Genomic DNA, 60,948 nt, shown 5'->3' with positions numbered 1-60,948 from the left:
CTGGGGGAAAGAATCCTGTGGTTAGGAACATATATGTGGACTTCCAAAATGTTAGTGTCCCTGTCACTTGAGCAGGCAGAAGTTTGGTAATAAGCAAACCCATGGAAATGGATAATTGTATAGGTTTGGAAAAGCTTCCCATAGTGCTTTCTGCTTTCCTATATTGTGCTAATTAGTAATTAACTTCAAAATGAAAAGTAGGTTGCACTTAGGGAAAAACAAGATGTGCAGCAAAAAGAAAAAAAGACTAATTATTAAAGTGAGCATATGTGAGCAAAGCAAACTATCCAACAGTGTTGCCACTGGCAAAACTCATTCTTGGCTCATCAGGAAGGCTTTTTTAACTCCCTGAAGTGTCAGGTATTTTCAGTTGCCTGTCATTGGCTTCTGATGGTTGTGCCTCAGATGTGCCTCAAACAGCTGGAACCTGGTGACATTCCACAGCTGAAGAGATGCATTGAATCAGTTCAAAACCATGCCAGCTGTGCACTGTGGACAAAAGATGGGAAAAGTCGAAAGTCTAGCTCCTGGAATGGGCACCAAGCCCTGGCATTAACTCACAGACACCACCAAGGATGCTGAGGGTGCACAGCATGGGCAGCTCATCCATCTGTCTGCAAGGTGGGTTTCCTGCCTGGGAATTGCTGCGTGGCTTTGGGGCTCAGCTGTACAAACCAGACAGGACCAACTCCTCTGCCTGCCCATTGGGGCTGAGCCTCTGAGGCAGCCCCTCTGTGCTGTGCCAGCCATGCAGTCCTGGCTGTGCTGTGCTGTGCTGTCCTGGCTGTGCTGTCCTGTGCTGTCCTGGCTGTGCTGTGCTGTGCTGTCCTGGCTGTGCTGTCCTGTGCTGGCTGTGCTGTGCTGTCCTGTGCTGTCCTGGCTGTGCTGTCCTGTGCTGTCCTGGCTGTTCTGTGCTGTCCTGGCTGTGCTGTCCTGGCTGTTCTGTGCTGTCCTGGCTGTGCTGTGCTGGCTGTGCTGTCCTGTCTGTCCTGGCTGTCCTGTGCTGGCTGTGCTGGCTGTCCTGGCTGTCCTGTGCTGTGCTGGCTGTGCTGTGCTGTGCTGTCCTGGCTGTGCTGTGCTGTCCTGTGCTGTGCTGTGCTGTCCTGGCTGTTCTGTGCTGTGCTGGCTGTCCTGTGCTGTCCTGTGCTGTCCTGTGCTGTGCTGTGCTGTCCTGGCTGTGCTGTGCTGTCCTGGCTGTGCTGTCCTGGCTGTTCTGTGCTGTCCTGTCCTGTCCTGTCCTGGCTGTGCTGTCCTGGCTGTGCTGTGCTGTGCTGTCCTGGCTGTGCTGTGCTGTCCTGGCTGTGCTGTCCTGGCTGTCCTGTGCTGTCCTGGCTGTGCTGTTCTGTGCTGTCCTGTCCTGTGCTGTGCTGTCCTATGCTGGCTGTGCTGTGCTGTGCTGTGCTGTCCTGGCTGTGCTGTGCTGTCCTGTGCTGTGCTGTGCTGTCCTGGCTGTTCTGTGCTGTGCTGTCCTGGCTGTGCTGTGCTGTGCTGGCTTCCTGTGCTGTGCTGTGCTGTCCTGTGCTGTCCTGGCTGTGCTGTGCTGTGCTGTCCTGGCTGTGCTGTCCTGTGCTGTCCTGGCTGTCCTGTGCTGTCCTGGCTGTGCTGTCCTGTGCTGTCCTGGCTGTTCTGTGCTGTCCTGGCTGTGCTGTCCTGGCTGTCCTGTGCTGTCCTGGCTGTGCTGTGCCATGATGGGGAATGTTGGGACCTGCTGCTGGGCTCACTTCTGGCTGCTGTCCAAACCCTTGTCTGGTTGGACGCCAGATTGTTTTAATCTAGATCACCTATTGCTGATATGTTAAACAATTTAAAATATCACTACAGCTGCCAGGCACTGGCAGGTCTCCAAAACAGGGTAAGAATCCTCTGAGCATCTCATTCTTGGTAAATATTTTGGAGTGCTAGGGCTTCTCTGGGAACAGCACAGGCTACTTGCACTCTCACAAACTGCTGTGGAACATGTTCTACTCATTTACATATTTCAGAGTTTTTGTTTGTTTCACTAAGTGATCACTCCTATGAAACACGTTTTCCCTCCGAGCCTGATTTTCTGCTATAGAGAGCAATTAACTAAGACATTGTATCCTTCAAGGAACCAGTAATTTTAATTAGTATTAAAATTAGTTGCAAGCACTTGTCTTTTTAAAGAGCTTTTAAACTAAAAAAAGTTTTGCATTCTGATTTTTTTGTTGTTGTTGTTTCCCTGTGCTCCCCTCTGACATGTTCTGAGAAGGTGCTCAGGGATGACACCAGCAGCTCAGGTATCAGTGAGTACACAGAGGTATTAATGCCCATGAAGTCTGCTTCCTTGCTCCACTTTTGTTTTTCTAATCCAGTTTAGTTTCTGGTTTTCAGGCCCAGTCACTGAATGCAGTCACTGCCTGGTTACTTTAAGCAAGGGAAAAAGAATGCAGAGATATTTGTAAGATACCTGTTGAAAAACAATCTGTGCTGGAACTGATGTTTCAGATATGACAGTGGATCCTTTCTGCACCAATGGTGTTTCTGGCCAATGCAAAGACCAAGGAATGAGACCTTATCTCTACCCACCCTCTTTCATCAGCCTCTTCCCTGCCTGTGCTTCTGTAGCTCAGCCATGTGGAGCAGATCATCTGGCCAATTAGAGTCAGGTAGGCAATTTTCATCAGCATCCCAGATGCAGCTTCTCGCTTCTGCTCTGCCCCTCTTCCCTCACAGCATGCAAACTGCCAACCTTGCTTGTACTCCTAGAAAAAATACAACAGATTTCCTCCTGTTGTAGACAAATCTGGATGTTGTGGTGTTGTGGTTTGCTGGAGCTTTATCGTTCCTCTTGTTCAGCCCCTTCCATGGGAATCTCGTGACTTCCTGGAGATTGCAGACAGGGTCCAGCAGGGTCCTGCTGAGCCCCTCCCAGGCTTTCCTGCGTATTTACTGTGGCGTTTCTACTGTCCCAGCAGCTGCTGCTGTAAATGGAACAGCACCTGAGCCCAGTGGAGCAGTGGTAACCACTGACGGGGCATTGCTGGGAGAGCTGTGACAGAGCTGTAACAGCTTCCTCCCATTCAACTTTTCAGCAAGTGAAACAGAACAAATGGAAAACGACCTCTAAGCTTTACTTACTGAAATCTTCCCCATTTTTATTGCTTCAGCACTATTGAAGTAATGGCAGGTGTGCCATTGTCAGAGCCCACCATGCAGTCATAGCTCATGTCTGTCACACTGCTTGAGGCCTCTTTGCAGGCCTGCTTCAGGGATCATGGCTGCAGAGAAACAACATCCTCAATCACATCACAGAACCCTGCCATCAATGGGAAATACTGATTCCTGCTCAGCCAGGAAGGCAGCTCTGCCTTGGCCACACAGACAGTATTGCAGATAACTTTTGTTACTTTGAAAAAAAGACCCCAGAAAATATCAGCGTGATTAACTCTGTAATTGCTTCTAGAGGAAGAGTTCAACTTCTGCTGCCCTGCCTCTCTTCTCTTTTTCAATGCCCCACGGTCAGAGTTGGTGCTGCAGGGCACGGGGTGGTCAGCTGAGGGAGATGCAAAAGCAGAATTCAGGACAGGGACATTTGTCATCAACACCAAAGCTGTTCAGCCCAGGGATGGCAGTGTGACACTCAGGGCTCCGCGGTGATGCCGGGCTCCCTCCCTCAGCTGCTGTCCTCCAAGCTGCTGCTGCAGGAGTGGAACCTCATGGTGCTCAAGGGGTCCGACACGTAGCCTGCAGAGCAGAGAGGGTCCCTGCAGCTGGCACACAGTGCTCCCCAGCCCTGCCCCGCAGTGCCAGCACGGCAGCCTGCCCCACGCCCCGGCAGCACTCTGCAGCAGCTCACCGTTCTTGTCCACAGGTGGGTACTGGAAGGTCCTCCTCATGTCATCCAGAGACAGGCCCTGAGAGGGGGGCTGCCCACTGCTGCAATTTAAACAGGAGGTGTCAGTTTGTAAGATTGATGATGGCACATCTCCAGACCATGAGAACTTTTTTTCCAGAGTGGAAGGAAAGACCATGAGACATCAGCGTGGGGCCTGGCCACAGCAGTGCAGTAAACAAAAAGCAAGAATAAGTCATGAAGTGAGACCATGACCCCCAGGGCTTACTGGCACACAGTCACCTTCTCAGAGTAACTGCCCTCAAATACTCCATTTGGGGCTTCACAACTGTCTCTGGATTGCCATCTTGGAAACAATTCCTGACATCAGTCCAGGGTCATTGACATGTATTTTATGTGTCACTGCTATAAGGTTCTTGCAAATATGTTTCTCAGGCAAAGAAGATGGTGGAATTATCTTCCAGTCATGGACAAAACCACTGTCCTGCTAACATGTGGTTCATCCCTGATCCTAGAGATGGGAGTTGCTATGTTTGCCCTTGAAACCAGTTCTTAATGGTACAATAATGTAGATCCCATGTGTGTCCCTACCTTAAAAATATCAGGCGTTCTTACTGTTCTGTAGTCATGAAATGAGTGATACCCAGCTTTTAGGCTGTACCCTGGTAGAACCAGCCCCAGCAATGCTGACTGCCACAAACTTCTGTCAAGCTCTTCCTTACGTAGTTGTCTCCTGCCTCTGTAGCTGCTGCAAGGCTCTGGATTCTGTCTTTCTGTCAGTCCACCTGTCCCTTCCCTTCTCAGCAAGGACACTTTTACCTTGCCCCGCTGCCCTCCCAATGGCAGCCTACGCTCTGGGATGGACAAGCTGATGGCACAGGTCCAGTGCTCTCTCCTGGTCCTGCCACGCCACCTGCCAGCAGCACTGCCTGCTTCTGTCCTTCAGTCATGTCAGGGGAGCCTGCAGAGCCTGGTGGTTCTGTACCCACCACTGTGCCCCGGGTGTTGGTTCCATCCACCTGTGCAGGCAGCCGAGTCTGGATCATACCCACCCTGTGCACAGGGTTGTCCTGTACCCACTCCATGCCCAGGCAGGGTGTCCATCCCACCATGCCACAGTTCTGTCACCCCATGCCCACAGTGTCTCCGCCTGTGCTCGCAGGTGTTCTGTACCCACCCCATGCCCAGGCAGGTGTCCCTCCCACTCAGCCCAGGCATTTCCACCTTGCCCCGCTGCCCTCCCAAGGGGCCTACCTGGGCAGGCACTGTGCCAGGCAGCCTGTCCTCCACCCCTGCCAGCAGTGCCTCACCTGTCCCAGCATGTCCATACCGCAGAGCCGGGGTTCTGTACCCACCGCATGCCCGCGGTGTTCCATACCCACCCCTGTGCCCAGGCCGGGTGTCCTGTACCCACCCCTGTGCCCAGGCAGGGTGTCCCGTACCCACCCCATGCCCAGCCCGGGTGTCCCGTACCCACCCCATGCCCAGGCAGGGTGTCCTGTACCCACCCCTGTGCCCAGGCCGCGCAGGCCCGCGCGTTCACGGCGTACTCCAGCTCGAAGCGGGTGCGCAGCGCGGCCACGTGGCTGCGGCCAGGGCCACCCCGGGCCACCAGGCAGTCCGAGGAGGACGAGGGAGACAGGGACCCGCTGCTGTTGCTGGAGGCTGGAGACATTAACTGGATTTAAAAAAAAATAAAAAAAATAAAGGTACCATTATGGCATATTTACAAGTCCTTCGTCATCTCTCTCAAAAGTTGCATCCCACTTTTCCCTGGACTTTTCCAGCCGCTCCAAAGCCATCGCTGTCCCCGGCTGCTGCCACTGTCCCTGTGCCCACTGGCACTCCCATCTGCTCGCACACACACAGACCTCCCCTGCTGGCAGCCAGGTCCTTACCTCAATATTGCACAGACACTCCTCTAACTTTGTGACAACTTCTGAAAACTCTGGTCTCCCCTGTGAACACAACAGGAAAACCAGAGCTGGGTTAAAAATGGAAGGGGACAGATCTGATGGGATTAGATTGACACACGGGGAAGGGATGAGCCATACTTCCCCTCCCCATCACTCCCCCTCTCTGAATTTCATGGCATAGCTCTGTCAGTCTGTTTGGGAATCTGAAATCTGCAAGTTCAGTGCTGAGCTACAACATGAAGACGTGTGTGCATATGAACTTTAACTGCAATTGATCTCTCTTTCTGTAACAATTAGATTTGAGCTAATGATGACTAGATCACAAATAAACTATCAATAAATTATTGGCTCTGCTCTTTAGGTTGACTTTCTCTCTGGCCATGAACAGGATTTCAGACACAGCAACAGCAGAGATGAGCAGTGGATGAGTTCCTGGCCAGCCTGCCTGTGTGGCCATCCTCCTCCCTCCCTTGTCCATGAGAGTTGCACTTAATAAAACTAAATGTTTACTTCTTTACAGAGCTCAGCCCTAGGCCTTATGGCAAATTCTCTAGCTCTAATTAAAGCTCACAAATCCAATTAGCCAATGAAAAAGGCTTCTCAGGAGATGCTGCTAATCTTCTAATCACCAGTTTGCCTTTGGAACCAGCTGCTGTCAAAAGTTTCTGGGAAACAGATGTTCAACTACCTGATAAACAGAAACAGGGACATGGCACATGGGAACTAGTTTTCAGCTGGGATGAGCCTTGAATGAAATGAAAGATAAATAAAAGGATACATTTTCTAACTTGGAGGCATGTCATGGTCATCCAGCAAAACCCCCACTCCCTTTCTTTCCTTTAAACTGAGCAGACCTTGTGGGGAATTTTACTTGAGAACACTCGTTGAGCGCCAAAACTCACCATTTTTCCATAACAAATGGTAGCAAAACACTTTTAGTAAAGCAAAATAGAGCCTAATAAAGAACGGTAGCAAAAAACCCTTAATAAAGATAATTTTGGCAAGTTTTCCCTCACATCTTGTGCAAAGTTCTGGCCATCCATGGGCTGATTGAGCCATCAATAGATTTATAGTTCTGTCCTGAAGCTCTAAAGATGAAGTGACATTGGAGTCACACTGATGGGTAACAAACTGTGCTGGGACTCTGAAAAGATGGTTTCTCCTTATAGGAGCTGACTGGCTGTGGGAATGGTGACAAGACACAGGGACTGTACCCATCTCATTGCCTGCCTAAGTCAGCACTTTCATATGACACCTTATTAATGAATTTAAAATGAATGTGTGTTACATGCTGTCATTAACCATTGCTTACAAAAATCTGAGCAGCAAGGAATTTTCTACTCATTCTGGAACAGCTCAAGTCATAATCAGCATTACGTGATTAATTAAGTTTTGTTGGAAGGCTAGATGTTAATTTACTTTCCTTCTCAATTCACCAACTCTCCTGTATTTCCTGACACACCCCATTGACTGCCTGGGGGCTTTCTGCAGTGACCCTTCCCACAGCAACTGTGATTTTGGGGGCATCAAAGTGCCCATTTTCCCTCTGCAGGGGACACTCACCTCAGGACAGGCGTTCCAGCCCCTTATCAGCAAGGCAGAGATGGGCTTGGGGATGGAGTAGCCGATGGGGGGGCGGATATGGTGATAAGCCATGTCTGCTGCTGCTGCCGCTGCACGGGACAGCCAGAGACAACAACCATCAGCACATGGGGTCACCCCAGGAACACCCCTGCCCGCCAGTGAGACACAGCCCTACAGTGACACCCACCCCAGGAACACCCCTGCCCACCACTGAGACACCCATCAGGTGTGGGAACCTACTGCTGAGCCATCCAACCAAGGAATAAAGGCTGGATGGAGGCTGGAGGTTAAAGGAGGCTTTTTCCATCAGACCAAGAGCAGACTGGGATGCCCATGCCATGGCCCCAGGCCCACCTCTGTCACAGGTCAGACAGCAGTGAGGGTCTCACTGGCACAGGGGCTGAACCCTCCCTCCTTACCCATGCTGGCTCTGACCATGTCCTGCAGCACTCATGTCCCCTAAGAGCTCTTGTCAGACACCCAGGGGTCAGAATCTCAGGAGTGCAAAGTGCAGCCCTGGAAATGTTGCTCTGCTGTTGCACACCCCCCTTTACCCCTGGTTTGTGGATGCTGTTCTGAGGCACACCAAGGAGATGTACCAGAGAATGGCTCTGCAATCCCAATATTCATGTGAGAGACAGGCACTCTGTAGTCAGTGTCTTGTTGCTAGTCCTAGACCTAGATAGGATAGTTCTGTGCTCTTCTCCAAATGCCATATCTCAGCACTTAATAGCACACTTCAGCATGGTATAGGTTAAAATTACACTGTGCAGCTACTTCTCGACTTCAGCGAAATTTAAAACATTAATTCATTGAGCACGTTACCTGGTTTCAGGTGAGCAAAGGGAATTTCCCCCGTTAACAGCTCCCAGAGGCACAGAGCGTAGCTGAAGACATCAGCTTTGATGGTGTACCTTGTGCACTGGGTGAACACCTCAGGGGCCATCCAGCGCAGGTTCTGCACACCAGGAAACAGCAATCACACATTAGCAGTGTTTGCCTCCTCAAACAAGCACCTATTCCTCTATTTGTATGCTTGTTTTCCTTTGTTTCCTTATTTCCTGCCTCCATCACTCCATAAAATAATTGGTAATCTGCCAGGAAAAGCTTTCACCTGGCTTGCAAGATCCAGTCAGTGTGTTACAGTGCATGATATGTACCTGCATTAGCTTGGGGCTCTCTCAGGTCCATAGAGCCATAGATGTTTCTTAAAACATCACAGTAGGGTGAGAATAAAAGCAGAACCCCAGGCTCAAGGTCCAGAGACCACATCACGTGGTCTGAGAGATATATGCACATATGCCATATGATGGGAATTAACCACTGCTCCAGCTGGCAGAAGTAAAAGCTGGCAATAGCTGCATTGGACTGGAGCCTGCTCTCTTGGGGTCTTGCTGCTCCCTGCAGACCCCCAGTTCTGAGGCTGCTTCACAAGCAACTCATCTCTCTCTGGAGTAATGGGTTCAGGGTGGATTTTGAGAGCCCTTGTGCTCCCTACCCTCCACCCACACAGTGAGTGCCACTACTGAGTGTTAACGAGCTGCTTGCCAAGGCCTGGGGCAGCACCACCATCCTCTGGCACTGCCCCCTCCATTCCATGCCATCACCCACCCCGGCCCGCGTTACAGCTGGGATAATGTGAACATTCCTGGCCATGGAGTGACACACAGCACACATCTGGACGCAAACCCACGGAGAGAACAGCTGTCTTGTAAATCTGACTGTGAGCAGCAGGCTGCTGTGAAGAAAAGAACTGTGAAATAAGGGAACCAGTGCTGAGTAGCTGTTAGAAAAAGGAACCACCTGCCAACAGCATGTGAGTAGGGAAGAGTGGATTAAAAATAACTCTTTAGTAAGGAATTGGAGCAATAGAGCTCCAAAGATAGCCTTATAAAGCATTGTTTTCTGCTGCAGATGTTATATATTCCCTCATCTCTGTTATTGAAGACAGAGGAAAAAAATAAAACCAAGACAGAGAAACATTGAGAGAGATTTAATACTACACCTGTCCATCTATTCCAATAAAGGTATTTCCAATGTCTTCTTCTCCTAAACTGTGTTTGCCTGCCTGTTTGATATTAATTATGTGGAACAAAACAAGAAACAAAAGAAACAAACCCCAGGTTGTTTTGTCATGTTGTCTTCATCCAGGGATTGCAGAAATCGAGATTCTGAAACAGAGCAAGAAAAAGAATTACTCTCAGGCCATTACACCTACTATACAAAAGTCCTACCTTAAGTGCAATTCCACAGGGATTTCTATGTGCCCCCTCAGAAAGCACATGTTTAGTTTTAGAGTATTTGGGGTTAATTTATAAGTGTTTCATAAAAACTTCTTACCTCCAAAATCAGCAACTACTGCATGACCATCCTCATACAGGAGAATATTGTGACTGGGGAAAAAAAACCATAGGTAATTGTTTGATAGCATCTTAAAGATGGTGAAAATGCTATAGTTTTCGGGTCCTAGCTAAACATTTGAGCTCAAATCACCTCCTCAGATAGCTAAATGTCTATAGGTATGCCTCATATTTACTGTTAGAAAGTACACATTACCCCTGAGAGGGCAAGCCAACCTTTGAGTTGTATGCAACAAATCCAGAGAGACTTTTAGAAATCAGCAACAAAAACTCAGGGTTTCAAACAAAATGGAAACTTGGGGAAGGACCCACAAGCTGCTGCTTTAGCTAGGTCACAGGTTTCCAGTACCTCTGGGGATGAAGATTTCCCTGCCCCAGTCAGTACACCTTCACGGCACAGGGCTGCGGAAGGGCTGAGCAAATCACAGCATAAGGAATGTGGACACAACAGTGCTCTCAGGATATTTATCAAACGCTGAGCCAGGAAAATTCAGAAGAGTGAAAAGTGTATGAAAAACAGAAATTAAAAAGTTCACGAGAGTTTACATGAGGAGGGAAAATGGAAGTAATATTGATGGTCTCAACAAAAAGCACAACTTGCTTATATTAGAGCTGCGGATACAAACAGGAACAGTCAAGTGAGGAACACAAATTTTACTAGATAACAGTCTTAGGACAGAAAGAAATTTAAGCTCTCTCAAGCAGGACTCCCACAAATCACTGTCTTCAAGATTTTCACCTTCACCTAAACCCAACGCTTGGGATGATAAATTTAACCATAAAACTGTAACCATGACTCTCTTGATTTATCTTTGATCTGATTTTAGCTCTCACACGTACTTTCCATCAAAATATTGACATGATTTTAGTATGACACGTGGAATTGTTTTGAGACCCACACCATATGCCAAATGAAAATATGACTCAAACACAAGGCTGAACTAGAGAGACTCTTGAAGGCTGTGCCCCAGGGTAGGTGCAGGTACACAAGCCATACAAAGCTACAGACTTTGCTGTGGCCTTTGCTCAAATTTGGCCTCTGTCAATAGGGACAAAAAATATCACCATGTCTCAATGTGAATAAACTGCACTGAGCCCTAGCTTCAACTTCAATCTATTCCAGGATTGTGTAGACCTGAATAAATCCAACTTGACAAGTCAAGACATAATGAAGACCTAGGCTGACAGTTTTTGTGGAGAAGCAGAGAAATAAACTGAAATTCCCTTTCTCCTCATGGCATGCATCAGCCTTTCATAGAACCACAGAATCTTTGAGACTGGAAAAGAAGTTTCCAAGACCCCCAAGATCACAGAGTCCAACCTGTGACCAATCCCCACCTTGCCCCAGCCCAGAGCACTGAGTGCCATGTCCAGTTGTTTCTTGGACATCTCCAGGGATGGGAAATACACTACTGCCCTGGGCAGCCTCTTCCAATGCCTGGCCACCCTTTCAGTGATGAAATTCTCCCTGATGCCCAACCTGAACCTCTCCTGGGCCAGGATCTGAGCAACAGTGCTGAAATGCTCATCTTGGTGCTGAGTGCACTGATGGGCATATCTGAGAGCAGGAAGCAGGCTCTGGGAGGGCTTTGTCAGTCTGCTACCTCCAGGAAGAACGACAGTTACTGATTTTTCTTTTTTAAAGTAAAAAATACACCCCACAGAAATAAGGCTTGGAAGGTACATCTTAAAAATGCTATTATTGCCTCAGTGGCACTTGAAAATTTGAAAACCTCAGATGAAACAGGTAACTCTTAAGCTTGTGTTTTGAGAAATACAGCAAGAAAAATCCAAGCTGAACTGAGCTGGCAGAAGACTAATACTGAGTTCAGCAGAATCAGAAATTAATTGTCTTCTGTTAAGGTCACACAGGGATTGCAGTGGTGAGAGCAGGCATTGTTCTCGTCATGAAACCATGGAAGGAAGAAAATGAGATAAGAACGAGGAGTGTGCAATCATCCTGGCTTTGTGAAAGGACATGGTGCTGGGTCTGCCAGGCACGGAGGCCTCTCTCTCCCATGGCAAGTGACAGGCTCAGCATGTCCCTTTCACAGGGATTCGGGCCATTAAAAGATCCTTCTGCCTTTAACATGCTGTGGGTGTAATGAAAAGCAATGGATATTTTAAGATTTCACAAGGGATATTTCAACAAAGAGGAGTCGCAGACTCCATCCTCATTACACCAGGCTGCCATCCTCTCTTTCATCTCCCTCACCAAGCAGCTCTCAGAAGTGTTCACAGATAGTTAGAGTCATCAAAAGCAGGTCAGTCGCTCAAAGGCTTCCTCCAGCCATGTTCAGCTGTTATGGCTTAAATTAAATGGATAATAAAATGGTCTCTCTTTTATTAAAGTGCTATAATCATCGTGGCTGCCATCCCTCACCATGGTGTAAGTGGAAATAAGTTGATGCATGTCACCATTTCTGATGGCTGTCAGAACTGAAAAGCAAAATAAAACTCCCAATTATTCTTCAAATGGAAGGATAACCCCTTTTCCAGGGTAGAGACACGAAAGATTAATTTTCCTCTCTATTCTGTCAAGCCATATTGCAGGTTTATTTAATGCATTATATGCAGTGCATTAGATTTCAGAATTCACAAAGGTGGTTATGAGTTATGCGAAAATTTAAAGTAAAAAATATGAGGCTCCTGTGAAGCCACTGGCAAAACTTAACACAGAATTTCACTCTTAGTCTTTCTCTTAAGCTGTTGCAAAGATTTTCATCTGGTAATTGTGCCTGTGGGTTGGCTGGGACTCATGCTGCAAACATGACTCCTGCTCTTGCACTAAACTTTCAGAAGTTGAGTTCTCTCAGCAGCACACATGAATGGCACCAACAGCCCCAGAGCACATTATCTTCTGACCCTTACAAATATGATCTGTATGGCTGCTGTGGGGCTTTCTGGCTCTCTAGGAAGGTACTGGTTTGGGTTTTCTTTTGAGGAAATAACTATCTAAAATCCTGCAATGCAGAATTGTTCTCCTCAGAGCCACCAAGGCATGGGGCTGCACTGTGAGGTCTGAGCCTTGGCTCCCCTAGAGCAGTTCCACAGGCTGCAGAGTCAGCCATGGGGCTCTTGGCTCGTGCCACTGCCTCAGGAACAAGGCTGTCCCTTGGAACAACCCAGGTTTGTGGCCTGGAAGCGCTGGCAGGGATGCAGGTATGTGAAGGAGGCTCAAAGCACAGTGCCGATGCCATTCCAGCCTGCCTATAGCTCTGTCAGCCCTCAAGGGCAAAGGACCATGTTTTGGCTTTAGCAAAGGATCATTTTCACCTCCAACCTTGCAATCAGTGCAGCTCAGTGTTTCATCCCCTGTTGCTGCAACATGCACAGGACTGTTCCCATAGCTAGAACAGAAAGAACAGGCTTTTCCCTGCAGATGCTGAGGCCTCAGTGCTCCCACTGGGACAGCACCAAGGAGATGGATGAGTGCCCAGTCCCATGCAAGATCCCAGCTCCCAGGGGCAGCAATCAGAGCTGCTTGCTGTTTGTTAGCTGTAACAAAGGAGCTCAGCAAACCGAGAAACACACCAACTCAGTGACTGGGGGGAAATATTTACAGTGAAAGAGACAAAGCAAAGGGATGGAGAGGAAGTGATGAGGGAATGTGACCAAGTGCCCTTTGACAGATGGTGTTAGGCTGAAACTCAGCACTGGAAAACAGAGATTCAGGAAAACAAACAGATGCAGGAAAACACTGTCAGCTACTGCAGCCTTCCAGGACAACCACAGTTCAGCTATTGTGACTTGTACAGGTTTGTATAAAACCCCTGAGATTAATTTTAACTGAGTGCTAATGAGACACTGGGGTTGCAGGACACTGCACAGTGTCCCTGTGGCTTTGAGCCTTCATGTTGTCTAAATTTTTAGGTTAGAGACAGAAACTGACCTGTTCAGATCCCGATGTATGATGGGTTGTGTGAGATTGTGGAGGTACTCCATGCCTTTGGCCACATCTACAGCAATGATTAATTTAGACTGCAGATCAAGAATTCTGTATTTTGTAAAATAAAATAAAAGATTACTTGAAGTTAATAGACAGTTGAAAATTATTCTGATCTGTAAATCATGCAACATTTAAAACTGTTTTACATACAAAATAATGTTACATAATCTATGTAAAGTAAATCTATATAGTGTAAAATAATGACAACAACAAGTTTGTGAAGACTTATCAGTTTACCTTGTACACCTAATAAACTGAACCAAAGCTCAACATTTTCTAGGGTGCTCCTTTCCCTGTTGTCCTATGCTGAAATGGATATTTACATCAGCTTAGATTCCCTGCTGTTCCAAATTCTGTAAGCAGGCCCGCTGGTGGATGAGGGCAGTACCTCTTCTGCTCGTGGAGCAGGGAGAAGAGCGATCCCCCCGAGATGTACTGGGTGACAATGGCAAACTGGCTGGGGTCATCCAGGCAGGCTCCCACGAACTGGATGACACAGGGGTGGTTCAGTCGGCAGAGGATGGAAACCTCGCGGCAGAACATGTCCACATCAGACTTGGAGCAGTAGGTGTTGGCTCGGTAGCTTGGAGTGACATGAGAGGAAGCAGAAGGCAGAGGTGTCATAAAGTATGGGCTTTTGAAATGCTTCAAACTAGGTGATTGACCAAGCAGGATGGAAAAGTCTGATAAACTTACCGTTTGATTGCAACAATTTTATTTCTACATCGTCCCTTATAGACTTTTCCAAAAGACCCTAAAATAGTTTAAAATAAATAAGCTCAAATACGTTTGTTATGAACATCAAACATTTAAAGTGAATGCCCTTTCACTTCTGGTACCTGAGCCGATGATCTCGTGGAACTCTATCTCAGAGAGCTGCAGGTGGAAGTGTGATGGCAAACCAGCACGGAGGAGGAGGACATCAGCCTTTTCTGCAAGAGAAACACCCATTCTGTTTGTAAAACATGGCCGGGGGAGGACCAAGCACAAAAGCACTGAAATTCAGAACTCTCGCACTGGGAAAGCTGATTTTTCCCTGTAAATTGACTGCTAAGCCTGCTCCCTGCCACAGCAAAGCCCAGTGGCAGACACATCCTTGCAATGCCACAGGCTGCCTTGGGCCCTCCTGGCTTTAGCACCTGCCAGCCATGAGCACTGCCCCACATCCCCAAACTCTGCCTGTACCATGGGAGGGCAGTGCAGAATTCCTTACATGGAGAATTCATCCTTCTTTCTGTGCAGCCAGTGCCCATTGCTGCGGCTGGGGATGCTATTCCAGAGCTGACTGGCTCTTGGTGACATGTGGAATCTAAACTTTGCAACTGAATTTAGTTGTCGAATGTCTTTATCTTGTTGAAATTTTTAGTTTATTATTATAAAGTTTATCAGACTATTTCTAAACAGAGCATTTTGATGCTGCTATGTGAAGGATGCAAGGATTTGATGACATTCAGAGTGAACATTTAAAGTGGAAAATTGAAAGTACCACAAAAAAAAAAGAGGAAATATATTAAAATATCTTAAAATATTTATCTGAATGTTTCAGCTGTATTTCTTTCAGAGCAACACAAATAATTTTTGGACAGAAATTTTCTTATAAGGATAATTCAGACATTCTATGGTTTGATTTAAATGATACTTTGCATTCATGGAAAAATGGGTATTTCATTAGTGCTATTTCACATCACAGCCTTTCCTCAAAGAAATAAAAAGAAATATATATATTTTTTAAAAATTATTGAAAACAGGACAAATACAGGAATTGTCATTATACTGAGTATCAAAGCTAAGTAAATTGTTTCCTAAAATTATCCCAGGGAAATAGAACAATGTACCATAAAAAGTCCAGGAATAATGAATCCTGTGTAGGATGCTCAGGCTGACAAACACATTGGATCAAAGGACCACAAAAGTTCACGTTTTCCCAATCTGCCATTGCAAATACCTTTTGTCATGCTTTTAATCTTCCCTAGGGGAGATGGCACTGACACGTAGGAACCGTCTGAAATAAAGAACAGAGGGAAATTATGGAGTTCAATGACAACATAAGTGATGGTGCTGATAAATTAATGAGTCAATGATGCCAGAAAGAATTAATAATAAAGGGCGATAATTCAGATGAACACACCAACACATCTGATGGGAGCTGGCTTGGGCTGGGATACAGTTAATTTTCGTCACTATACCAAGCACAGCAGACTGGGGTGCTGGATGGCTGCAGCCTTGAAAGGAATCTGAGTATGGTCAGAAAATGCTGAGTCTCATGACTGTGATTTTATTTGTGCTGGACAGGACTGACCCAGAGCTCTCTGACATGGGTGGAGCACTTCCAGAGATTTCAGCAGTCTTTGGATCAGGCCCCTTGAATAAAATGATTGCTCAGCCCATACCTCCTCCAGGCTGGGAGTATTCATTGCAGGGGGATTCATCCTGAGGTCTCTTGTAATGCTTCAGGAGGGTCACAATTGCATCGTGACCTAGGAGGGAAAGTGAAACACAAAGATTTGCTGGTAACTCAAAAGACTTAAAAAAATTAATTTATACTAAATCAAGGGATTTTTACAAAAAATGTAAAACGTGACTACAAAATACGCAAAGACATGGTGATGCTAATCTAAACCTACTGCGATTCTTAAATGTAGAAATATGGGAAATTTCTGCCAGTAAAAACAAGCACATTATTTACTCGAGTCCACCTACTCCTAAAATGCAAGACATGGCAAAGGAAAACCCTGCTGCAGGAATCCTGCAAAGGAAATTGACAATAGTCTTCAGTGAACTCTTCTTGAGTTTGTGCTGGATTAAACGAATGTTTAGCAGAGATCTGAGATGACAATTGAAGGCCTGGTGTTTATAACCCTTTGTGCCAGTGCCTGGGGAGCAGGGGGTGGGAGCTCTGTCTGCAGGCATTGGCAGGTTGTTTGTCAGTGTTATCTCCTTCCCATGCTGCCCTCTCCTTCCTGCACAGCTTCTGTGGGTTTTGTAGCAGAAACTGGAAAATTGAAATACCTTTCTCATAAGCCCACATCAAACAGGTCTGCTCATCCTTTTCTCCACTGGACCTGCTGGGATCACAAGCTACAAGATTCATATCAGCTCCATTATCCAGCAAGAACTGCACAAGGCGAATGTGGCCATGGTAGCAAGCACAGTGCAATCCTGCAACATCAGAGAAGCATGGGGAGCACAGCTGTCAGAACACAGCAATGGGACTGCAGCAACAACTGTAAAGTGCAAATTGATCATCTCGATAAATAAATATGTTGTCAAAAAATACCTGAGGCAAGAGGTGAAAATTAAACATTAAGGTTGCAAGAACCAGTCTATTGCCTCTGCACAATGTGCCACCACTTTGCCACCTGCAAACCACATTTACTGACTCTATGTGAGAAAAAGCAAGTGGAAACAAAGGCAGCTCTGTGTAGTGGGGACAGCAAGGTGTGCAGCCCTTCAGACACTACATTCCAGAAGCCTATCTCTTTGCAGAATGATTTGTAACACTACTTAGAAGCCTTAATACAGGAGGAACAGTTTACACCAGGTTTTGTTACTCATATACACCCTAATGAGCCTGATACCTCCTCACTGAAGTCTTATCACTTCTATGCCTCCAGTAAAAATATTTCAAGAAAGCTGTGCTCTGCCTGAAAGGTACTGGGGTGCTGGAAATCCTGGTGGCGCATGGCTTCCCAATATTGTGGTGCTGGTATATACCCTCATACCCAGTAAGTATGGAGATGTTACCTGTGTGTCCATCTCTCCCTTGATGATTGATGCTTACAACATTCTGGTCAAGAAGAAACTTGACAAGTTCTATGTTCTTTCCATAGGTGCAAGCGCTGCAGAAGCAAAGGGAGTGGTGAGTTCCATAGTCCATAAAAGAAGTACTTTGGGTAGCCAAAAAAGAATTACAAAGAGATAAAAATGCAGTAATAAAGGATCATTAGAAATGTGCAAATGCATTATTAATCCACCAGAGCATATTCATTTTTATTGTTTCAGAAACATTCTAATTATTGCTGAATCACCTAATTTTGCACAGTTGTACAAACAGTCTGTTCAGACTGGACAAGGAGAGGAATCACTGTCCAATCAGGTGTTGGTGAATCTGATTTTCACTGCCTTGTTGTGCCTCTTTCTTCATACCCTGTCATGGATCTCATAACACAAACTCACCCTCCCTGTGTAGCTCCTGGCTTGCTCTGTCCCTCACCTGGGTGCTGGGGAGACATTTGTAATTCTGAGTGTTGTGAGACATTGGTAATTCTGAGTGTTGTGAACATTTGTAATTCTGAGTGCTGTGAGACATTTGTAATTTTGGGTGTTGTGAGACATTGGTAATTTTGGGTGTTGTGCTGCACTCGTGTGTAAGTGGAGCTCTACTGACATTGGCATTTGAACACCTCACCTGTGGAAAGCTGTTTCACTGAATATGTTTTCTTTAGTGAGACTTTCTGTTCCTGAGAGCTGAATTATTTCCTTGACAACTTCAAACTTCCCATTGTAACAGGCACTGAAGAGGAAGCCAGTACAGAGGAGTTAGCAAGACCAGCCTTCCCAAGAGCCCCAAACCCGTCAGCAGCTGCTCCAGGCACTCACAGGTGTAGAGGTGTATCTCCATAGATGTTCACCACGTGGGGCTGCACCTCAAAGCTGCTTTGCAGTAAGAACTTGACAATATCATGGTGCCCAAATCGAGAGCAGAAGTGCAGAGGCACATGATCTTCATTGTCCTGAGCATTCACTGCCGGTTCACCAAGAGAAAGACCACAGAAAGGATTTTATCCTTAACACAGTGTGTCTGGGGTGGTTTGGGATATTTAGTAGAATTTTATGTGTTGCGTCTATGCATTTTGAAACCTCCTGGAACAATATTTGTGGGTGCATTTGTTCAAAATTGAAATTTCTGTGATCTTTTGGATATCAAACCCACATTGCTCTGTGCCACCTGCAGTGCACTGTCAAGGTGATTTTCTGAACTTGGGGCATGACTGCTTTCTTCCAGCTGCAAGTTTATTGAGTCTTTTGACAAAGCTTTCCATGAAGGAATCATGAGCTATAAATGACTTTTAGAAAGAGCAATTTTGAAGCAAAAGTAAGACAATAACAACATCAACAGAACTGGGAACATCCAGGCAGCACAGAACTGCTGGCATCTACTAGTCGTAGCAAAATATTCCAAGGGCAGTTGCATAGAGTGTCCCTGGGGGATCCTTCATCTGCAGATGGGAATGCTGGAGCCTGCCAGATGTCATGGAGCTCCCCATGCCAGGGAGCCTTCTGCCTGCTTATGGGATGGGCAATTGCTGTGGGTTTGGGCTCACATTGCGTTAAAAGAAACAGTTCAAGTTTGTGACCCCAATTACTGGTCTGCACTGAACAGTGCCAAATTTATTCAGGTTCTTTCCCCAGTTCCTTTCTTTCCTGGGCACTAAAGACTTTTCCTCTGCTGCTGCATTTACAGCAAGTTTCAAAGTGTGCTACTTTAAGAGCAAAAGGCTTCCCGCTTCCAGTCTCCCTTTTCTTTTTTTCTGTGCAGAAGATTTTGAGTTTAAAGAAAAGGACCTGAAATGGTGCCCCAGATTCTTTCCTTTTGGAATAAACTCTCTAACAGAGGGCAAACCTCCCACTGCCTTGTCATGATGAGAGAATGTCTCTTTTTCCCCCCATTTATTATAATTATTTCAGCCCAGAGCATACACATCGAGGCTGAAACACCCTGAGCTCACTTCTGAAAACAGCACGCACAGACCTGACTGTGCTGCTTCCCTCCATGCATTTTTATTGCAGGAGGAGGATGTGTGATTGCAGGCAGGACTCCCAGAGAACTTGGTAAATTGATGTATTAACGAGCAGTACATTTCCAAGCAATGTACTGCTACGTCCCAAAAAACATTTCTGTCTCTTACTCTGAGGATAAGAAATTAATCTTTAAATAATTTGGAATTTGCTCAGTATTTCACAGAATCGTAGAATGGCCTGGGTTAGAAGGGACCCTGATCTTTCAGGCCCTCCCTGTGGGCAGGGACACCTCCCTCTGCCCCAGGTGCTCCAGCCCCAGTGTCCAGCCTGGCTGTGGACACCTCCAGGGATCCAGGGGCAGCCACAGCTGCTCTGGGCACCTGTGCCAGGGCCTGCCCACCCTCACAGGGAGGGATTTTTCCCTGTGTTTAATCTAACCCTGCCCTCTGCCAGTGTGAAGCCATTCCCCTTGTCCTGGCACTCCAGGCCCTTGTAAACAGTCTCTGTGGAATTTTGACTTCCTTATGAATTATTTTAAATTACTTGGAGCATAATTTTGACTTTAAATCCTTCTCCTGTACCTTGTTCACTAGTTCTCTGTGCATTTGAGTCACTTTGACTACAGATTCCCACCACATGGCCACATGTTCCCTACCTGAATCAATGTCTAAATAATGAGCCACCTCTGTATATTAATCCTAAGTTTGTTTTTTGCCCCTGTTTTTTACCTCTAACTTATTACTGAAAATAGAGTAAACGTGAGATGACAAACCAGCATGCTTAACCAAGGAAAGCTTTCCAACTGCTGTTTTCCTGTTTCAGTTGTCCAAAGATGATACACAGACACACATAGAAAGAGTATGTGTTAGGAAGCTAGGACTCCGTCTAGAAAAGACAGTGTTAAAGAGGATTTTTAAATATCTTTTCTTACCATCAGCTTTGCTTCCCTCTTCCATCAAAAGCTTTGTGATGTTGAGAAAGCCTTTGGCAGCAGCCAGGTGGAGAGGTCTGTCCCCAACTTCACCACTCGCATTCACATCGGCTCCAAACTTCAGTAACAGGTGGGTTACCTAAATAATTAATCAGGGTTGATTAAAATATCACATGAAAATAAAACCTTGAGAAAACCAGATCCAACAGTGCATTGGGTAATACTATACATGGGCATCTCTGTCAAGTTAAAACAGGGAGAAGAGATTCAATAGGAAACTCATTTTCAAGTTACATGTCTATGAGAATATTAAAATTCTCAAAAGCAAGCACACATTAACTGTGAAAAGCATTCCCTGTGGTGAATGGACACAGCCCAGCCAGCACAAGAGAGGAGCAGGCCCAGAGTGGCCCTCACGGGGCAGGGCTGAGCGCCCGTTACCTGCTCGTGGCCGTAGTAGGCAGCGATGTGCAGCGGCGTGAAGAACACGGCGTCCTGCACGTTCACGTAGGCCCCGTGCTGCAGCAGCATGTCCACAGCCTGCAAGGGAACAGCAGCCTGCCCACCACCAGCACTGCAATGCTCCGTGCATGCATTGCACGTGCTCAGCTGGTGAAACAGCACTTCGAGACCTCACACCCCCCATTTAAAACATGCCAAACAGCCCCAAACAAATAGGTTAGAAAGGTGCAGAGCACATAAAAGTGATTAGCTTACAGTACTTGAACTGAACACTGAATGTCACTGATGCTTTATAAATGAGACTGAAAACTGGTGTGCCACTAAAAAATCTGATTTATTAAGTAAGAGGCACAGAAATGGCTGTCTGGATATTCTCAAACAACCTTTAATTTTCTTCTAGCCATTATGAACAAAGAGCTGTAAACATACCAGAGTTTTTAGAAGTGAAAAAGTCACACAAAATGAAAGATCCTTTTAAATTTAAATGTGTGAAGGTAAATCCTCAAACATGGAAAGATTTCTTTGTATTTTAGAACATAAGAGCTCTTTGGCTTCAATAAATAACCCTAAGTGCTTTCTTTCAAATTTCTGCTTTTTTGGTCCTTCAGGAGGCCCATGTTTTTTTTGAAAGCTATGAACTCTCAGGACATGCCTTGCTGCATAGCTGCCGAAATAGAAGGCTGAATGAAACCCCTTTGGGTTCTACAACCTGAGGGGTTTTCTTGAAGCATGAGGGAGTCCTTGGGCACACAGAGGGCTTGGGCTGGGGATTGCTTCAGGAATTCTGCATACCAGTTTGATGGGTGCAAAGATTTGAAAGTCATGATGATGAAGGACCAGGACCATGAGTCAGGACAGGGTAAAGAGCTGGGGTTGAAAGGCTACCAAGGGCAGGGCAGGGGCCATCCTGCACTGTGCTGCTCACACCAGTGCCTGCCCATGGACAGCCCCTGGAGGAGGGCAGCCACTGCCAGCTGTCACCGTGCACCTCTGTCACCTGCTCGCTCAGCTGAGACCCCCAAATCACATAAAACATGCAACAACAAGGACAGTCAGTCCAACCCACGCAACTCTCGAGGGCTCTGAGAACACAAACTCTTCCCAAGCAACATCAGTGTACAGGGATTGCTTCTTTACACAATTTCAATTACTCTTTTTTCATAGGAAGGCCTGAAGATATTTTCTGCACAAAGTCTGTGCCCTGACAAATGTAAATGAATCCATTTCCCATTATTTTTAACTATTTTTCTATGGCATCAGCTATGATTTCTCCCGGAGGCAGCACTGCAGGGCCAGGTGTGATTATTGCCAAGTGTGGGGGTTCTGCATCCTCCCTGGAATGCCCTCAGTGCTGCATCACTCTCGCTGTGATCCCCCTGCCCCCTTTACACACAGTCAGAATTTCCCTTGCCAAATGTCACATGTGTTTTGCTGCTGATTTCAAAAAAGCATTTGACTACATAAGAAAAATCTGAAGAAAGATCCCCTGAGATCCTTCTGCTGGCTGTTCTATCAGCTCAGCAACAGGCACTCAGGGGATAGGTGGGAATATGCTCAGCTGCTAAATAAAGAACACACTCCATTATTTAGCTAACACAGCTGATTCCCTCCACGGTGTTTCCTTGTCTGGTCTATTTTCAATATCTTGGTGGGCCAGAGGTGGGAACAGAGGGCCAGCCGGCCAGGGATTTAATGGTTTGGTGGCTTTCAAATGATTACTCTACTAAGACATTTTCCAGCAAACTACCATGATAAAACTGAAGTTGTAGCTGTTGTCTCTGAAAAGAGAAGTTTGGGCCTGAAGCTTTTACACTGATATGACTGAAATGTCTTTGGATTAGCCTGATTTTAATTTAGCCATGAAGTGTGAGGCTGTAACATATTCAGGGATGTGAATAACTCCAATTAATAACTCCATATTCTCCTCAAACTCTTTGGGAGCTGGAATTCAAAATTTAGATTCATCTAGAAGCTTTCAAGGTGGATCTTCAAGGTGAAAAAACTGTGTTGAGTGATGTGGATCCACCCCTGATGATGAACATAAAATTAGATGGGTTTTGACACATTTTCCAGGCTGTAGCAATGGCAGCCGTGCCTGCTGCTTTGTGATCCCCTGATAAATAGAATTCTGTGCGCTGTACTAAGCAAACTCCACTCAAGTGTAAATGATGAGAGGGGTGCAGAGACAGGCTTGATAGTCTCTCAGACAAGATATCTTTCTAGGAAAGAAGAAAGGAGTCTTAGAAAGCACTGAAAGCTGTCATAGGCATCACAAGTAGGAGGCTATGCTGGAGGGATGTGCAAGGATAGAAATACTTCAGAAACTAAGTAGGAAAAAACCCAAAGATTTTTATCCTCAGGAGACTGACGGTGAGTGAAGGCGAAGCTTGTAACCCAGGGGACGTTCCCAAGCTGCAGAGAAAGCAGCTGGGAGGGCTGGTCTAAGGCAGCCACAGCATCCCAGAGGGGCTCACACCAGCACAGCCCGGAGAACAAGGGGAACTAATGCTTCCCTCTCCTTGCACAACCAAATGTTATTTCAAAACAATACTTTAAACAACTTGCACAATAGTCTTACTTTGCCATTTTTCTTAAAATTCTCTTACAAAAGGTTTATTCAGAAGTTTTTTGACCACTCAAGTTAATGATCTTCACTTCAAAGACAATTAATTAAGCCGCTCTGAAGGTTAGAAGGAGCCAACAAAAACCCCATGAGACAGACATAAGGACTTCGTCTTTTGGAAAAGGGCAAGAGGTAAAAACTCACCCTTATAAGGGGGTTTGAAAAAATTATTCCATGTTTCCACGAATATTAATGAAATTGTGGACAAAACAAGCTAGTTTATCTGGCAGAGGAACTTCTAAGCTGACTGAAAAATTCACAGCTATGTAAAGAAGGAAAGCAAGAACTTGGACCATGAATCCTTGGTTCCCTGAGCAGAAGATGAACCAAATGAGTTTATATATATATATATATATAGAGTCCCACTCAATTTATGGAGATTCTTCTGATACAGAGCTGATCATTCCAAAGGAAGAAATAAGAAACTTTTCAATACTTCTAACAGTTTATTTCTTATTGAGTTAATACTGTTGGGTTGTGAGCACCCTAAACTTGCCCATAACCTCAGCAGGAGCTCAGGACAAGGGAGCAACAGCAAGTCTGCCTTTGACATTTAGGGCAGAAGGCCCAGATGTTTAGAAATTGCTTGAAACCCCAGAGTGCTCAGAGAAGACCTCTTTGTACTGTCCACAGAGGAGACAGTAAATACCTGTGAATGGGACCATCCCAGAGTCAGGGCTCAGGTTAACAGTTCCACCATCATTCTGCACTGAACTATCAGAATCAAAGAATCACCAAGGCTGGAAAAGACCTCCAAGACCTATCAAGTCCAACCTTTGACCTAAGTCCTTTTGTGCATGTTGGTCAGTGTAAAAATACACAGATATGTGCAGAAAAAATTAAACAAAATCCAGCTGTACTTAACCAGTTCTGAATTTTGTTTTGAAAGACAGTAAGCCAGAATGACCTGCCAAGGCCAGCACTCACCTGAGTGCTGCACAGCCAAGGGACACGTACCTTGTGGTGGCCGGCGATGGTGGCGACGTGCAGCGCTGTCAGCGCCCCGTACCCGACCTGCTGGATGTCAGCCCCGCCGTGCAGCAGCGCCGTCAGCAGCTCTGCGTTGTCCTGCAGGCCAGGATGAACCCACATCATTCCTGGGACAGGCTCTCGCAGCCCTGGCTGCGATGGAGAGGGAGCAGCCGCGGCGCAGGGGCTCAGTGCCACGGGAGGCTGGGCCAGCTCTGCCCAGCACCAGGCCTCTCTCCTCTCTCTACTGAGGCCTGGCTGTTAAAAAAGTCTCTGTCCTGATTTTATCCCGTGGCACTGGACAGCTCCTCTGTCTCGAGCTGCACTGGATGTTGCACTGGAGTTGCACGGATGACACTGCAAAAGCACACGCTGATTCCTGTGCATCGGATCTTTATGGGGCATTTTCCTATGCACCACAGATGTGAAACTTACATTTTCACCAGAAATAATGAACTAGAGAGCTCATCTGGACAGTTCAGACAAATCAGTTGCTCAGTTCTGATTTCCCGTCATCAATTCTATTTAAAATAATTTACCTTATAAGCTGCCAAGTGCAGAGCTGTAAATCCATTTCTCGTTAGTCTGGATGGGCGCAGCCCTTTTAGCATGAGAGTTCTGATGTGGGATTTGTTGCCTTTAGAGAGAAAAGTGGAGAAAAGACAGTTACAGGGAAGAACATGCAGATGAGGCAAGAAGCTCCTGTGTGAATTTGAAAGCAGAGAAATAAATCTCTTGACTGCTGACCTGAGGCAAGTACTAAAATATATATTTTGAAACTTTAGAATGATGAGATTGATGGAAATATCTCATTGGTTGGGACAACTGTGGATCTGGCCACCTACCAGCTCACTGTTTGTTCACACTTTAATGAGGGTTTGGTAAGGGTAGCTGAGCTTCCCTTACCCTTAGAGAAGCAAACTCCTCCTTTAGCATGCAGAGCATGCTGCAGAGAGCTCCATGAGCCAGAAGGTGCTTCTGGAACCTCTGTTTCCCCTGTCACTGAGCTCCTTTGCCATCTCAGAACTGGAGCACTGCTCTCCCTACACAGGACATCCTCACAAGGACAGTCATTTTGGGCAGTGCTAATGTGGCTCCATTAATGTGGTCCAGGCCAGGAGCTTTGCTCTGACCTTTCTGACACACTGTGAATAAATACATAAATTCAATAAATTCATCTGCCTTTTGAGCACTTGTGACAGTAGCCAAGGACAATGTCAGATCTAGCAGCTCTTTACCCTTCTCTGAGTGCTCACAGAACCAATGGTAAGTGTGTGTTTTCCTAAACTTCCTCTCAGCTGCCCCATCTGCACTGATGTTCCTATGTACAGATGCCATCTTTGGATAGGATCTTGCACTCAAAAATGACAAGAAAAGATCCACTCATTTTTCAGTAGTGCAGGATCAGGTTGTTCCTCATGGCGAACTCTAACTAAGATTGATAAAATCATTTATGCATGTCAGTACTTTGCAGAGCTGAAACCTCAGGTTAAAAGTCTCTGCCTCTCTCAGCCAATATCTGCTAAAAATTGTATAACAAGAGCAAAGCAAGTACATGAACTAATGACTTTTTTGTGGATAACAGAGCAGCTGTGTGGATCCAACTGGAAAATCCCACCATTAGTATGTTTGTATGAGCATCCCAGAACACATCTTGCCCTCCTCCCTTGTGCATTCTGATGTGCTATCTGGAAAAGCCCTATCAGCTGATGCTTCTCAGTAGAGCATTTCAGTTATTCTTCTTTTAATCAATGTGAAATGAAATACAGATATTTTCATTACGGTAGAAAAGTTGGTGGTGTAAGTACCACAAAGTGCTGCTACATCAAGGTCCCTGTCCTGGAGCCTGAGCCAGGACAGAAATGTGGAGCCAGAAATGCTCTGCGATCGGTTTGGATTGACGAATCACACAGAAGCAGTTTAGGATGAGCTGAACACCTGAAGTGGATCATGGTGCATCATGCACAGAGCCTTGGTCAGACTGAAGGATCAGCTCTTGTGGGGCTCCATTGAAGCCTCGGGCAGGGCAGCTCCCAGCTGAGGCTTTCCCTGAGAGCCCAGATCTCTGCCAGCTCAGGCCTCTGCCAGCCATGGCAGACCTGCACTGGGGCAGGGTGCCCCACACCTACCCCACACATGCAGCTGAGAGCTGCTGAGAGCCCAGGCCTGTGCCAGCCATGGCAGACCCTTGCTGGGGCAGGGTGCCCCACACCTACCCCACACACGCAGCTGAGAGCTGCTGAGAGCCCAGGCCTCTGCCAGCCATGGCAGACCTGCACTGGGCAGGGCCCCACACGTACCCCACACATGCAGCTGAGGAGCTCCCCGAGAGCCCAGGCCTGTGCCAGCCATGGCAGACCCTTGCTGGGGCAGGGTGCCCCACACGTACCCCACACACGGAGCTGGGAGCTGCTGAGGCTTTCCCTGAGAGCCCAGGCCTGTGCCAGCCATGGCAGACCCTTGCTGGGGCAGGGTGCCGTGCCCCACACATGCAGCTGAGAGCTGCTGAGAGCCCAGGCCTGTGCCAGCCATGGCAGACCCTTGCTGGGGCAGGGTGCCCCACACGTACCCCACACACGCAGCTGAGGATTTCCCCGAGAGCCCAGGCCTGTGCCAGCCATGGCAGACCCTTGCTGGGGCAGGGTGCTGTGCCCCACACATGCAGCTGAGGGTTTCCCTGAGAGCCCAGGCCTCTGCCAGCCATGGCAGACCCTTGCTGGGGCAGGGTGCCGTGCCCCACACACCCAGCTGAGAGCTGCTGAGAGCCCAGGCCTCTGCCAGCCATGGCAGACCCTTGCTGGGGCAGGGTGCCCCACACCTACCCCACACACAGAGCTGAGGGTTTCCCTGAGAGCCCAGGCCTCTGCCAGCCATGGCAGACCCATGCTGGGGCAGGGTGCCCCACACCTACCCCCACAGACGCAGCACAGGTGCAGCAGCGAGAGCCCGCTCTCCGTGCGGTAATTCAGGTTCACTTTGCAGAAGGCTTCATCAGAGCTGAAAAGTGGATTTTACAGATGAGTATTTCTTTCATCTTTCAGCACAGCCTCTTGCATGTGGGAAACATTTAAAAGAGAAATCTCAGTGTATTTTTTTTTGAGACACGAGGCTGAATTTATACCCAGTGTACAGTCTGTAAATCTAGAAATACTTTACTACTATCAGGTTGAGTGGCCCAGATTTATTGTTTTCTGAGAAATCTGGCAATGCAATCACAATATATACATTCTAAATTTATCTGAATTAGGGGAAATCAGAAGAAAGACTCTTTAAAAATATAAACAATCCATATAAACTCAGCGTCTATATTAATGTAATAATAAGTATGATGTATTTTTAAAATATGTGCATTGATTTTAAAATAGTGAGTAGGACATGCATATAGCAGGGGCCATCTTGCTAAATGAAAAGAATAACCAGGAAAAGCCTATAAAAAAGTGGGTTTATACTCCACAGATGAAATCACAGTGATCACTGTGCTTGCTTACAGGTTGTTAATTGAGACAGTACTTGGACACTGTAGCTTTTGTCATTGAGCCTTGTGGGTTTCCTTCAGCACAGAACTGATTTGTTAGTAATCCATCAGACACTAAGTAATTACATTTGTTGAAAACAAAATACACCTACAGTTAATATTGCTTTGGAGAATCTCAATTTTGGCCTGCCCATAGAAGTTTCCATTCATTATCAGCACACCCGTGACCCTGAGTTTGCAGAACACTCGGATTTGTGTAACAATAAACCCACCCTGAGGGAGGAGCAACCATTACAGGTATTTAACAAGGTTACAATAAAAAAGAAGTTTCAATACTTTTCTCAGCTCCTTTCCAGTCTGTGAGCTGGGAGTTGGCTGCACTGGAGCTTTGCAGGTAACGAACAGGTCTGTGTTACTCAGCTGGGTGAGCCTGAGTGTGAGTGTGTGCTGTCCTGAGAAAACCAGTCCCATCCTAACTTTGAACCCACTGCTTTTGTGTTTGCTCACAGTGGTACGCTTCAGCAATATTCCTGGCTGCAGAAACACATCAGCAAAACTGAAAAGTGCACAGCAAAATCAGACATTGTACTAGAGCTAACTATTTTACAAATAGAGGTGTTTGTTGTAAAATATTGGCATTAATAATCAGCAGCCACTAATTTTGGTACTCTGCTGTGGGCCTCTGCCCAGCACTGTGATAATACACTCCCAAAAATAGACATAAGGAACATGCATTCCACACAGGAGAAACTCTGTCCATATAAAACACCTGAAACTGGAAATACTGTTTGATAACAAATAGTCATTTTAAATAAATCGATAAACAGATTCACAGAATATTTTACCTGAAAACATGCTTTAACTCTGCCAGCTCCTTTTCCTTGATTTGCAGGTCATCCTCCAAGCGCTCCGTGACTGTGGCATAGGATTCACTGACTTTCTTCTTCCATTCATCTACAACAAAAACTCCAAACTGATAAAACACTTCAAAGCACAAAAATAATAATGCTGCAGTAACCAAAACACTGGATTTTTAAACATCCAATTGTACAGTTTCACATATATTTCTAATAAGGTTTAAAATATTACAGCTATTAAACTGTTCCTACTGCAGCCAATACAGAACCATATACAAGGATTTCAGAGACAGTGCATATGTATTTTAATATTAAATAACATTCAAGAGAAAACTTAAAGTTCAGGTTGCATTTGTTAGCTCTTTTTTCCTCAACAGACACACAGCAGAAAAAGGTTAGAGACTTACAGGTTTTTCTCATGAAGTATGAGTTAAATCAACATAGTATACAAATTATTATGATCTTATATTATTGCCCCAAATAAATTTAGTTTAGTAGTTTTTTTGGCTTTTTTGTCTTCTTTCACAGCCTGTATCTGGGTTAAGTCAAGAACAATACCTGAGCCTTGAACTCAAGAGTAAACCAGGAATGAGTTATCTCCTGAAATACCATTTGCTCCTTTCTGATGGATGGATGGCACACTGCCTGTAAAAAAGTGACATTAGTTACCCGTGCAAGTCTGGGTTGGTCTAGATTTATAATTTCCCATTTGTCCAATTTATCTTCTTTGTTTCAGTGAAGTTCTTGCAGTAATATGATTCCCTGTTCAGGGGCAGTGACAGTCCTGCTGAAAAATACTTGTGATAGTCTCTGGCTAAAAATAAACATTGTGCCAAGAGGAATGTCATGCAACAATAGCATGGAGCGAAACAGCCTGTGCTGTCCACTGGGCTAAAGTCATAGAAACACCCACTGAGCTTGCTTAAAATCCCCAGTTCATTCCCACACAAACGCTTGCCTTTATCTGCTGAGCACTTACAACTAGTGGGAAGTGGTAATTTGGCAGCTTGCTGCTGATTTTGTAGAGAAAAGGGAATTTGAGCACCTGAATCGCAGGTGTTCTGTGAGGATCCCCAAGGAGTGCAGGGGTGCCCAGCTCAGAGAGGGCAGGGATGACTGCCCCTCACAACCCCCTGGCACAGGGGGTGGCACTGGGAGCATCTGGGGATGGCACTTAGGAAGGGCAATATAGAATTCAAAGTGAAATGCAAATATACACACATAAATATTTATATTGATATATTTATGTATTTAAAGTGAGGTGATTGACCTTGGCAGCTGTTCTGTGCGTGAGTTCTCATCACAGTGAAGGATTTCAGGCAAGCAGACAAGTTAACACAACACACATCTCTAAATCCTCCCACACGCTGCAGCCCGCTGTAACAACCTCGCTGGCACTACCAGCCTGTCCCTGTACCTGCACAAACCTACACACCAATCCAAGGATGCATTTCAGAAGAGTCTGAACTCCTGGCACTACCAGCCTGTCCCTTTACTTGCAGACACTTACATATGAACCCAAGGATCTATGTCTGAAGAGTCTGAACTGCTGTCTCAATGTATCCTGTGATATTTGACCAATGATTTGCAGAAAGGCGCCAGCCTGGCGATTGATTCCCACATCCAGTCTCCAAACAACTGGGAGAGCTGAGGTTTTAAATGTCCTTCACAGGGAGGGCTTACAGGAGTAAGTCTTTTGAAATCATCTTTATTTCAAATAATCAGAACATACCCACAATTAACATTATCCACATCAATCATTTACTTGAGGAAGCTGTAAGCTGCTCCTATAAACTTCATTGCCATCATGGTGACATTAAGCCATGTCCCAGGCAATGAAAAGGGCGCTAAAAGAAAATACATGTTTTGAAGAAGAAAGTGGAGGAAGCCTGGCCCTTGTAAGGGAGCAGGTGTTTGCAGTGGCTCCCCCGTGGCAGCAGATGAACAGAGTGCACAGCAGCACTGCGCTGTTATTTTTGCTCCACAGCGTTAGAGAGGCCTTTGCACGGGGGCTCCAGTGCAGAGAGCAAAGAACAAAGCTCTTACATCAGAGGTTTGGGAACGAGAGGAGGCTGGAACTTGTGAGCTCGAGCAAAAGCACCCTGACAAGGCACGAACATCGCTCTGCAGATCCAACTGATCCTTGGAGCTTACTTCCTCTCGTCAGCTCCCCAAATCCTTCTGGCACAGATTCTTCTCAGCTGCTCATTTGTATTTCAGCTGCCCTCCCTTGTGCTCTTTGCTAAGTGCCCAGTTTCTCAGGTTTCAGTTTCCTGCACCAAAGGTCACTGAAATACCCCCTCTCAGGTTTCAGGATAGCACAGACAGCAGGGCTAAACCTCTGCTGATCACGGCGCGTGCTCAAGGCATTCAGGGAAATCATTGCAATCATGTTCATTATGAGCCCTATTATTGCACTACACAGCAAAACTAATTAAATAAAGAAAGCTGACATGAAAAAAATCATTAAAAGCTCATCTTGAGTTTGTGTGAGATTGTACCAGCCCGAATTGCATTTCAGGATAGATGGAGCCAGGCAATGATCTAGGGCATACATGAACATTGTATTTCCCATCTGGGAAACTGTGAGGATCAGACAAAATCAAACTCTAGGTTTCAGTAGATGACTCCTACCCACAGAGGTCCTGCATGCCTGGCACTCTCATGACTGCATCCTTCATCACTCAGACTGCAGGAAAATCATGGGCCAGGATGCTGTGATGGTCTTGTTTTAAGAGCCTGGTACTGGAAACCAGCAACCCCCAAATTACTGACCTTGCTGTGGAGTTTTACTGGGTGGCCTTGCACAAGTTTCTCGGTTTCCCTGGGACACACTTATCCCAGCTGGCTGCATGAGAAAATTGTTGTCATCTACATTAACAGCAGACTGTGGAATACAAAGATTACCTGGAGCTGTAAATGCAATAGGATAAAATACATACATGGATTGAATACCTCAGCCTTGGATTACTGTTGTGAGGAAGGGTCTGCTCTGCAGGCATTCTGATTTTAATAAGATGTACTCACACTGTAGCATGACCCTTGCTGTAAGGACTGCAATTTGTTATAGCTAAAAATGTACACACTTCACAAATAGCTGCAATACAGAGAATTGTAGGATCAAAGAAGCGTTTGGACTGAAAAAGCCCTCCCAGACCATCAAGTCCAACCATTCCCCTGGCACTGCCAAGGCCACCACTAACCTCTGTCTCCAAGTGCCACATCCACGTGGCTTTTGAATATATCACAGGGGAAAATAACTAATATAACCTTCTATAAATAAAATATATATTGTAATGTTCTTCATAACATTTTACATTAAACTTGATTGCAGTGTAAAAATGAGGAATGGTTCACCACCAGATATTCCCATACCTGCAGAGTAATCCATTAAACCTGCTGACGTTATCCACTGACTGAAATCTGCCTTCTCAATTTGAGACAAAAATGTTCAGAGTAAGAGGAAAGCAGTGGATGACACTCAGAATTAAAGCAGTACAATGTTTCTTATCTGGTAAATCCATGCTTATTCCATTACAATAGACTTTCTTTTTTCATTAAAACCTTTGCCTCAAGATCTGACCTGGGGGCTAGCTGTGCTGGTACATGGCTACCACCAGCATAACACTCCTTTTTTTTTGCCTTGGAATTCACACTGCTCCCTAAAGCACAGCAGCTGCTGCTGGCCCAACCTACTGCACCTTTTCCACAAGTTGTTCCGTCACCATTTTTCCTCATTCTCCCAATTCTTATGTGCCAGAAACAAATCCACTTCCTATTTTTATCCAGTTTGCTTTCAGTAATGAAATCAATACCTGGAATTCAGAACAAATGCAATTGTAACAGTTAAAGTGGATAACCATGTTAAAAGGATGCATTTCGCTGTCACCAAACACTCAAAGAACTCAGCTGGCAGCACAGCAACCCTCAGGGAAGTCTGTACCAAACAAACTTTGGTCTCCAACTCAAGATGCAAAGTCAGCATCAAACCTGTTTCTCCTAGAATCTTTTGTGCAGCAATAGAATAATAAATCATGCAAACAGGATGATATACAAATGACAACTCCATGCTCTATGACTACTTTCACTTTCTGACTTAAAGTGCTTATCTTGGACTTGAGTGATCCCAAACCTACTGCTTCCATTGTTTAACTAATAATTCATACTGACTTTTAGACTCTCTATTTGCTCAGCAATTCTTATTCCTTTGAAGCCAACTCCAGCAATTCCCAACCTCCACATTTAACTTCTTTGTGTTTCTTCTTGGAAGGTTTATTAACGAAGAAGAAACCTACTGCCGGTTAAAGCAGGGTGGGTAATGCTCAGGGGACATTACTCTGCTGCCTCGTAGGTGGCATAAGAAAGGTGTCATTTGGGATCTCAGTCAGCAGGGAGATAAACACTGTCATCATGAGACATTAAATAAAACATGAAAACCCACAGAGACATTCAAGAGAAAAAGATGCATCACATTTACAGCCAAATCACACTGATACACTGCACAGCATACTCCTAAAACCAGCAGATTTAGCTGTTTGGACCTGGATTTTGGGCATCTAAAGTAGAAACAGGAGGACTTCAATATTAACTTTATTTGCAGAAGGGGGAGAAGGGGAAGAGGGTTTGTCAAGAAGATAAGAACTGTGGGGCCACTCACAACAAACCTCTCTGGCTTTTGCTCTGCCCCACCAAGGACAGCAAAGACTGCAACAGCTCAGTTTAGAGAAATACAAGGTGCTTCTTTTTGCATGGCACGCATCAGTCAATCCGTGGGTAACAAAGAGCTGGCAGCTTCTCCATCACACTGCCAGCTTCCAACAACTACTAGAAAAAAAATAAATCATTATGTCTTGATGACTGGTGTTGACCCCAGTACTATGAGTCACAAGGAGAAGAATAATCACTCAAGACAATCTTTTTCTTCTGACAAAAACCAGGAAAGAATAAAAAGTTATGAAACAAAAGAGAAAAATTTATTAATGCCCAGGACTAGATGTCTTGAATTAAAAGCACTTTCAATCATTTTATCTCCACCTAACTACTGTTTGAAACTGTATTGCAAAATGGCAGCATAAAAAGAGGGAAACATAAGTTGTTGTATTATCCCACACTGCTACTATTCTACCCTTTAAAAGCTTTTAAAGCTGTTTTCAGCCAAACAGACATTTTTTCCTCTATTGTATTCTGACAAAAAGCTACAAGACATAACATCCAACCCACAAAAGGTCACCAAATACTGTTTTTAGATCTGAAATATTTCCCTGTTTTAATCAAAGAACACTTTATTTGCATTTGCTGCTTTATTAATGTTATGCAATTCCTTCATTTCTACTTCAATGAGATCAGAGAAGAGATCTGTGCACTTCTCCCTTAGCATTCTTACAAGCAGGGAAGTTATCAATTGTCCACAAATGAAAAAAAGGTTTGATCAAGTACCGTTCATTCTATAATCAGACTTCTCTTTTTGTCTTTGTAGGCAGATTTCATAATAAATTTGTTTCCTAAACTTCAGCATGTCTTCCACATCTTTGTAGGTGAGCATTTCTTCAACAGACAGAAGCTGAAAGCCACTCAGTTTGAAAGCTGATTTGTGCTGCACAGAATTCAGCATGTTCAGGGACATCCTAACCGATTCACTCAGAGTAGAACAAACAGGGAAAATCCTTGCAGTCCACAGCCCCAGACATGTGCCCTTACTGGAGAAGAGCTGGTCCGAAGCCTCTAAGCTCCAGAGGTCAAGGCATTGTGGCAAGCTGACTCCAAAAAACTGGAGGGAGCGAATATCTGACAGCAATTTCACGCCCTTTTTCAAGTCATCGCCTACACCGAACACCATGGTGACATACTCCACTCGATCAGTCATTTTCACACTTACTGAACACAGGAAGCAGTGTGAGGGTATGTCCACATTGAAATTTATGTAGGACCCACTAACAATGCTGCCTTTCCCTACTGAGACTTCAGGCCCAATTCTGGAGTACTCAACAATAGATCCAGGCCCTATCACACACCCGGGCTCAAGGATGCTCTGGATGATGCTCAACTGATCCAAGGTCTTGGCTGAGTCAGGGAAGATGCTAAAAGCCACAGGCTGCAAGCCAAGCTCAAATCTCAGTTTGCTCTCAGCAGTAAAATGAAACAAATACTCCTGAGTAGTCCCGATGTGGTAGAACTGGGAGTTGTTGAGGACTATGACATTCAGGGCCGTGCCTTGCAGGAGGGAGTACAGCTGCTGCCGCACTGCCACCAACCCTGGGTCCTCCTTGGAGACGTTACTCGTGTTTTTGGTGTAATCTGGGGTGGCTCCAGGCCCCAGGGCCTGGAGAAAGTCACCATATGCATCTATTTCACAGCCAAGAGTGCCCACCTGCTTATAGAACTGCAGTAGCTGCTGGGCAGTGCTGTGGTCCATGTAGAATACACTGTCTGTGTACACACACTCCGAGGCCACGGCCGAGTCTCCGCAGCTCCCAGGGGAGCTGAGCTGAGGGTGACCCCTCCTCACGCACACTGCACCGCTCTGCCGCATGGTCTGCACGTCAGGCTTGTGCAGGAAACGATAGCATGATCCACACTCCAGCCCTCCCTTTCCTGAAAAGCTGGACGGATCCAGCACAAACACCCCGTGCGTGGTCCCGACTGCCAGATCTGAGGGGTGGGCCAAGGCAGTAAAGCCAGGTTTGTCAAAGGTGATGGCTTCTGTGACTCCAGTGCTGTACAGCTCTATGTCATCCGAGCACGTGACGAGCACTCCTGGCTTCATGCGACGGGGGAAGTCGATGTACATGGCCAGCTTCAGCTCCAGCATCTGGTACACGGGCTCGCCCAGCGGCACGGCTGTGAAGATCTTGCCCAGGGCACTTGCACTTGGCAAACGCTGGCTGTAACCACCTGGAAAAAGACTCTTTTAGTTCCACAGAGACACTGTACGTAAGTGAGCAAAAAACTAAACCTAGGCAGCTATTTCACGGGTGCACAAAAGCGCTAACAACCTCTCAGCTTGGTCATACACCAAGTCTCAGAGCACATCTGACCTTATGTCCAAAACCCAGCCTGCCTTATTTAGCTCATATTAAAACTGTGATTGATTTTGTTACCTTTTTGTTTCAGAGCTATCTATTGCTGAAGTGACAAAAGCAAACATTACCCGCTTTGTGCTTGGAGGAGAATCACCACATTCCTGATGGGAATTTTAAGCCAGTGATGGGTTAAAAAGGCAAAGGTTTGGTCACAACACTTGCTATCACTTGGTTTCTTTCTCCTCTGCAGCACTGATGCTCTCCCACATCTGGAAGTGGCCTGACTCAGTGGATGAGAAGGCAGTATTCAGCCTGCCCAGAGGCATGAGGAGCCCAGGGTCCCCTGACGGAGGGTTGTGTTCCTTAAATGGATGTTTCAAGGCAGAAATTGAAATCACACCTGTGAATCACATCTTTCTCACTGACTGAGCAACTTTAGTGCTGAGAAGAAATGTTGAAGTGACAGTAACTTCTGGCAAGCACCAGGCCAATTTCAAATTATCAGACACATGGGTTACTTTTCTCAGGGAACAGTATTTTGGAACTCCAGCTCCTCTGCCACTTTACTATTTTAAGGAAGAACAAAAGAAAAGGTATCACTTTATAGTAAAATATATAAAATTTACCAGAATGGATTAGCAGCACAGTGAAGGAAGTCCACTGATCACCATACTGCTCTTCCAAGCACCGAAGAGCATGAAGAGTTGATCCACCATTTCCTAAAGGAAAAGTATTTTAGCATCTGTGAGAAGAGCTCCAGTAACACCTGTTCTGACAGGTGAGGTGTACTGGTGCCCAGCCAGAGAGATGGAATAGACTTTCTACCATATCATGGTTGATAAGATCACACACAGAAGTGTCCCTCTGGAAGTCTGAGCTCTCTGAGGGGATGGCGTCCTGAGCAGACAGCTCCAGGGAAATCTGTGATCTCCCCTCCCAGTCACCTCTGCACAGCCCCACCATTTGAAGCATTTAATCAATCAAATAGGCCATAACTCAGCCACAAAAACCAGCTCCTGTAAGAAACAAGTCACATAAAATCCTACTAATGGATTCAAGGCAGTGTTCAGAAGTACTCCTGACATTTACAGTATGGAAATTAGAAACGTTTGGGATCTGAGGGAATGGTTTGGGATATTTTATGAGCTCATGCAACTTAAAACTGCCAGATTCCTGAGAATTAACCTCTGCATATTACTCTACACCACAGATAATACTGAGATTACTTAATTTGTACATCAAAGCGAACAGGAATTAAGACTTACAGGATGGTATTATGAGCAGTGAGACCAGTTTTACATCACCACTGGGTAGTGTACTAAAACATAATCAGACTGTTTAAATAACCAGGTCGAGGTAAGTATGAATGTGCAACACACGAGTTAGTGCTATCCCACACCCAGAGGACACGCTCCGAGGAGCGGCACGGCCCGTTCCCCAGCACCCCCCGGTCCCACGTGGGCTCCCGCCGCCCCGATGCCCGCAGTCCCCGCAGCGAGCCCCGAGCGCTGTCCGGAGCCCCGGCCCCGCGGCCGCACGCACCGATCCTGGGCCCCGGCGGGTCGGCGCACACGAGGTACCGGACGGCCCTGGGCAGCTGCTCCCGCCGCAGCTTCTCCGCCAGCTGCTCCCGGAACGCGCCCGCCTGCGCCGCGTCCGCCGCCGTCAGCACCACCACGTCCCACAGCTCGCCGGGCCGGGCGGCCGCGCCTGCGGGAACGGCCCCGCTCAGCCTCCGCCGGCACGGCCTGGCCCGACCCCGCGGGCCGCCCCCAGCCCCGCGGGACACGGCCCAGCCCGGCCCGGCCCCGCGGGACATGGCCCGGCCCAGCCCGGCCCCGCGGGCCGCCCCCAGCCCGCCGCACCTCGCAGAGCCGCGAACCGCGCCAGCCGCCGGGCCGTGTCCTCCCGCCGCGCCGCGCTGCGCTCCCCCATGCCCGGTCCGGAGCGCCGGGGCCCGGCCCGGAGCGCGGCCCGGAAGCGCCGGCGGGGCGGGGGCGGGCGGAACCCTCGGGACCGCCCGGCCGGGCGGGGCCGGGGCTGGGCTCTGCGGGGCTGGGCGCCGTTCGGCTCGGCTCTGCGGGGCTCCGGGCCGCTCCCTGCACCCGCCGCGGGTACAGGCGGGTGCCCGGTTTGTAAATCCGCCGAGGAGCAGAGTCCAGCAGCTCCTGGACTCGCCCTTTGCCGTCTGCCGCCCCTCCCGCCTGCTGGGAGCTGGGAGCGGCACCTACCAGGCCGATAGCGCCTGCTTTCTCTGATAGCGACCGGCAGGAGTCACGCAGCTGAAGGTTTTTCCTGCTGAAGATTTTTCGCTCTGCGGTTCCTTGCCTCGGATATTGTGGGTTTTGATCTGCGGGTTCCGTTTGTATTCAGAGTCTGGTGAGATTACAGATACCAAATGCAGTCAGAGGGGAATGAAAGAAGGCTTTGCTGTGATAAGATCTCATTATACACAAATCTTACAATAAAAAGTAGCTGTAAAAGCACAATAGGAGCTACTGAGGAAAAAAAAGAATTTATGAAGTTAAAAAAATGTACGATAAATCCATAGTTTTTCGTGATTGTAAACCGCTGACAGAGAAGATTAAAGAAAAAAAGATAAATGCTTCTCTGTGCTTCCTCAGTGTGAGGCTGTGATGCAGGGGATAACAGTCCTAATCAGAGCAATGCACACCACAAAGATCCCTTTGATCCTTCCTTGTGCTCTCGACCCACTCCAGTAAGGACGATGCTCTCTTCTGCTGGAGCTACGCCTCTGCTCTTTTGTGCGGGGTTTTCATTGCTGACAGCAATGCTGCCCGGCAGTCCCGGCTTTCCCGGGAGTCCTTTTCTGCCGGCGCCCAGGCTCTGCAGGCCCCGCGATGTGCGGCCCCTCGCCGGGCTGTGCAGGATCTCTGGGTGCTGCCCCAGCATCCCACACTCCAACACTGGCACTGCACCTCCAGCACAGCCCCGCAGCGCCGGCACCTCGCTTGTGCTGCGATTACAGGACACATTTATCACTGCATTTATCACTGAGCAGGTATCCCTTCACTCGCGGCTGTGCTACAGTAGTGCAGTGAAAAAACCAGCACGGGCATTTGTTCCTGAGCACACTTATTCCACCAAATCCCATCAAACTGTGTGAGGGAGAGGTTTCCCACACCTGTGGTGTGAGCTAGGCTGCCAGTGGGAGAGCCCGAGTCCCTCCAACACCTCAGATGGAAAATGCTCAAGCCCTGAATATTTATGAAAGTGCTGAGATTTTATGTCATTTTTGTAATCTAAGCTCTTGCAGAGGCACAGTGAGAAACTGCTTGTTCTCAGCAGTGATGGACCTGTAACACCAGACCCGCTGCTCAGCCTTGCCTGGCTTAAATAGCAACAAAAAATAACTGCTAAATTAAAGTCTCTGATTTAGCTCCGATTTCCTATACTCCCACCCAGAACAGTAAATACCTGGTATTTCAAGGTGAATTAAATGTGTTGATAAGTGCTGTGAATCTGTGCTCTTATGGTCCTTTTCCTTAGAACTGGATTTTAAATGCTGCATAAAAATGGGAGGAAATGCCTACGCGGTTCAGGTGGCAAAAATAAACAGGTGTGGTGCTGGCTTGTGCCATGCAGGAGGAATTCCTCATGAGAGGGGGCCAGGCCTGGGCAGGGAGGGCTGGAGCGCCCATCCCTGGAGGACGGGGGGCACAGGGGGGACGCGGTGATCCCGCAGGTGTTCTCCAGCCTCGCTGATCCATCTGCGGAGCGTGTCCTGCTCTGTCCCCACGCCTGGCACAGCCCCTGCTCCTGCCTGCCAGCGCTCATTAGCGCTGTCTCCACTTGATTAGTTTCCCAGTTCTCACACATGCAGTTACTTATGCTTTGGGTTTATTTTGCATAAATTATCTGTGTATCTGTGTCACAGTGGAAGTGTCCCCACTGCATGCTGGTGGCCAGGTCAGCTCATGGAAAAATAACTTACATGTGTTGTTATTTGTATACTACTGTACATTAACATAAATATTGTTACACTGGTGGTATTATAAAAAAAGGGGGTACAGTTCAGACCATTTGCCTGTAAATAAACTTTCCCTCCTTAAAATATATCTGGGTAGAAGAAATTATTCTTTTTTAGCAATACATAATTTGGTAAAATAACTTCCACAAAAATAGGAGTGAAACATTTTATAAACATTTTATTAAAGTCATATGTAAGAAAAATGTTAAATATTTTCTAGGCACATCAGCTGTGACTGTGCTGGGCTTAGATACCTGTCAAAGGTAATATCTACAATTTATTGGAGACAAAGCAATTGAAATGCTTAGCAGAAGATAAATGATCTTTTTAGCTGGAGTATAGAGTCCATAATTACAGTGGGAAACAGATTAGGAAAAATAGCATTCCATCATTTCTCCTGCTTGACATTTGCAGAAGTTCAGGGTATTTATTTAATATTTAAACAGCCCATCTCAGGAATGTTTTCAATGTTTGATTTGGTTGAGCACTTCCCTGACACCCTTCATCATTCACCCAGATTATTTTTGCAGGCATACATACAATATTTTAAGATTCTGTCTTTTTATCTGCTGTGTGTTTGTACCCGGACAGTTTGTTAAACTGCTAATGAGTCCCACGGGGCAGTATGTTAGAATTAAACAGACATTGATACCTGCTAGAAATAAATTTACAAAGCCCAGAGAAAAAGTGTCTCTCTCGCTCTGTACAAACAGTCTGAAGCTAAGCTGCCACATTATGGGCTGGGTTGCCTTCTCCCTGCTCTGGGGTGGGCAAGCTGGCTCTGCAGGGCTGCTGGAGCTCCGTGCCAGCTTTGGCATCCCCAGCTCAGGAAGGACCCGGGGCTGATGGGGAGAGCCCAGAGGAAGCCCTGGAGCTGCTGCAGGGCTGGAGCCCCTCCGGAGCCAGGCTGGGACACCTGGGGGTGCTCACCTGGAGAGGAGAAGGATCCAGGGACAGCTCAGAGCCCTGGCAGTCTCTAAAGGAACTTAGGAAACGGGGAGAGTGACTTTTTACATTGGCGGGTAGTGAAAGGACAAGGGGGAATGGTTTTAAACTAAAGAGGAGAGATTTACATTGGAGACTAGGGACAAATCCCTCCCTGTGAGGGCGGGCAGGCCCTGGCACAGGTGCCCAGATTTGCTGTGGCTGCCCCTGCATCCCTGGCAGTGCCCAAGGCCAGGCTGGACACTGGGGCTGGAGCTCCTGGCACAGGGGAAGGTGTCCCTGCCATGGCTTTAAGGTCCTTCCCAAGCCAAACCTGTCTGTGATTCTGTGAACTGTAGGGAAGGAAAATCAAATGCCTCTCAAGGTTTTTTGAGAAAAACACTTAACTGTTGGTAGGTTAGGTTATACTGTCCAGGAGATGGCACCATACATTCAGTCTTTCTTTAAAAAACCAACCCAACCCCAACCACAGTAAATCTTCAAAAAGTATGGAGGAGAAGCTAGCAGAAGTCCAATGTATTATCATCACAGTGTTGTGTACAACTTTCTATTTTTGATATAATCACCAAATATTTGATAACTATTACTCCTAGTGTAAATCACTCTTTGAAAAATGTCTGGTGAGAAGCAGAGTGGAGGAGTTCAGTAGAAAGACTCCAGTGGAGTGTTCGGTGAGTGGGAGAAGGTGTCTGCTTCTGACTGTGGTGTGATTTTTGGGCCTGAGACACGAAAGAGCAAGACAGGGGGATGGGGTTGGTTTGTTCTGACAGGAACATGAGGTCCTGTAACCCAGGCTTTACACTAAAAGTGATGATACTTTTAGTAGGATTGATGAGATTGGACCCAAGTTCCCTGATAGCAAATGTACCTGAGAAATGTTTCTTTTTTCGTTGTTTGTTTGTTTTGGTGTTTTTTCCTTGTTTGTTTGTTTTTAAATGTTTGGGCTTGTTCTTTGCTATTTAAGCCACCTGAGGATCTCCCTGTGAGGGTGGTGGCCTCATGCTGCAGCTCAGCCCCAGAACCCACCGGGGCCCAGCCTGGGACCCTGAGCAGGGCTCACTCCTGGCACCCACCGAGCTCTGACCTTGCAGCTTTGTACTGGAAATGAGGGCTTGGCAGCAAAAACTGGCTTTGCATTCTCCAGGTGTGCTCCCTGAACAGTGATGCTGATGCAGGAAGACAGGAATGATTATTTTGTACTGCTCCTGGCAGCAGTATCAATATTCTTATTTTCTGTTCATTCCCAGCACTTTCCCTTTTCAATACTGCACTTTTTTCCTTTAATATATCGCCTATGTTTCTGTTGCACTTATTTGTTATAAATATATTATTGTCTATTGGTTGCACAAATGTCTTTTGGGAATTTTTTCTTCAAAGGCAGAGAAGGAAACAGAGAAAGAAGAGAGGTTTTCCTCTGCTTTTGGGACTGGCCAGTGCTCCAGCAGCTCCATGGAACCTGTGTGGGACAGATAAGCCCAGGGCTCACTGAGCTCTTCTGGAGCCATTTCTCTAATGCATCAGGCACAAACTGTCTTTTTGCCTTTCAAAGTCAGGCATGTGTGTCTCATCCTAATTATGTTCTTTCCCCTCTAACCCATTTTTGTTCAAGTTGTTGCCATAGGCAATTGTGACAGTGTTCTCCTTCCATTGCTACTATATAGAGGGGATCTGCTATAATTATTGCTTAAACTGAGTTTTTCATAATTGAAAATGTTAGAACCTATATTGACCAAATGTGCTGCTTTGGGCCAGGCCAAAATGTGCCTTCTGTCTCCTGGCCATCCTGCTGTTGGGGGTGTGCAGGGCAGGCTGCAGGAGGGCAGGCACAAAGCAATGTGCTGTTCATTTCAAACTTTTTGCTGTATTTCCTATTTATTTGGAAAACAATTAATCTCAACTCTTGCATGACCAACAGAGGAGATGGGTCAGGTCTGTGTCAGGGGGCAGACATGTGGGAAAACTTCCACAGCATATAGCTTTCCCTTTAAAAGTAGAAAAAAGTAGAGAGAATTACAAATAATTCTCTCTTTTTCCATCCCTGTCTTTAATAAAAGTCTAACAAAGCTGTGTTGAAATGAGTAACTGTTAGATGTATAATTAAACCTCCCTGTGTAATCTGGGGCGCTGCAAGATCGAATGAACCGTGAGTTTCCCTTCTGGATATATGACCTCACTGAAAGCTCTCAATATTTTTCACCAAGAAAGAATGAAAGATGTGGGGTTTTGAAGAATGGGAAAGTTACAAACTACAAAGCTGCCTACTATTGGCTCTGAAAGGAAAAAAGCAAAGTCTACAAAGAGCTATTGTTGGTTGTATGGACATCCAGGAGCCAGTGGTGCTGGGAGTGATGGGTCTGGAACAACTTCAGTGTTGTGTTGCTGTTCTGAGACCCTTGTTTACAACTTCAGCACCAAGATTTAATGGTTTCTGGTTAGTTAAAAGATGAAGAATGTTACCAATTACATTTTAGATGCAAAAAATGGGTGCTTGATTTTTCTTGTCTTTATCACATCCTTAAAGGAAGAAGAAAAAGACATGAGAAGCCTTTGGCAGACAGGCAAGGAAGTGAGGCTCCCGGAAGACTTTTTAATGTGATTCTAAAGAGATTCCAGACACTGCAAAAGAGCAAAACACTTTCTAAACTGCACAGAAAAATAAATATTTTTAAAGGATTTCAGCATATTTAACATAAAACTTGTTGATTTATAAGAGTCTAATTATTACAGTCATTAAAAGACCATGATTATAATTAAAAGGCTATTATCAGAAATGAAATGCTAAAAACAAATGATATATATTGAATAGGATCATACATATTTCATAGAACATATTATACTGCAAAATAAGTTGTCATGTAGCCATGGCAATGACTTTTAAGTTACCCTTTTTGATGCCTTAATGCACTGCTCTGCATGTTTTAGTGTCAAGCCTCTGAACATGCCCAGCACTCAAAAGCTCCAGCTGAGAGTGAATATAAAGTGGTAATTATGTACCGAACTGGTCACGTGCCTGGATAAATGGTGTTTGTGGGCACAGGCCATGGCCCTGGGAGCCCGAGCTATTGGAAGGGAGCTGGAGGTGCTGGACAGGAGCTGGAGGTGCTGGACAGGAGCTGGAGGTGCTGGATGGGAGCTGGAGGTGTTGGATGGGAGCTGGAGGTGTTGGATGGGAGCTGGAGGTGTTGGACAGGAGCTGGAGGTGTTGGATGGGAGCTGGAGGTGCTGGATGGGAGCTGGAGGTGTTGGATGGGAGCTGGAGGTGCTGGACAGGAGCTGGAGGTGCTGGACAGGAGCTGGAGGTGCTGGATGGGAGCTGGAGGTGCTGGATGGGAGCTGGAGGTGCTGGACAGGAGCTGGAGGTGCTGGACAGGAGCTGGAGGTGCTGGACAGGAACTGGAGGTGCTGGACAGGAGCTGGAGGTGTTGGACAGGAGCTGGAGGTGCTGGACAGGAGCTGGAGGTGTTGGACAGGACTGGAGGTGTTGGACAGGAGCTGGAGGTGCTGGACAGGAACTGGAGGTGCTGGACAGGAGCTGGAGGTGTTGGATGGGAGCTGGAGGTGCTGGACAGGAGCTGGAGGTGTTGGACAGGAGCTGGAGGTGTTGGACAGGAGCTGGAGGTGCTGGACAGGAACTGGAGGTGCTGGACAGGAGCTGGAGGTGTTGGATGGGAGCTGGAGGTGCTGGACAGGAGCTGGAGGGGCTGGACAGGAGCTGGAGGTGCTGGATGGGAGCTGGAGGTGCTGGATGGGAGCTGGAGGTGCTGGACAGGAGCTGGAGGTGTTGGACGGGAGCTGGAGGTGTTGGATGGGAGCTGGAGGTGTTGGGCAGGAGCTGGAGGTGTTGGACAGGAGTTGGAGGTGATGCACATGCCCAGATCTCATAAACCACAGGGAAATGGATTTACAAGACAGAGATTGTGTCTGCACTTCTAAGTGTCCATATCCATTCTACATGTCCTTAATTAAGAAAGTTTTCAGTGTATAATTAAAACACCAAGGCCAATATTGACTGCTCAATTAAATTCAAGGCCAGGGGAGGTATGAATGGGTTTGTTCTAGGCCATGGGGCTCCTCCTGATGATCTTTGTTATGAACAGGGCATCTGTCTGTAACAGCATTTTATTTGAGAAAAAAAAAAGAATGGGATTCTGGACTATATTTGTGCGTTTAAAGTTCATAATATTTTATTGATAACCCCTTCCTCTGTCATACTATGTCTGTCTACTTTTATTTCGAGTGTTTTCTTTGATTTCTGTGTCAAAGAGCTGATGGGTACATCACAGCTGATAAGATCCAGCTGAGATTAAATGACTTCAGGTTTGTGGTAGAGAAGAGAACAGTTTCTACATATCAGACCCCATAAAAGCAGAAGGTTTGGATGCATGGTGGGTGCTGAACTCTCATTTACCCTCTCATTAGATCACGTGGGACAGGAGCTGGTCTTGGTCCAGATGCTGCAAAGGCCATTGAAATCTTTTATTGCAGCTGCTTCACTGAGGAGTCAGAGGTGGAATCATCCATGTGAAGTCCTTGCTGACAGTGTGGAGTTCCTTGTGAAGGGCCTCTCCTTGTCACACCAGGTGTTTGTTGCTGACTGGGCTTTCCCCGATTGCACAGGGGCTGTGTTGGGCTGCCGTGGCTGCAGCAGTGTGTCTCTGCAGCAGTCTCACCTGTGGGGAGACCTGCAGGTGTGAGGAGATGGGGCTGCCCAGAGGCGGCTGTCACCCAAATCCCCCCGGGAGAAATCCAGTGTCCGGCCTGGCGGCGAGCTCAGAAAGCACAAGCTGCCCAGAGCAGCTGGGGCTGCCCCTGGATCCCTGGCAGTGCCCAAGGCCGGGCTGGACACTGGGGCTGGGAACGCCTGGGACAAGGTTCCTGCCGATGGCAGGACGTGAAACTGGATGGATTTTAAGGCCCCTTTCAACCCAAGCCAGTGATTCCATTATTCTATGTATCTGTGGCATTTAAATAGAGAGTGTAGAAGAATATCTCAGGTTTTGTCCTCATTCTTCAGGGGGACATTAATTAACATGTTTGAGGCCAGCATTTATGTCCTCGCCCTTGGCTGCAGGCTTTGTGCTGTGGTAGGTGAGACAGTTTTCCACCCCGGTACTGCTCATGGTGCCTGCTGTGCCCACCCTGCATGGGGCAGCCCTGCAATCATGCCATCAGGGTGCCTTACACAACCTCCAAGGTGACATTGCAGTCACTCAGAAATTACACAGATGTGGTAGAGGGTGACATTCTTGTCGTCTTGACACAGTGGTGACATTAGCATCTAATTATCTTGTAGTCAATTTAACAGCACCAGTCACATCCTGTAGATCACATATTGTACCACCTTGATGAACTGAATCTCCTGGGGACATTAAATGGGTTTGGATCACCAACAATTCAGGTGATCAAGGAAGCATTCAATGGATTCAATAAGCGTGGCAGTGCTCAGTTGTCTCTGCAGTGGTGGATTGCTGCTGTGAGGCCCGGGTATATAGGGATGCCGTGGTAAAAGTGAATGGAAAGGAAGATCTTTGGCTGTAAAACCAGCCAGGAATGGTGTTACACCAGGACCTGGTGCCTGCGGGATGTGGCAGCAGCCCTGAGAGCCCCCGGGCACGCGGGGCAGCATGACAGAACCCAGCTTTGCTGGGAGGGCAGCCTGGTCATTCACACAGCACAATTACAGCTCAGCTGGCTTGAACTGGATCAGCTTCTTCCCATTGTTAGGGCCTCCCTAATTTCTCATCAGCCCTGCCTGCAGTCAGGGCTGTCACAGAGCTTTGTGCGAGCTGTGAAGCACAGCCTGGTGAAGCGGGGACAGGGTGATCATTGCTGTCATCGCTGGAGCCTGCTGTTCCATCCAGACACCTGAGCCTGCTCTGAGCTGGCCACGTAACCAGAGACAGCAGGGAGCGAGCATCGCGCAGACAGACATTCCAACGGGAGCGAGAGGAACGCTCTGTGCTGCAGGCTCCGGCTGTGCCGCAGCCCTGGGCTCTCCAAACCGCGCTGCTCTCTCTGCGAGGCGCTCCCTGTCTCCCAAGGGTGAGCAAAGCTCCTGAGTCACCGAGCTCCTCTGCACGCTGCTCCAGCCCGCCACGGCTCCTCGGCTAATGAGCACTTCTGAGCAGCAACTGCAGGCTGCCTTCTGCGCGTCCAGCCACCAGGATGTTTTCCTCTATTTAATTAGATAACAGTCAACATATTTCACAAATAATGTCTCTCTCTCAAGAACCATTTGTTGTAGGTGTCTAGCTTTCTGTTTCTCAATTACCCCTTTTTCAGAAAGCATTTCTGGTTTTGATTGATCCTCAGTTGTTATTAATGCATTCCTGGCTGTATTATCCAGAAATGAGAACTATAAATTCATATCTCTGGATGTAATCACACCTCTATTACTGTCCATCACAGAACACACAACAAAAAAAATTGATGCAGCTTTACATCTCAGTATTATTCAAATGAGTTCTGATTTTTCTTTTTTTTTTTTTTTAGGTGACCTGGTTTGGGGATACTTTTATGCATATTTATTGTAATCACACCTAAATATTACCTTCTTCCTTAGCATTTGAGGTCACTTAAGGTAATTTCAAAACTTAGTTTTAATGACATGCATGGTTAGTAATGAATTACATTGGCCACCCAGAGCAGTTGTCCTCATGTTATCAATCCCTTCTTTGATATTCACAAGGGAAATCTTGCACAGAGACAGAGAAACAAACATTAAATTCAATTGTATGACCAAGCACCAGAGTAATAATTTTCATATGACGGTTAATGCTTTCACTATTTATCAATTCACTTATTATGTTACTCTTTGAAAAGTGAAGTGTTCAACAAATAAGTAGATCTTTCTCTTCTACATATGTAAAGACAGAGTGTGATTGAGCAAGCCTACTGAAAATTTTGATTTTATATGAATTGTTCTACTAAGTCATGATGGCATCTCTGTGTCTCGCTAAATAGATATCTCTTTCAAATTTAGGAAAAAGTTTTCAGGTATTTCATATGTTTCATGAAGTCTAAAAGAGACTCAAGAAACACCATGAAAGTTCCAGAGTCAGACTGAAATTTTGGGGCTACTTTGATGAGTTTTCTAAAGTTTTCACATACATTTGCTCTGTGTTTTGTGACCAAGCTGTGGTGCATTCCAAAGCAGTGTGGCCAAAGCGCTGCTGCAGTGGGCTGTGTTTAATTGCCGCCCCTGCTGACGGAGCAGCCCGGGGCTGAGCTGTCCGTGTGGAGCCCCAGACAGGGCTGCCCGGTGAGCCCGGTGCCCAGAGGAGTTTGCCAGCCCTGTGGGGCACCAGGTGCCCTCAGTGCAGCCTTGCTGCTTGCTGAGGGAATGGCCAGCACCTCCAGCTCCCCTCCAACACCTCCAGGGAATGGCACGGCGCCTGAATGAAAGCTGCTGTCTGATTCCTGGAAAGAAATAAGATGTGGCCATCTTTTCTACCAACCCTTTGGATATGTGTGACTGACAGAGGCAAATACAAAGATTGACTCTCTGTGCATGCTGGGGGACAGGGGCCTCGCTAAGCCTCCCTGTGCCATGCTGGCATCAGGAGAGCTAAACCAGGCTTTTCACCTTTAATTAAACCCAGGAGTTAATTTGTCCCTGCAATGGGAATGGAGATATACCCACCCACAGCATGGTGCACGCTGGCCTCCTTCCCATTCAGTAACTCTTGCTGTGCTCCTCTACTTCAGCTCTGGAACCAACACCCTTCAGCAGGCTCAGGCTGTAGCTTATATTTATATGATTGCAGTGCTGGCAATAAAGCTTTCATGTGGAGCAAGAAGGAGATGAACATTAAAACAGGTTAAGTGGCCCAGTAATTGAACCTGCTAACAAATGGGGGGAAGCCCTCTTTGTAGTAATTTCTTTGCTTTGCATAATGTGTGAGACTGGAGCAAACAGGGTTTTCCGTGGGCTGTTGATGTGTGTGTACTCGATGTGCCACGTTAATAATGCACATGGAAATTGAGTAATCGGCAGGTTGTCCTCTCAGCACACAGACTGCCATTGCCCAGAGTGCATGGCAAATGAGGAGCTCAATAATCCATACGGGGCTGTGTGCTCGGCAGAACAGAGGGAGGGAGGGAGGGAAGGTAATCCTGCCTCAGGGTGTGGGATCACCCCCAGTAAAACCCCTTGGGAAGTGCAAAGGGTCATAAACAAGCAGTGTCTGAGCTGCTGCTCTGTGTGTTTCAGTCAGACAGCACTTAGTTATTGCTTTCCAGGCTCATTGGATTGTTCTGGCTGCGGTGGTCTGCAGTCTCAGCATCATCCTGACCTGCCAGGATTTTGTCCCTGCTTTCCCTTTTGCTGTGCTTCTGCTGCCCTTGGCACACTCTGGGTGCTGTTCTCCCCAAGGTGCTGCACAGGTGATGGCTCTGACCACCTCCTGTGGTCTGTTTATGGGCCCCTTGTGCCCCTGGGCCCAGGTGACAGAGGGCATTCTGACAGGTGGTGCACCATCTGAGGATGGCTCAGAATTGCTCCTGCAGGGCAGCAGTGCAGCTCAGGAAGGATCCCTGTGGGATGTGGCTTTCTCAGGATGCCCACTGCCTGCCACCCTCTGCTGTCTGCCCACTGCCTGGGGACCTGGTGCCACCTCCCCTCACCTTCCTGCCTTGCTGCCGCTGTCAGGACCCTGCTCCAGCTCCAACACACACTGCAACCACATAAGAATTCCCCCTCTGATTTCTGTTCTTGTGCATTTTTAAGCAGCATCGTGGCCTCTCAGTGTTTCTGCGTTGCTGTTTCCCTGTATGCTGTTGCTGTGTGCAAATGCTGAGATGTACAAACACCTCAGTGAAATCCCCCTCTCTGTGCAGAACTCACAGTGATTCTGTCATTTTTAATACAGCACCTAATTTACAACCCTCAGCATGCTGCTGGAGCAGCAGAACGATAACAAATTACCAACCTCATTTATTTTGTTGCATAGTTTGTTTTGTAATTACAGGAGGAGGGTGGTGGTGGTGGTGGGGCTGCTCTCAGGCTCTGGTGGGTGTGTGTCTGTCTCAGGCATGGTGAATGAGTGCTTGGTCATCCTCGGAGCAAAATGCCTCCCTGTGCTCAATGAAATTCCAGCCTGGCCATGGTTTCAGCCTGGTTTGTGAGTGACACTAAAGGCTTTGAGATTCAACAGTTGCCACATCCTGTGTATTGCCAGTGACAATTGGGGCTAAAGAAAATACCAGCAATCCCTGAATTAATCAGCAAATGAATTTGCTCTGCCTGTGCTAACATTGATTTTTCCTCCAGTTTCGCAAATCTTGGCTAATGAACCTCCTGGCAAGAGTGCTTGCCAAAAAAGAAAAATTTGGTCAAATATTGTAGAATTTTGATGGCATATGAAATGAGTGTATAAATCCCAGAGTATATTTGCTAGAACCCAGTTATGAAGCTCATCTTGCCAAGAAAAATATGAACTATTATCTGACTTGCTTGCAAGCAGGCAGCAGACAAATTTACTTCCAGGATGTATTGAGGGAATGGCTTAGAGCCCCACAAAAGGGAGTGATGGTCTCCGAGGCAAAGGCTGTTGAGGAGTTAGAGCAGCTCCTCGCTGTAGTTTATTTACCCAGCTCCCAGTGCATGTTGTGACTGCTGAAGTCTCCCTGTTGAACACTGCTCAGGACCTCCAGCTGCAATACTGGGTGCTGGAAGGCAAGCTAAGGGAAATGGTGTTTGATTCAGCAGCACCAGGGCGTCTCCTCCATGGCTGAGCGATGGAAGGCAGGGCAGAGCGGCCACTGTTGTGTCCATGTTGGGCAGCTGGGTACCCCCTCATCCGCTCTGCCCCCAGAAGGCTCCAGGAGCAGTCACTGCAGCTCCTGGCTCCACAGCTGGGAGCAGCTGGAGCTGGGGGTTCTGTCCTGGTCTCCATCCCTTCCCAGCAGCACCTCTGGAGTGCTGCAGGACAGTCCAGGGGTGTTGTCCCCATGAGTTCTAGAGGGAAGGATGAAGGAACAGAGACATGGCCAGGGGCTGAAAAGGCCTCTGTTGCACTTGGTGCCATTTGATCTATTTTAATTTTATCTAATTTTTTGTGTTGTCAGACTCAATACCATCAGCCTCACCCCCATGCCTCTGCAGCATGGCCACTGCTGCTGCCACCACTGTGGCCATGGTGTCACTGCTGATAACTTCAGTCTGATATTAGAGAGATTAATTTGCTATGAAAATGACCCTCAGGAGACTTGTGCAGATGCAGGATGAATCATATTTGAGATATGGGATGTCATTGTTTCAGAAGTTCTAATTAACTTTTTTTAGCCATCAAAAGTAGTGGTTACAGGCAGATCATGTCTGCCCCATCCTTCCAATGGGATGGCTCAAGGAGCAAAAGCCCTCTTACCATTCTGTGGGAGGCAGGATGATTGCTGTGTTGTGCTGGGACCTGCTCAGCCAGGCTGTTTCCATCCTGTGCACTTTCATTGCGAAGGTAAATGAACATGTGGATAAACTTGGATAAACTTGGAACTAAGACTTCTCATCTCTTTCTGGAAAACCTAACAATCAAATATTTCAAATAATCAAACAGAGACTCTGTTTGGGACCTGTGAGACAGGAGAACATGAGAAATTAAACCAAACTTTCATTTTGAATCTGTAACTGTCTCAGTTTTATGATCAATAATCTGTTTTTTTTTCCCTGAGGTTATTATCATTTTCCTCACTGTTTCTCCTGTTGTCACCTTTATCCAATATTCTAGAAAATATGATAATACAAAACTGTCCAGACATGGAGGCTGTAATAAGACCCAGCAGAGAGTCCAGCTGGGGAATTTCTACTATGTAAATGGTTTTGTCTTCCTATTTAGGCCCATTTGATATGCCCAAGCAGGTTCCTGCTGTAGGAAATGGTGTCTCAGCTGTGCAGTCCAGCTGGGACCTGGCTGAGATGTGTTTGAGGGCAGCAAATCACTGCTCACACCTGGGAGGAGGAGGAGGAGGAGGAGGAGATGACACAACCGCTGCATGGATTCTGTCTGGCACTCTGCTGGTGGTGGAGCAAAGAAAAGGAAAAGGTGTTTTCCTCTTTCTTGTCTGTGAGTGGTGCCTCCAGAGCACCCTTCCTGGCCTATTTTCAGCCCGAGGTTTGGGTGCTCAGAGCACTTTGCAGCAGAACCCCGGGGTTTGCTCTGTCTCTGCAGGAAGCCCCACCTTAATCACCTGTGCCCTGGTCACTGCCACCGCCACCATCACCCAGGTACCAGTGATGGGCTCTGAGCCAGCCCCCAGCGCAGTGACTGCACTGGGATAAACCCCTGTTTGCCACCGCCACCATCACCCAGGTACCAGGGATGGGCTCTGAGCCAGCCCCCAGCGCAGTAACAGCACTGGGATAAACCCCTGTTTGCCACCGCCACCATCACCCAGGTACCAGTGATGGGCTCCCAGCCAGCCCCCAGCGCAGTGACTGCGCTGGGATAAACCCCTGTTTGCCACCGCCACCATCACCCAGGTACCAGTGATGGGCTCTGAGCCAGCCCCCAGAGCAGTGACTGCACTGGGATAAACCCCTGTTTGCCACCGCCACCATCACCCAGGTACCAGTGATGGGTTCCCAGCCAGCCCCCAGCGCAGTGACTGCACTGGGATAAACCCCTGCTTGCCAGGAGTTACCCTCTCTTCTCCCAGGAGAAGGCAGGGTGAGCTCAGCCCAAGGCCTGAGCTCCAGGTGTGCTCACAGGAGGTGCTGGGCACTCTCCTGATGTGGTTAGGAAGAGCTGAGGCTGGCTAGGGGAGCCCTCCTCTTCTGAGGGGCTGTGCTTGGTGAGGTAAGACAATAACTGAAGGCAGCTCAAGCTTTCTGGTTTGAGGGTGCTAGCCGCAGTTCCTTCCCTTGGGAGGTCTCTGATGAGAAATCCCCAGCGTGAGCAGCAGCCTGGCATGGGGCTGTGCCAGCTGCTGTGCCCAGTGTCTCTGCTGCTGGCTCACCCAGGATGTGCAGGGAGGGAGCTCTGAGTGTGCTCCCCAGGACAGCTCTCCTCACCTTGCTGCCGTCCTGCTGCACATCTCCTGCTCCTGCCCACAGCCCTGCTAAGCAGTGAGGTGATGCTGTGCACTGCTGCCAGCTGTGCCACAGCCTTCCCTCTCCCTGCTGGGCTGGGGCAGCACCGACATTCCTGTTCCACTTCATATCTGAAAGCTCTGTCTTGAGCATTATGGTTGAGAGCTTCCTGATGGCTCTTGCTTGGAAACTTGGCACCAGCTTCATTATGTTGGAGAACAGACAATTCATCCATTAGGTTTCCTAGAGCAGCTTTCTGGCTTGCAAAGGAAAAATAAAACAACCCAAAAACCTACATCCACAAAAAAGCATTGGGTAGCATGTGTCAGAACCATCTGCACATGTAAAACATGGAAGGGAGGGGAAAACCCTGTTTTTGAAATGTAAATGCCAGAATACCGTAATTTGAATTCGGGAGATTGGAATGACCTCGTTTCGGCAATAACCAAGCATGAGATTCCCAATTTACCAGCCTGTGTATGGTGTCACCTCATCTGACAGATGCTGGGGGTCACCCCCTGCTCAGTGCCTGGGCTGTTCCCACCCCATAGGGGGCCAGTGCTCTCAGTGACCCCCAGCTCCACTGGCTGGGTCACCCCAGCCTGTCAGCCTACAATGCATCTTTTCCCTCACCCTCTTCTGTGCAGTTTTATCTGGGTTTTGGTACCAGTGTGATAAGGAAAGGCAGTTTTTGTCACTGACAGACATGATGTAAAAGGTGATGGTCTCCTAGAGGTGTGGCCAGGTGCTCACTGGGATTTTCCCAAGGCTTACTTTTTCTGGAAATATATTTAACTCTTACTAATGTAAATGTTTCCATCAACTTCTGTTTAAGCTGAGCATCTGCCTAGTTTGAAAATCCATCTGAGAAGTTATGACAGTTATGGACAAGGTTTATGGGCAGTTATGGGCAAGGGTTTTACCCAAACACCCTCAAACCAGGCTTTTAAATGAACCATGATGGACAACAGGGGTGAGCTCCCAGGTGCATTGTCCATCCCTGGCTGGAGGCCCAGCCATGACCCCAGCCCAGGCTGTGTTTGGAGCTGGGGCAAAGGCAGCGGTGCCAGGTGGGGAAGGAGAGCTGCCATGAGCCCAGGGCTGGGGGCTGGAGGAGATTTCCCTCCTGGGCTCAATGGAAAACATTGTTTGTGTCACTGTTTGCTGGACAGAGAGGCTGCTGCAGAGGTATCTGATCTTGGTGCCCTTGTTTGAGTTCCTTACTGCCAGAAGAGCTGCTGCCCTGGGGCGTGTGGGACTCAGTGCTGTGCTGCCATGGCAGTGCAGGTACGGGGAGCAAAGGTATTAATGAGCAAAGTAATCAGCCAGCAAGCAAATGAACACCCTGGGCCGTTTGTCACGAGCCAGCTCCATGGACAGAGCTCTCTGCAGATCCCTCAGAGAGAACAACAGCTCTGTGCCAACTTGTCTGTCAGTGTCAAGGAGACTCTAACACACTGATGTCTGGAGACAGCTGTCTCGGGGGCAGGAGGCTGTGGTGGGCTGCAGGGAGCAGCCAGCACATGGACTGCGCTGTGTGGGGCATGGGGAGAGTGCTGGGGCTGGGTCAGAGCCCTGGGGGCTGTGTGGGGCACAGGGACAGCTCTGGGGCAGGGTCAGAGCCCTGGGGGCTGTGTGGGGCACAGGGACAGCTCTGGGGCAGGGTCAGAGCCCTGGCTGCAGAGCCCTGGCTGGTACCTGCGGTGCTGAGCGTCCCTTGCTCCAAAGTGCCTCCGAGGCCTGCTCTGATGGCGTGCTGCAGCCAGCTCTCCAAGGTCCCAATTAGAGTTTGAGCACTGCCCATGGCTCCTGGTGCTTTCTTACTGCACCTAGTGCTGGGATTTTACTGCTTTTCCTTCAAAAAGTTCCTTGGCCGCTACTCTCCATCTGGCAGGTGCCAGCTGCAGCCCTGGCCTGGCTCTGGTGCCCGTGCAGGGAGGCCTGGGCCTGCGGAGCCATCTGCAGCACGGCGTGGCAGGTGTGCAGCACTGGGCTGAGGGAGGGATCCCACGGCACCGGGGGCACTGGGGGCACTGGGGGCACTGGCACACAGCTCCCACAGATGGGGGTTAAGGCTCCACAGCCTGATGTCTCTCTCCAGCCCTGACCTGTGAGGGGGGATCAGCTCTCTCTGCACAGCTCCTGACAGGAGAGGGGGGTCAGGGAACAGGGACAGGAGCAGAGGGAACGGCCCCAGGCTGGGCCAGGGCAGCTCAGCCTATTCCTTCCTGGAAAGGCTGTCCAGCCTTGGCACAGCTGCCCCATCCCTGGAGGGATTTAAAAGCCCTGTGGATGCCAATTGGGCATGTGGGTTAGTGGTGGCCTCTGCAGCGCTGGGGGATGCTGGACTTAGTGGTCTGGTAGGGCTTTTCCAACCTAAACAATTCTGTGATTCCCAGATGTTGGAATGTGCTGCAAAGTTGTTTTGAATTGACAAGTCATGACAGCGTGTTTATGGGTACCGTTGGGAGAAAAATCAACCACAAAGGGAACTCGGTTTTATTTGTCATTAATTTTGAATTGCTTCAACAGATGTTTGCTGGGAGCTGCTTTAACCTGCTTAATTTGTCTCTGTGTAAAGCAAAACAGATAGCCTCAATTAAGAGACTGATTAGCAAGTTCTTTAATGACTTTCAATAGTTTTAGTCATTATTGCTGATACAGAATACTGAATCCTGAATCCTGGGAGCTGGGATTTAGTTATTGTGTAAAAGCTAAAACACATTGCAGTTCTGTGTGTACAGGGCATTTTTAAAATTTTGTTTTTTGGTAGGGAATGGTACCTTGGGGTGTCCCCCATTAACAGGTTTAACTCTAATGGATGAATGCCATCTCTGTCTGCACTGCCAGCAGACACATCTGCAAGGCTGGAAAGGATGACAGGTTGTCATCTCGAAGGTGCCTATTCCAGCCTCCCACAGGCATTCCTGCTCTCCTGTGTGCACAGGTGCCATCTTCTCTCCTGGCAGCTTATCTTGCACAGGTGCTGGGCTTTTCCCCTGGTGCCATCCCTTCGCTGCCCCACAGCACACCCCAGCTGAAGGCTGTTCTCCGCTGCTGTCCCTGACACCTGGCTGAAGGGACTGCTGTACCTGTGTGTCACCTGGCCACGGGCTTGGAGCCATGCAGAGCTTTGCCTGGGAAGGGCTGGTCCAGCCAAACACTTACTGCATGCTTAATCTAAGTGCTGAGGTGTTCAGAAACCAGTGAGGTGAAATGCTGGGTTGGTGCTGCACTTCACCTGGGCAGCAGCTGCTGAGGAGCGAGATTGATTTCATCAGCTGTAGAGCTCACACTGCCCTGGCTCCTGCCTGCACTCCTTGGGCAGAGCTTTGCCCTGCACCTGCAGTGTGGGTTTGTTAACCCCTGATGGCACAAGCTGGGGCAGGAGCACTGGGAGCACCACGGCACCTGCAGCTCACAGTGATCCACCCATCACCTGGCAAAGGCCAGGCTGGGAACTCCTCCCTAAGAGGTGACAGCACAGAACATTTACTGCTCCCTTCTTGGTTCTCACGTAGGAGCTGTGTATATTTCTCCAGATATTTCAGAAGTCAAGTGTTCCTTGGCTTACTGAAATCCATGACTTCTCCCTGCACGTCTGGCTTCTCGAGCATCCTCCTGCCATGGGCACTGCCACACCAGCACTGGTGGCAGTGACTGGGCACATCCAGGGGCTCTTCCACTGAGGCCTGGATGCTGAAGGACCTGTTGTGTCTCACAGCTCTGTGATGTCTGGGACTGTCCTTTGGTTTATGTTAAACATAAACACTCCATGTTTCCTATTGAGTGGGAATGCTGCTTGCACTAAGAGGGCAGCCAATTTTTTTTTTTTTAATAAATAATTGTTTTGAGGGCCACCATTTAAAAACAAACAAACAAACAAAGAAACATATTGGGAAATTACATGCTGAAAAAGTTGCAAGCTGCCTACACAAAACAGCCAATCATTTCTGGAAATCTTGACCAGCAATATTTTGTCCCTGTTTGGCTCTGCTCAGCTTACACATCTTATTGCCATGTCCTGGAGCCAATGTGTGCTTTCATCACTGAGAATTAAGTCAATAAATGAATGTAGAGAACTCAGCCAAGGGCAAAAATCAGTCTTTACAGCACCATGAAAAGGTGTTATTTATTTATTTATATTGTCACTCAGAGAATGCTGCCACAGTTACATTGAAAGTTGTAAACAACTTGTGGCTGAAAACTGCATTTTAGGTAGATGAGGCCAGTTTTTCTGCTAAAAAGAGAAAAATAAAGCAAACAGAGGAAAGAAGATCTGTGAGAAGGAGCTACAGGAAAGCAGTAAATTCCAAAACAGAAGGGCAAAGTGCACTGTCCAAATCATTCACTGCAGGCTGATGGTGAGCAGCAGTTCAGCCCTGGTGAGAGGAGTGCTCAGTCTGCAGCCTGGGCTGTGAGACCAGGCCCTAGTGATCTCAGTGTGCAGCTAAAACTCGGTTTGGTGAGCTGTTCTCAAGCTTTGTCTGCCTAGGAAGCTCGGAGGAAGGTTGTGCTGTGCTGAGGGAGGGTCTGTGGCAGAGCCTCGTGGTGGCCTTGCTCTGGTGGTCCAAGCTGCAGTGTCCAGCACCACGAGCAGCCTCTGCAGCGGCAATGCCAACAGGAATGGCAGTGATCCTTCCCGTGTGCTATTAAATGTGCCACTGCCTTCAGAACCACATGGGAGCAGGCAAGATTTAACCCAGGAAGTGTTTATAGACAAACCTTGTTTCAGTTGCATTTTAATATGGAAAGCTCTTACCTCTCTGTTGGCGAGCAAAACTCCTTGAGTTTTTGCAGATATGCAATGTGGGTATAGTAATCTCTGGAAATGTGTTTTGTGTAAGTGATTATTTTCAAGGATAAAAGAAGAAAACAAACCTTCAGCCCTGGCTGGGAGTTCGGTTTCACCCGTCGAAGCTCTTTTTCTTCTAGGACATCATAAACAATCTGTTCAACTGTGGAAGGACCTGTCAAGAGACATCTGTGAAGACGTGAGGTAACGAGTGGAACAGCACACAGGGGCTGTCCCTCAGGCTGAGCTCATTAAAAGGCACCACTGACATACATGCTACAGGTTTTAATGGAGTTTTATTTGTGATTGTTACATCAACACCTACCATGGTTACAGCGGAGGAGAGACCCAGAAGAATCGATTTCTTCTGCAGGTGGTTTTGAGTCTCTTTATTTCGAGCAGCTAACACTTCAAGGTTTTTTTCTCTCTGTGTCTCAGTCAGGGCATTGCTCTTCCTTCTGCACGTTGAGTTCCTCCACAAGTCCAGCATTAATGACAAGGACTGTGCATCAAGAGTGTGGGCAAGGGCTTGGCTTGTCTGGAGCCACAGGTTCCCTCAGTTTTTAAAGACAGTGTTACAGGAAGGTGAAAGTTAATTTTTTCAGTAGGGCAATGAGATGATAAGGCAGTAAAAGTGGTGAATGAGACCTGACAGCAATCATGGTGTACCGTGTGCTTGGAATGACCGGATCCAAACATTCCCAGCTGGTGGTTCTAAGGGAAGGCTGCGGGTCAGAAACACACTTCAAACCCCCAGCTCTGCAGGGGTGCAGACCTGAGTCCTGGCCAGCTCTGCCCACCTGAGGGAGGGCACCTTGCCCTGGTGGTGCTGGTATGGACTGACACGAAGCCCCACCTCTGGGTGGCATCTGGGCCCTTTGGCGTGGCTGCTTGGAGGAGTCAGCACCAGGGATGGGTACATCAGAAAGCAGGAAGAGACACAGGCATATCTGATCATTAGCTTTAGAATTGTTCTATAAAAGCCTCAATTTTTTCATTCAAGCAAAATCACAAGGATTATCTGTAACAACAGAATGGCAGCTGATGATTTAGCTTGGATTTGCCCTGGCAGGGGCCTTCATGAGCGCACGCTGGCGATGGGGAGCCCTCCCACCAGGTGTGTGTGTGCACAGGCTGGAGCACAGAGCTGGGGCAGGGGCTGTGCCCCCTGGCAAGGCTTGGCAAGGGGGCCGTGCCAGCCCTGGGGGCACAGCCCTGGGGGCACAGCCCTGGTGTCCCTGTGCAGCCCGGGGGCCTGGGCACCTGGCAATGGCTGCCAGGGTCCCTGTGCCCCCCAGCCCGGGCAGGAGCCACGTCTGGAACAGCGTGGAACTGGGGAGGGCTCCACTCCACACTATTTCTGCTGTTCATCTGGTCAGCGCCAGTCTGTTGTGTGGGCAGATTGTGCTTGTCTCAAGGTATTTGGAGTGGATAATCTCATCAGTGCCAGTCCGTTCTTGGCTTCTCTGTCCACCTGCTGACTCCCTTGTGTCACCCTTCTGGTGCTTCATCCATCTGTCAAGAATTTACTTACAAAATGCATTAAAATAAATCACTGGGATTTTATGTGCACAGGGATCCTGTTTCCAGCATCTCAAACCCCAATAAATACCCGTGTCTATAGTAAGAGTGTTGTAAAGTCCTGCACTGGTGATTTACAGGAATGCCATGATGCCTGGGAAGCAGCCTTTTGACATTCAGATTTAGTGGTTTTCAGGGTTCATTTTATACCTTGCTGTTGAGTAATACAGGCTTTCAGTGCGGGTGCATGTGCTGAGCACCGTTATCAAAGAAATATATTCAGATGCAGAGCACAGCAACAGCTTTCATGGAATTATTGCCTGACTGAGGAAGTTCATAGCTGAGACCTGGGGCTACAGAAATCCTACAGATTCAGGCATTTGTTGCTTTCTGGGCTATTGATTTGTCATGGGGAAGAACAGGGTGACCCTTTGAGGAGTGGGTTGAGTGACCCAGGGATTAAGATCTTTGAATGTTATGTCCAGATAGTGAGCAATGTGATACAAAAAGATTCTAATGCATTCAGCACAGCCAAACACAGCAAGACCTGAACAAACCCCGAGGACAACAGGACAGCCAACCTAAAATACAGGTCAATGGTTTCAAATTTGGTGTAAGTTCTTTTTGCCTAATTAATCTATATCTGTCTATATGTAAATGAGCTGAGAGGCAGAAAGCTGGCTGCTGCTGAAAGGTCCCTGAGGCTGAAAGAAAACACCTCCAGCTTGTGGCTAATTATTTTTTTCCTCTGGAAGATAAGCAAACATGGAGTTTATTTGACCTGTGCACCTCGTACCAGACTCTCTTTCCAAATACCGCTCTTTAAAACAGCAATTAAAATATTAGAGACAGGGAAGAAAGTGCTGCTGGAAGCACAGCAGCACAGCGAGGCAGGCAGGAGACGAGCACGGCCTGCAATCACAGCTGCTGCATCGAGGTGTTCGTGTGCTGTGGCTGTGCCCGTGTGAGGCGTGGGCTGAGTTTCCAGCCTTGCTGGTTCTCCTCGGCTCTCAGGACATCTGCTGTTTCCTCCTGAGAGCCCCAGCCTGGAATGTGCAGCTGAGGGAGGCTCATCTCTGCAGCACAATGTTCTGTGTCCCGTTCTCCAGGCTGGTACCAGGGGCTGTGCCCGCCTCTGTCGCACTCACTGCTCTCCATCCCTCCCCAAGGTGAGCTGCAATCCTCAGGGAGCCATCAGGATATCTGATTTATGCAAGAAACTGTAATAAACTGGCAACAGTTATTTCTGTAGCTAATGGGAATGTAAATTTTCAGATAACATATGTTAGTAATGATAAGCAAAACCTCTGATAAGAACACCCCCCACCAGAGAGGAAAACTGTGCACTGCCTGCTGCAGTGCTGCTGCCCCTGGCTGTCAGGAGCTTCCCTGAAGGGTGAATTTGTGGTGTAGAAGTGGCTACTGAGGCTGAAAGTGTCTGTCTTGGCAGAGACCTTGTTCTTCCCGAGCAGGTGAGTTGGCTGTGCCTGTGTGTGGTGTCTCCATTTAGCCTGGAATGAGGCAGAGAAGGCCCTTTCTGATTTACATTCTGATTTACCTTTCTGATTTACATTCTGATTTACTTTTCTGATATACATTCTGTTGCATCTTTGGGAAGTAAATCTGAAAATGCAATGCCCAGGCGGTGCTTAGGGCGATGGCGGGCAGAGCTGTGGCACACAGCTGCTCCCACCAGTGACTGACTGGGGCCCAGGGGCTCCAGATGGGCCTTTGATCATCTATGGATGGCTCTGAAATGCGCAGATTTGCTCCCTCCGTCCTAAAGGCTTCATAACAAATTCATGGTCTCGCTCTTCAGAGTGAGGTTAAGATGTGACTGACTGTGCTGCTGAGCAAATGGCTTTGCTTTGTGGTGTTTCTATCAGGCTTGAAAGCAAGTATCACTGCCTGGCCTAAGAGGAGGTTTATATTTCATGTAATGGAGGCTATACATCCCGATGTGCATTTGT

At 47.5% G+C, this 60,948-nt stretch overlaps 2 protein-coding genes across 2 annotated transcripts; both read right to left on the bottom strand.

Moving 5' to 3' along the window:
* Positions 1–3,021: 3,021 nt before the first annotated feature.
* On the bottom strand, positions 3,022–29,102 carry TNNI3K (TNNI3 interacting kinase). The gene is made up of 25 exons (XM_064719170.1): positions 29,090–29,102; positions 28,671–28,779; positions 27,262–27,347; positions 24,890–24,987; positions 24,339–24,449; positions 20,738–20,836; positions 20,297–20,435; positions 18,223–18,367; positions 18,032–18,136; positions 17,368–17,462; positions 16,633–16,782; positions 16,014–16,100; positions 15,569–15,625; positions 14,463–14,555; positions 14,320–14,377; positions 14,012–14,206; positions 13,567–13,671; positions 9,655–9,707; positions 9,433–9,485; positions 8,140–8,272; positions 7,294–7,403; positions 5,713–5,772; positions 5,323–5,492; positions 3,818–3,897; positions 3,022–3,705 (listed from the first exon to the last, which is right to left on the bottom strand). Exons 1-25 carry the CDS (start codon positions 29,100–29,102, stop codon positions 3,635–3,637), a joined length of 2,475 nt encoding a protein of 824 aa, XP_064575240.1. The 3' UTR covers positions 3,022–3,634.
* Positions 29,103–33,130: 4,028 nt separating this feature from the next.
* On the bottom strand, positions 33,131–37,862 carry FPGT (fucose-1-phosphate guanylyltransferase). The gene is made up of 4 exons (XM_064719565.1): positions 37,567–37,862; positions 37,244–37,411; positions 36,328–36,420; positions 33,131–35,573 (listed from the first exon to the last, which is right to left on the bottom strand). Exons 1-4 carry the CDS (start codon positions 37,634–37,636, stop codon positions 34,111–34,113), a joined length of 1,794 nt encoding a protein of 597 aa, XP_064575635.1. The 5' UTR covers positions 37,637–37,862; the 3' UTR covers positions 33,131–34,110.
* Between the last annotated feature and the right edge of the window lie 23,086 nt (positions 37,863–60,948).

The sequence above is a fragment of the Zonotrichia leucophrys genome, chromosome 8 (assembly GCF_028769735.1).
Source record: "Zonotrichia leucophrys gambelii isolate GWCS_2022_RI chromosome 8, RI_Zleu_2.0, whole genome shotgun sequence".
In the NCBI taxonomy this organism is placed as follows: domain Eukaryota; kingdom Metazoa; phylum Chordata; class Aves; order Passeriformes; family Passerellidae; genus Zonotrichia; species Zonotrichia leucophrys.
This window is presented reverse-complemented; position numbering and strand designations above follow the sequence as displayed.

Bases quoted from the DNA above. Each gene is read 5' to 3' on its own strand.
- TNNI3K (XM_064719170.1), bottom strand. The intron at 17,463-18,031 runs GTGAGGTGTTCA...TTGCTTCTGCAG, and splicing joins AGTGAAACAGCTTTCCACAG to CGCTTGCACCTATGGAAAGA. The intron at 7,404-8,139 runs GTAACGTGCTCA...TGTCCCGTGCAG, and splicing joins CTTTGCTCACCTGAAACCAG to CGGCAGCAGCAGCAGACATG.
- FPGT (XM_064719565.1), bottom strand. From the start codon at position 37,636: ATGGGGGAGCGCAGCGCGGCGCGGCGGGAGGACACGGCCCGGCGGCTG. The intron at 37,412-37,566 runs GTGCGGCGGGCT...CCGTTCCCGCAG, and splicing joins GCGGTTCGCGGCTCTGCGAG to GCGCGGCCGCCCGGCCCGGC. The intron at 35,574-36,327 runs GTAAATTTTATA...GTCTTTTTCCAG, and splicing joins TGTGCTGCTAATCCATTCTG to GTGGTTACAGCCAGCGTTTG.